Below are 52,091 nucleotides of genomic sequence, written 5' to 3'. Positions count from 1 at the left end.
CACTTGGTGAGTATAAATCACAGTAAGGCCGAGTTGCACCAACAAGGATTCATGTTTAACCCTGATCAAAATAAGGATTAACTTTAGTTTATGTTGCACCTAACTTTTAAACTAGATTACATCTAATCCTCCCTTTAAAGGTCAGTTTATCTCAACCCAGATTAAATTTGATTCTACTGCACCAAAACTTTGAACTAACTAGCAAACAATATGTTTGGTAAAAACTTTTGACTAGCTAGCAAATAATACAATGCATACAATTGTGTTCCCTCTTCTTTTACACTAAGCAGGTCCCAACAGCACTTGAATTTATTCTTTTTTTTTTAGTTATTTCATTTTAGGTAAAGAAGCACATTCATGTTGATTAATTTTGGTTTACATCATTAAATTTGGATTTACTAAACTGATATTTGCTTTTAATTGTGCAACACAGCTCTGCTTAATTCTACATCAGTTTTGCTAAATTCTGTTTAGAACTAATCTTAGATTAAATCAGTCTTCGTTGGTGCAACTCAGTCTTAGTCACCCAAACAGCCAATTTATTTTAGATTGTTTCAGTTAATTCCAGTGCCTTCTGTGGTTGAAAGAAAAGGGGGGCATTAAAAAATATTTGGTCAAAAAATTTGTTAAATTCACCAAGTAACTTAGTTCACTTAGTAACAGTTCAGATTAAAACTCTAAAACAAAATAAAACATGCTGCCAAGAGCATTAAATGCTTTGTAAAGAAATTTGAGCAGGAATGGACAGAGTCAAATAAATAGATGAATCATTCAAAGGTCAAATCAGATCCACATAAAAACTCTTTAAAATGAATTAGAACATACATAGAACTCTGAAAAAGCTTAAAATATAAAATCTCCACATACGGCTAAAATTATTCAGCCAGAACAATTTATAACACAAGCAAAATCGAAAAGCTCAACTACAGGACATTTTCAAGGCTTGACACAGGACACAACCCAGTGTGATCATGTGACACTGATCCGACAGCAGATTAAAGGGTCAGTTCACCCAAATTACCAAAAATACTAGTAGAGATTCAAAAGGAAAGCGAGAAAACATTTTTTTTTGTAATTTGAGTGACTCTGCTACTTAAAATGTGATGCTGCCACTTGCTGTGCAGAGCGTCCTGACACGTAACGGTCTTATAATTTACCAGACCAAGTGTCACAGTAGCATTTACATTCACACAACGTGCAGGAACGTGCACAGAGCAAATTACTGGTGAGCACAAGAGCGACTTTTACACGTCCTCTCAGCGTGGATGAAACCCAAAACCAAAAACATCCATTTCAGTCTGGAAACAGCCTCACCGGACAATTCGCAACATCTCAGTCTGACCTCAGCCTGAACCCTGAACCTTTTCCCACCATTAACCCTTGCACTCACACGCTGAATATATGAGCTGACTTTCACTCACACAGTTTACAGGAAGGTAAATGTTTTATAGATGAATGTAGGTCGCTGTGGTTGATACTGTGATACTTTACTGCAGTCCAGTTTTATCTTTAACAGGTGGTTTTAAATGGCTCAGGAAAGCACGGCTGCTGAGGTAACACAGAACACATCTGCTCGCAAATGAAATGTTTAGTTTTTTTAATCTTAACTTCAATATTGAGAACTGTAAGCACAAATCTGAAGACAGTAACTAAAAACCCACACGCTCAGTATGGTGATAATGAGGCATCAGTGTAGGCAGAGGAGCAACAAAACCTCATGAACAGGTGATCAAAGTAAAGCATAAGGCCGTAACAGTGCAAGTACTGTATGAAAACATCTTAACACCGAGTTGGACAGAAAGGCAGAGACACATCGGAAATGTCAGACACACAACACACTGATCTCAGGTCTAAACATACGCTGCCTTCAAATGGAACTCGTGAGCTCATGGTTACGCCATGCGAGGCGACGCCAGGCAACGGCGACAGAGACCAAAACTGTCAGCGTTTAGAAGCCACGGAGGCTAACGATTTAGCAAGCTGGTGAGTGGGTAGTGTAATGACATGTTCACATAAAAGGCCCATCAATTTTTTTGTGCGAGTAGATTACATACAAAGTTAACGTAAAAACGCAAATACTAAATGCTACATTTACATCATTCGCCGGCCCGGTGTGAATGACGTGACCAGCAGGTGTTCAGCTGCTACCTGCTCTTTAGCTTACGGCCGACTGTTTTGGGGTGAATGATCAAACACAACACAACATAATGCAGGAAACGCAACGGCATAACGAAAAGATGAAGGCGTTGGGAATATTAACATTTATTCATTTTACATATATACAATTACGAAGAGAAACTCTAGATGACTAAAATTAAATCCGAAAGAAAATGAATTTCCACAGAGCACCGCAATTTCTGAAAATGTCAACAAATCTTATCAGGCCCTTTACCACAAAATAAGCTCACACAAATATTCACAGATATTAAGAAGCAGCAATCATAGAAGTTTGACTTATTTTTAATTTAAAAATTACTCGAACTGATTGATCGATTTTCAAAATAGCTGGCGATTAATTTTATAATTGATTCATTATCAATTAATTGTTGCAGATCTTCTCAGAATGGTTAAAAATTAGGTGTGTAAATAGAAAAGGGCCTCCTCATGAACACAGGAAACACGACCCCATTTGAAGGCAGCACAGCCTTTTCAGACACAATGTGGTTTGAGCCGCACGTTGTGTCTGAAAGGACACAAAGACTCCAACATACACTCAAAAACTTGTGGCCCATCAAACCAGCTCCACTCTGCAACACAAATGTTTGAGTTGTGTCTCAACCGCACACTGAAATTCACCTCGACCGTCCCACAGGAAAACCAACTGAATCTGACAGTTGGCGCAAACAGATCCGAAAAATAGCTCATGAAAAGGAAGCATGAACTCCCTACAAACACACACTTCACACACTGTTGGTGACTTTCTCAAACTTGATACCACAGATACGGTTTCGATTAGGACACGCTGTCGGTTTGATTTTGAATTCTGCAGTCACGATCAATTTTAAGAAAAGGCCGTTTGTGAGATTTCTGCAGCTGCAATGGCCACTGCTGTATTTCAGGTCAAAAGGACAGGCGGAGTGTTTTAAATCAATTATACAAGAAGCAGGCTGAGGAAGAAGCAGGTTGAGGGAAAATCTCATTCACAAAATTCCTATAAATATTCTACTATACAAAGATGAAAGTATGACAAAGATAGAGTCAAGCTCTTGAATATAACAAGCCAACTACAGTACAGGGAACAGCAACGCTGCCTACAGCAGTATACATGTAGAAGTGCTGGTGCCAGTGTTGAAGCTATAAATTATAAAATATTATCAGTGTGCGTCAGTTCTAGAGTCCAGCAGGTTTGTGCTGTTACAACAGAGGACGACTTGTTTCAGTCTGAAGATAATTTTGAGACATCCTTCGGATGACAAGCTATAAAGCCAAAGAAAAAAAAAAGCTGTGATCAGAAAACCAAACTGAAGAAACTGATGCAAATAAAAACTACTAAAAATACTGCTACAATATAACATTTACCACCAAAAAAAAAAAAAGGTTTGGTGATGCAGGTGGATGAAAGAGTGAGGACAACTGGCGTGGAAGTCAAACAAGGGACAATTAATATTTGCACATAATGCGTATCAAGTCTTAGGATTACTGCTTAAATATAATTTATGGCTTCCCGTAAATCATTAAAAATACAAATCATTTAAAAAATATGCATTTGGTCTGATTTAAATGGGTGAAACTGGCTTTCACACACTTTGAACTTTGTGCAGATTCAGAGTAGCTGCAAACAAAATAATTATCTGCAAATAAATTTATCCCTGTTTGGTTAAAAACAGATTTTGGCACGAAGGCCCTCCTTCCCATTTTCTATCCACATCAGCTGCCACTTTGCTATTCAGGCCATGACTTAACCTCAAAACGAGGGACACAACGGTAAAAATAGCGCAACAAGGCATCATATGTACACCTGGACATGCGTAAGATAAAATACATCCACCTCCATCTGTGACTGAGTCTGTACAGTGATTTACATTAAAATGTACTGGACTGTTAATGAAATTATCATGGCAGCAAGCACCGCTCACAACCTGTTAGCTCCTAATACTGCAGCAGACCGGAGGTGAACAAAAAAAAAAAAAAGTCTTTACAGCAAAAATAAAATAAAAATAAAAACACCTTCATTTGGAGTGACTGATCTGGAGTGAATATTTCCTTTCCTTCCTGTTGTGTCTTATTTCATAAGAGGCTTTGGTTCAGATTTCTGGTTGTTTCAACTAAAACTTCAGTGGCTCTTAAAGATTAAGGGATGCACCGATTTATCAGCCGAACATCATTATTACGCACGCAATAAGATGATATTCTCCAGTTCCAGTGGCTGATGTTTATCCATTTGTCGTCTACATTTTGCCCTCACTAAATGTTGTGTTTCCAGTTAAACTCCAACAGCTGGGCACAACTCTGATATGATGTAAAAGGGCAAAGTGTGACGTCTTTTACATAATGAAGAGAACTGGCAAAAAGGGGGAATAAATAACAACTAAATGAAAGCACACAGCCAAATTATTAAGCTGGGCACACACTTAGCTGTTCAAGAGAGGGGGAAAAAAGTATCAGCAGATACTTAAGGTTGCGGTAATGGGATCAGGCATGAAAAAATGTTATTGACCCATCGCCAATCATTTTAATTTACATATTACACGTTCAGTGTGAGCACTCAGGCCATGGCTTGTCGATCAGACCGCACAGTTTGAGCACATAAATCATGAGCTTTGGCTTTACGTCGCAGATGATTTAGTTGTGCAGTGGGAGTTGGAATTTAGACAACAACATTTCTGAAATCGTGCAGTGTTTTCCCAGCTTTGTTTTAAACATTGTATTGGCCCCAAATTTCACAATCGGTGCATCCCTGTCTACGATCACAGATGTTCAGAGTTTGTGTTCCAATTTGTCTTTGCATTGCATTGATTTTCCTAACAAATACCAAATAATAACTAGAGGAAAAAATGTTTTCCTCTTACTATTTTTGTCCTCAGCATTAAATTCAAACAGAAGTTCAAGTGTTGTGTAATTTTCTTGGATTGACCTACTTCAGGAGGCTTTGCAACACCTTTTCTTGATTTTCTTAATGCAGCCGAGGCCACAACAAACAGTCTGAGAGTCATTTTTCATACAGAGATGAACTCATCTGGAGCGCTGTTGAGGATCATCTCCTGTCTGTCGGTGTGAACCCTGTTCACGCTCTCAGTGAACTAACTACTGTAACAGTCAGTTTCTTGTCCATGCAGTCCATCAACATTCGACAGATAAATCTGACTTATTTCCCGAGCACATTTCATGCAGTGCCAGTGCATTTAAAAAAACCTTACAAATCATTCATTTTCTGTTCTTTTTCAAAACTCTACAAACTGCACTGTCATGCACAACTCAAGTAACATTCTGCAATTATTAGGCTGATTCAATTCAAAATTCATTTTCCATGTTTTTTCCACATCTGTGAAGGAATCCTGAGCAAACAATCAGAAGTGTCTGTCATTTTTTAAAAAAAAAGGCCAAAGTTCACAAGATTCCACAGCGGTAAACTTTGTCTTTCTATTTAGCTCAAGGAAATAAAACTGTCAGTCTTCTGCTACAACCAAACTTTTAGCTGCCTGGGGAGTGTTTAAGGTGATTGAGGGTGAGAGTAATCATCAAAGCAGCAGTCTATAAAACAGTACCAAATCAGAACCAGTGACAATAAATAAAACACTCTGCAATAAAAAGAGAAATCAACATTTGATTTGTATGGGGGTGAGGAGATGACTGATACCGTGTCGTATCATTGGTATGAATTTGAAGGGAGTGTGAATATACTGGTGCCAAAACTCCAGGTGCTGCCGTGCTCACACCCCTCTAATATGCCCGACACAGTCTGACGGACCAGAGAAGTCCCACCTCCTGCTGCTGGCGTTAAAATGGGAGCTTCTTCAGCTGCTCGAAGGTGATGAAGAACTGAGAAGTGTGTTAAGGAAAACTTGATGATTCACATCATAACACTATGCAGGTTGAAGCCGCTCGGCAGACTGACACAAGCTCTGAAATATGAGCCTCGTCTGACGCCACACCTTCCCTGAGTCAACTCTGACCTGTTCCCAATGAGCCACTGGACTTTTACTGTGAAATATCTGTGCAGGAAGTGTTTACTTGACTGTAGGTGAAAGCAATCAAAATAGGAGGGCAACGTGGAAGCCACCAGTAAAAACTTAGTGAATGAAAAATGTCATTTTGTTAGCAAATTGTTGATTAGCGCTCGTTGATATTAATCAGCAGTTGTGTGCAGAGTCTGCGACCATGGATCATCAAGCTGCTTTTTTTTTTTTTGTTGTTGATGTCATGGAAAGAAAATAGGGTAGGGTTAAATAAAACTGGAAACTCTCAAATGGCAAGAATAGTTTTTTTTCTTCCATTGTTTACACAGGAATCATGGGGAGACAACTCTTTGATTTATAGCGCGTTACGACTGACACGCAGTGTTGGATGTCTGCTTCTGGCTTCATGCCGCCGGCTTCCACTGAAAATAGACTTGTAGCCTGATGCTTTGTTGCTGGTAGGGTGAACATACCATAAGTGGCAGTTTCTATCGCTGTGTCCATTATCCTGAATTTATCAACGGAAAGAGGTTCACACTGAGGAAATGTTGATTGCGGGAAATAAAGGGGAAAGAAAAAAATAGAGTCTCTCATATAAGCCTGTCTCAAGTTAAGGTCTGGTTCTCTCTACTATTAAGGTAAATTATTCAATGCTGGAGGCTCCAGTCTCTACTGAATGATTGTGGTACATTAACTGGACTAAAGAGTATTGTTCATATCCTGTTTGATCACTCCTGTTGTGATGCTTTGAAGACTGTGTCGCTACAATCAAGCTGATAACGTCTGTATGTTTTCATAAAGAATAATATAAAGATAAGACCAAAGGGCTGTTTATTCTATTTCTTCTGTATTTTCAGTTTCATAGCATAATAGATGCCTTTCAGTTTGTGACCAGTTGCTTTTTGGGACTGTGTTTGTTCAGTGTTCATGTTTGTTCTGACACTTATACTACTGTCTCTTCCAAATAAAATGTACAAAACCAGGGTATGAACCAAATTGTGACATCTGTGTACTGTTACATACTATTCCTAACGTTTTTCTTCTTTTTGACATCTGTTTTATCACTGGACAGCTAGTACAACATGTTGAAACGCTTGCTAGTTAAATGTGTACAATATCTCTTAGGCAGCACATTGCTGCAAAGCCTGAAATATAATTGGGCAAGTAACCTTTTATAAACTAAGTTTTTCAATAACTAAGCTAACAAATTAGATCAATCAATGAAATAAGTCTTACATAAACATGGGCATAAACCACCTGGTGTACAGTACATCTGGAGAGATCAAACATTTCAGATCCTATTCCAGGCTTTTTAAGGAACTAGAAATGATCAAAAGTCTGGTTCCCCTGTTTTTTCCTCCCTGTGCAGGTTTCAAAGGATACAATGATGTTCCAAGGCCCCAGTCGCAGCCAGTTCGGCCAGAATCCCTTATAGAGAGCGAAGAAGCCTTCGTTCTTCCACGTCTGCATCACTCCGTCCAGCGTTCCTTTGTACATGGGGCTTCCTGACAAAACTCGTTGGTTCATCATACGTGTCCGGACCACGTCAACGGGGTTGGAGGCCAGTGCCCCCGCCAAGCCACACGTGAAACTTGAGCTGTACACGCATCGAGACATGGAACAAGGTTAAGACGCCATCATCTTTAAGTCAGATGTCCACCCTTTGAAACACACTGCAGCCACTTTGCTTCCAGTACTATTTTCATCACTGCTAAAATATACTTAAACCTACTAACTGACTATAAAACAGTCTCAATTTAATACTAATGTCTCTATATGACCCAAATAAGAAAATGAGACCATCATCGAGAGGATCGGCTATTTCTATATAGTTATTCTTAATATCTCCCACCAGGTCAAGGATTCTCCTTGATATCAAAGTCACAGTCAGTCATATGTAAGCCACTTAAGAAGAAGGAGGGGATTTTTCTTTAGATAATTTTATTTTTGTTGTTATATTTTGTGGCTATGTAGATGGAAGCACTACAGCTTTTGTCTACAGGGGCCTCAAAAAATCAACAAAATATGAAAGTTCGTTGTGGAAGCTTTAAAGACATACTCTATGATCACCACTCTCGATCTGCAAAGAGTTTAGGAATAAATAAACTCACATGAAATGTGTCAAAATGGTGTCCCCCATGAGGCCTGAGCGAAGGAGGTGCTTCTTTGTTATGTCATAGACAGGAAGCTCCACCCCGACGACAATGGCTGCTCGCTGCGCAGTGGGGATGACGCCCTGAGGAGGAGGATGATGATGATGAAGAAAACAAGTTTGTAACACTGTCACAGTGTAACAAGCTCACATTGTAAGGTAGCTGTGTAAATAACATTGTTTTGTTATTTTTATGCAGGGGTTAACTGCTACTTTTGGTTTCTACCAACTCCTCAGGGAACTATCTGGTTCTTAAGCTGCTAAATATCTGATTGCTCTTTGGTGCTGTGCAGGTAGTTTACAGTGGTGTTTTTTTGAGGGGAAAACAGCTGCCTCCTGTGGGTGGAACTAATGCTACACAGTCAGAGTGAGCTAAGGCTGCACAATTAATCACAATAAAATTGCAATATAGCCAAGTGCAGTAGCCAAGTCGCAGAAGCAGAACCAAATCAGTTTTCTGAAAGAGGAAAAATGTATGAGAAAACAGCATCATAATGAGGTGCCGTTCATCTTGTTCTCCAGATCTAATTGTATCACCTATCACAGTGTTGGAGCAGGGAAACATCTAAAACATGCAGGGCAGGGGTCCCTGAGGACCAAGGTTGGGAAACGCTGGCCTATCACAATCACAATTTCAGTTCAAATAATCTTAATATGAATTTTCTAACAAATCAAGCAGCCCTAGAGTGAAACAAATCAGTAAACCTGTGGCCAGACAGCTAAACACTGAGCTGAAACTCAATATAAAGCTCCATAAAGCCAAAGGGAGCAGCAGATTCAGTGTAGCTTAATCACTATGATAGACACTTTTCACAGTCGCATTGTTTCCAATTTGTCATTGGATTCATCCTAAAAAAAATACATTATAACAGCTTTAAAGATTTGAAAGTATTAAATAAGTGTCAAACACTGATGTTTATGTTTTGTATCTTGACAGTTTGAGCCACAAGTCTAAAAAAAATGATGAATGAATTGGGCGCCATCTTGGAACACAGCATACCCTACGTATAAAACATGCATAATGAGCGTACATATTCCTCTACAGAATAATGCGGTACTCACTCTCCACAGCCCTCTGGTGCCCTCTGTCTGGTAGATGTTGATGAAGTTGGACATCATGCTGCCTTGGAGCAGACTGCCCTGCGCCTGCATTCTGATCTGGGACCAAAACGAACAAACAACTTTGTTTTCTTTTTTTTTTTTTACAACACAGCACTTAATGTCTGAACTCAGGATAAGGATTCATTTTAAAGCAGCTGTAGAGATAAATCCACTGGGCTGTATGTCAAAACTTCCAACAGTCTTCAGATTTGAGCACGTTCTTGAGCTGTGACTTTCATTAATTCAGTTCATCATTTGCCAAAATAATCATCGATTAATTTTCTGCAGATTCGTTTATCATTTTCACAGATTATTGTTCTCGGCACAAAAAAACTAACAGAGAAGAAGCAACACTTAGGCCAAGTCTTACTGAACCAGATACCCAAGAAAGTAAAATTTGCTTTGGTTGATTTGTAGCTCTTTCTTTAACAAACTACACAATTTATTCTGTAACAGGGAAAACATCAAGCTTGTAACTGTGGAGTAGGAACATATTATCAGTTGATGACAGGGCTCATAAAGAATTAACTGCTTTGATACATATTGATTAAGGGATATTTTAGTGTCATTTTCGTCCCCAGCATTAACAATCACCTTGAGGACGTCAGTAGGGTTGGCCAGAGAGGAGGACAGGACTCCAGACACGACACCACAGAAGACGTTGATGACCATGGTCTCATCTATCAGGAACGAGACAAGAAATTATATCAATTAACACACACAGCCAAAAACAACTAAAAGCACACAAACACAATTCAATTAAGATTAGCCTAAAAATGACTATGTACAGATGTCTAGAGGGATGATATATGTTATTTCCATAGATCAAAAATTATCATGCATGCGCTCCACTTAAAAGACACTGTGTCATTTTCAACTCACTACAGATGATCTTGTTTGGGACAAATCACATAGTCGACAGTTCTGTTAAACTATGTTTTTGGCTGTAAGCTACTTTATTATGTTGCAAAATCCTTTTAAAAAAATATGTGTTCTGTTTAATAATGTCTGGGTCATAGAAAATAATTTTCATTTTGTAATGGCCACTCAACAGGAACTACTTTAAGTCGACCAACGGATGCTGTAATTATAAATAAAATGTCTGCTCCGGGGGCGGCCCTATAGCTCAGTTGGTAGAGCTTCTGCCCCATGTCCTCTGCAGCGGCCTCGACTCCTGCCTGCGGCCCTTTGTTGCGTGTCATCCCCCCTCTCTTCACCCTATTTCCTGTCTACTCTTCAGCTGTCCTATCCAATAAAGGCAAAAAAGCCCAAAAACATATCTTAAAAAAAAAAAAAGTCTACTCTGTACAGCAGCAGCAGAGCTGCAGCACAGAGTAACAGGAGTCAGACAGCAAATGTAATGCTACCTTAAAAAGAGAGTAATCCCAGCATGACATGAGGTCGCTTGACAACTTTCTCTGTTTGTGCAGAATGAAATCCACTGTAAGGGCAATTATACAGAGCCCCAGCATCTCCGTACAGCTTTGGGGTGTGGGGCAGAAATAAAAGAAAGCATTCTGTGTTCACTGGTGATAATTTGATAAAACTAGGGCTTAATTAAATTTAAAATGGTAGTCTGCCACACATTTTGTATTTAACACATATTGCATTTCCTGCGATTTGAAAACTGCGAATTCAATAAAATTTTGATTAATTGTTCAGCCCTAATGAAAACTAAGGCTAACTTGGCTAAACCAAGATAGCATTACAATCGGTGTGTACTTCATGTTTGTGTTACTTTAGAATTTGTCTTTGGACATCAGCCACAGTTGTAAGCATCAGTGTGGGGGATGTTTGATAGACATGGCAACTCCAAACTTAATAATGAAAAACCTTTGTTTTGTTCAAAGTAGAAGACATAAATGTCTACCGTTTAAGATTACGAGTAAACTAAAATGTTACAGATACTGACCGTCATTGACAAATATCGTAAAATGTCCAGAATAATCTGTAGTGTCATGAGTTTTTTTAACTGATGGGAAAATGTCCTCACCGTTGTGTCCCTACCGTCCCAAACAGCTGATATGCTCCAACCAAAACAAGACACAAATTAGCGTGTGTTGAAAATGACACTCGTGCATTTACAGAGACAGAACCTCTATGATTATTTATTTATATCCTGTTTGAGTTTGAGTCAAGCAAAGCTACAAATTTAGGATCACTATGATCTCTGAATACAAGTTGCTAAAAGAAAGTCAGAAAGGGCAAAAAAAATCTTACAGACAAGCAGTTATTTCCAGGGATGTCTATGATTTGGAGCTCCCTACAAAAAAATCATTGTGTCTAAGTTATGTTATGTGCATTTAGGTATTCATGTTTGCTCTAACCTACTTGGAACACCACAAGGGTGGAGTTAACTTTACTCCAACAATTAGCCTGGGCAGAGTTTGTCAGTGTTAGCAAGTGGTGGATCTTATTAGTAGTAACCCAGTATGGTGTCTACGTTGGAATAAGAGGAAGAAGGAGGAGGAGGAGGAGACAAAATAATAATGGATTGAGTTCAGAACAATAGTTACAGTGATCCTTGATCAATCTGACCAACAGTTAGTGTGGCGGTCCTCGCGCCGCTCATTTTTTGGACAGGGGAACGGGGCGTTCGATCCCACCACAACCACAGGGCAAACCCAAGCCTGCATCAAAACAAGCATTCAAAACACAGTGGCACCATCGTGGCAGAGGGCATGCAGAGTGGAAAGGCAAACAATCAACAGAAAAAAAGGGCGCTTTGTATTTTGGCAAAACATTAAAAAGTGAAGTTAGGATCAGTAACAAAAACTCTTCATCCCCAGATTAGTTTCCCTCCTTGCTCCCTTCCCTTCTACCCTCCCTTATCCATTTGCACTTCAGACTCTGAATCAATAATATTCAATATGTTCTCTGAATGCACAAGACATTTGCCCTGGTTCACTGGTGCTGACACATTAGTTTAACTCCTAAACAAACAGAAATGGAAAAATGTTAATCTATCATTTTAGGGATTGATTACATGTTGGATTGACACCATCATGGCTTTAAAGTGACCAAAACCAAAAACCGCTGTATCTGGGGTTGAGTCTAGATGGTGAGCCTGGATGTGCAAAACTCTCGCAAGATTTGTGCACGCTGTTTTTTCATATTTTGAAGCAGCTTGAATGTGGGAGAAAATCGTTTTCAGGCCTTATTGCCAAAAAGCCTTTGGGCCAGAAAGCTACTGTTCATACTGTATTGTGATGCCATGACACATGCACAGATTCATAGCAGTGGTTTTCTAATGTGCTTAAATCCATGTCACCTAACTTGTAGGGCTGCAACTACTGATTATTTCCATCACTGATTATTGATTATTCTTGATTACTTGAATAGCTGTTTGGTCCATTAAATGCCTAAAAATGGTGAAAAATGCTGATCAGCGTTTCCCAAAGCCGTTTTGACCACAAACCAAAGATATTCAGTTTACTGCAATAAAGCAGTAAATATGTGCAAATTTAAGGAACTGAAATCAGTGAATTTGAACATTTGAACTGATTGTCGAAATAGTTGGCACTTAATTTTATAGTCTCTTTATAACTGATCGATCAATTGCAGCTTTACAAGCTTTAGCCCCCTGCTTTCAGCATCTATGCTGACCTAAACACATTATGACACAACCTCATACTTAAAAGCACAGACATGAAATTCATGTCAGTCTTCTAAACTAAGCGTATTTTCCACAATGTTAAACCTTTAAACTTTTCCTTTAAGAAAGTGCACAATGCAACTTCACTCTTCGATTCCTTTCACTCACTCAGTCCTGTTCTCCTACCTTGATCTACTCTATTATTCATATTATTTAGGCTATCTGATGTACACTAATCGGTCATTAAATATTAAGAGGAACAGATGGAAAGAAGAGAAAAGAGCAAAGTGTTAGAAAAAGAACAAAGAAAAAATGGGGTCATGGGGATTTAGAATAGAGTTCAGTCGTTGGGAAAATATGACTGTCAAATAAACAACCAGAGCGAGCAGGAAGAGGAAGACACAGACAGAGCCTGGAGTCTCCAACTTCCTGTGAGTCTCACTAACATGCTGGCGCCGGCAAATCTCTGATAAATGTAGCGCAAACCCATTTGGCTGATAACTGCAGTGGCTCTGTGTGTCTCTCTGCAGGAGGACGAAGTGAACATTCGACCTCCTGACAATTAAACCTGATCCACCTTTATGATTCTCCTCTGTGTTGCTGAGATTATTTCTGTCCAATTTACCCCTTTCTAAGTGCATAATGCACTGCTCTAATTTAGAGCTGCCACTAACTATTATTTATATTATTGATCAATCTGTAGATTAGCATCAGCATGGAAGTGAAAATTACTAATCAGCTCCTGATTCTCACTGCTTGGCGTAATGTTTATGAAGAAAAACCACGTGCTGTTGTGAAATGTACATTAGAATTTTAATGAATGCCTTTGGTCAATATTGCAGCCTGATACTGATGTTCGTTTGGTCCCATCTCTTGATCTGTCTGTAGCAATCATGGATGTATTATAGAGCCGTGGGAGGGATAAGGAGACTGTCAGAGTGGAAACAGCCGATGAATCATGTAAGAGAATGTTCAGAGTATGTTTCCAGTTCCCATTAAGAGTGTTTGGCCTGACTGTTTTTCAAAAAAGGCAAAACTCCTCCTCAGGAGGGCATAAAATCTTACTGAATTTTGCCATTTCCATCCATCTCTTCTAATGCAATACTTCAATGCGCAGATAAAAATATCCTGATGGAAACTAGAGCTGCAATCATTAACTGATTATTAAATTAATGACCAACTATTTAACTATTTAAGAAAAAAATGTCACGATTCTCTGATTCCAACTCCTTAAATGTGAATATTTTCTCTCTTCCACAAGGCTACTTTAGCACAGTTGCTGAATAACAAGCTTGTGGGCTATTTTTGTTGAGCATTTGCCTGTCTCCATGTCAATGAAATGTATAAATTTTTTCGCTTCACATTGTTCAGAAACATGAAATCTGTGTTGATAGGAGGGGAAAAACACATCGGAGCACTTGCAGCTACAGTGTGAATGCAGCCTGACTCATTCTCTCATCCCTCCACCCCTCCTCCTGCCTCTCTTTCTGTCTTCACTCTTCCTCCATCCATCCCTTCCTTCCTTCCTGGAAACTCTTTGCCTCTTATTTAGCTTGCAAATTAGCGCTGGCAGGTTAATACAGTCATTCTGTTTCCAGACGAGTCACGACAGGTTATCACAACCTGTTTTTTTGGAGGGTGTCGGGTGTACAGACATACACTGAAAGGCAAATACAGGATGGCTGCAGTGTGAAGAAAAATATCCAATGCAAAGTTGTTGGTTAGGAGTAAAATCACTGTACCAGTATAACCAGGGTAAATTGCTGTGCACTTAATGTCTGTGTGCATTGATCCCACATTATTTACCAAACCAATCCTTATTCAGATGGGTAACAAACAAAGTAAACTGGACTTTGTGCCAGGGGGAAATTCTCTTTTCTAAATTTCTAAACTGACCTAAATTGTAGTCAAGTCCAACCACCCCGTACTTGAAGCCATTTACATACTTCTTTTTATACCTAGTCTGCATGTAAACAGAAGCAACCTACCACCAAAAACACCCAACAAACATGAAAAGTGCCCCAACATAAACAAAGAAGAAAGAAGGCTTGAGCGGTTTGTGCTTCTGCTTAAGGCACAAAAGATATTTTGAGTTGAAACAGAAGGAAAGTGAAGAATATGAGAGTATAATCAGGGTCAGAAATAAAAGTTTTGGCTCATCTAACAAAACAACATTAACCATTTACAGTTTCAGTAGAGCAACTGCAATTTCAGCAAATGTGCAAAAACGAGACATGCAATTTCTCAGGTAATACAAAAAGAATTTGACTTGACTTAAACTGTCATGCCCACACTATGATGTGCTTTTAAAATATTTTTTTAATTTGCATTTATATTAGAGGCCCCAGTTGGATTTCACTCATCAGATTCGGCAGCTGGTTACGTCAATCACTTTTTCAAGTTAAATATACTAAAGGTACTTAATATCAGTGTAGGCTGTAACTGCCATTTCACAGGCTACTCGATAGCCAGTAATACAAAATATTCTACCACATTCTTACTATAATTCGGATAATAGCATCAGTTAAAGGGGCACATTTCAAATCCAATGACGCATTTAGTTGATAAGTGGATGTGGTTGTACAAACTGAAATCTGGTGAGGGGTAATTATATATTAAGTCCCAGCATCACAGACATAAAACTGAGTATTCTGTTGTTCAGTGTACTACCATGAATGCGTTAACTGGTGCTTTAAGAGGTTTTAGTTGTTTGCAGGAGATTGCATCAGCCTGAAACCAGCCAGAGCTGCAATGCAAATATGAATCGAATCTAAATTTAATAGACAATGCCGCTTGCAGTCATTATCATTCAATCCATCTCACCCAGTTCATTGTTAGGCCAGCTGCTGAGCTCGGCTGAATGTTTTTTCCAGACTGATATCTTGTAGTCAAAAATTCTTTCAAGGTTTCAGGCGATATCGGAGACACTACCTGACTGAAGACTGTGAGTTAAAGGCTTGTTTGTTTGCCAGCAGGCAGGCTATAAGTTTGGAGCCTTAAGATGACAGACTTTACAAGACAGTTTAGCAGAGAGGTAGAAGACAGGGTGTTAGATGGAGAAATAGTCAACACTCACCTTCTGGACGACTGACAAACAGCCTCTTCAGAGAGTTGTAGGTTCCTATCTTGATTGTCCCATAAGAAGCTTGTCTCAACAGGGCAGGAGAAATCCTGAGAGAAGAGGACAATTATGTTTATTAACCGTTAAAGTGAGGACAGAGGCAGAAGTAGAGGGAGTGCTTATCTGTTACTTTCCCTCTTATCAACAACAGTACACCTATTGTCTATTATTTAAAAGCACAGATGAATCTTAATAACTGTAGACACAAAAGACTTGAATCACACCGGCCGCAGCTTCTTCTTTTTAAAATGGAACACATTTCCAGTCCCACTGGGCTTCTTTCAAATCTATGCTTGGATTCAGTAATATCACAGTTCAACCACCCACAAAGTGTAACAGCTCTGTAAGCAAAGCCTATTACTGCATATTGCATTGAGCACATGCTGTTTCCATCAGCGTGGAGCATATTGCAAGTGTGTAGCAAGAAGAAGTAACTACATTTACTTAACAGAGCGGTTTAACTGAAAGCTCTCTCCCACCAGGAATGGCAAGGCAAGTGTGACTGTATTCACACGTCCTGGAACTTAGTGCTGAAATAACAGGGTGTTCTTGGCATTTCCCAAGAAGAAAAAACATTATTAGCTGTTTATAAAGCTCCACAAGTAGCCTAAACTGCATACAAGATAGGAAGGCTTTTCTGAAGCTGAGGTGCAGGGGTCAACAGTAAGGATTGCCTTGTCTGGCTAGTAAATCTCCCAACTGGTAAAAAAGACAATTGTCATAAACTATTTTGATTATCAATTACTCTTGATGGAAAATTTTCATGCAAAAATGGCAGAAAATGCTGTTTTCAGCCTCTCAAATATGGAGATGATGCTGCTTTTCTCTCTTTATGATCATATTATAACTGAGTATCTTTGGTTATGGACTGACAAAACAAGACGTTTAAAAGACACCAACTTGGACTTTAAAAACTGGAATTGACATTTTTCACTATTTTCTGACATTTCAGCTCTAGATTTAACAGAATAGATTTTAAAAAAGGATTCAGGGGTTGAACCCAGAGGTGTTCTTAAATAGATGTACATTAAGCAGAAACAGGAGTTTTCTGGTAAAGTGGTTCAGAGCAGATTGTGTGGGAATTATCCATGTTGTCCGGACGAAATGAATTAACCCCATTATGCAATTAAAACTATATCATAGCCTGTTTATATCATACCTATCAAACATTAACAACTGAACAGCATTAATGGATAGGAGACTACGCCTGTGTTGTCGGGATGATGATGGTTTGAGAACCTGGCCAATAAGATCAGGCTTGACCGACTTGTCAGAGTGGCCAGTGAAGTTACTGGGGTGAGTCATCTGCAGCTCCCTGACCTACACTATAGGCTGGTACTAAGGAAGGCCCAGGCCATATTAGACCATACTGATCACTTCCCTCAGAAGGAGTTTGAGCTCCTACCTTCAGGCTATAGATACAGAGTTCATGCTCAGCAATTAGTAACCTGAATTTGCACATGTGACCTAGGCACTCTATGTATTGACCATTTAGCTGTTTTTTTTTTTTTGCACTGTGTTCATTTGAAGAGTTGTTGCATTTGTACCGTTTGTCCCTGTGATCTGTCTACACTTTTGCATTGTGTGATTGTGTTTTTCATAATGACTGTCTTTACCTGGCTGCAACCAAATTTCTGCTGGGATAATAATGTCTGGCTTGATTGGATGTCACCCATGTTCATATCACTGAGAGTCTATTACATGTTGGATACCAAAGTTTGGTGCCAATATGGCACCGGGTCCTATATGACCAAATTAAAACACAGATTATGGTGCCTTATTTCGGTGCCACATGCCTAAACTGTCGATTGAAATAGTTCAGGTGCGAATGTTAAAGACAGATCACCAAATGTCCCTAGTTAACATTACCACAACACTCTCTGTGCATGGCTCTGGCAGGAGCCCTCTGTTAGCTAGTGGCTACCATAAACATGGTTAAGACTTGATTTTGTGGTGGCCAAATTGTGTATCAATGTTGTTTTTGCAGAGCCTAAAAAAGCATGCATCATACCCAGAGTAGAGTGCCCGGATGCCCTCCTCCTTGCCGATCCTGAAGAGAGCGTGGAACATGCCTCTGTAGCGTACCTCTGTGTACTGGGACTGACCCTGGACCTGTAGTCGGGTCTTAGTCAGGTCAATGGGAAATGTCCCTGAGGATGAAAAGTACAATAGTAATGGGAGGTGATGTATAATAATATTAAGGATTAACTGAAAAAAGGAAAATTAATTAGTACTGGAGTTCAGCGATACTGTGGCTTCAATCATAACAAAAACCCTCCTAGAATACTGTTAGAACTGTCAAATTCATACTGTCAGGTAGCACCAGTTTTCATCTCTCATGTATAATCATGACATTGGAGTCACAGAGCATGACACATTGTCTCCAGGGCCTGTCACAATAACTTCCTTTGTTGGCAATATGTTGTCTCAGAAATAACAGCGATACACAATATTATTGTCATTTTAAGACCATTTTGTGCCACTGAAATAAGGAAACAGTGGGAGCAAAATGTGTCTCAGCATAGATTTTTTCTGTTTATTTGGCCTTGGTGCTGTGAAAAAAATGGTTAAGTCTTATAATGACGGTGAAAACTCTGCTGTTTATTCTGGCATCATGTTGGCTAAAATGTTGGTGACATTCTTATGTAATAAAACACACGTAAACACAATGGGAAATATTGAGGTCACCAAATATTTTAATTATAGAATAGCTACAACCGTCTCGTAAGTCCAAAAAATTACATCACTGTTTCTGTAATGCAACATTTAAAATCAGGAAATACAACATATACGCCCACTCAAGACATAACAATATCCAAAATCTAACATGGATAACAATATGATATTGATATACTGCCCAGACTTAATATAAGTAGCATTATTCAGAAAAACTGTGGCTGAATTCCGTGACTCAAATGTTATGACAAAACCTGAGAGGAACAATCTGGAGCTCACTGCCAGGCAGGGACCAAAATTAGCACCATCCACCAGCCAAAGGCTGGTAACATTCACTAGCCATTTGGCCCATGGACAAAAAGTTCATTCTGAAACTTGCTGACGGGTAAATTTCTATTAAGAAGCTAGCAGAATACTGTGTATTGTTCAAATGATAAACTAAGCAGTGTGGGTTTGTACCAACATGACTGAATTCTAACTTTGTGAATTGTGTAAATCTGCAGTTGCCTTGGGTGCATATAATGTGCAACAAAGAGCTTTGCTATTTATTCAGCTGGATGCATCGTTCACTTTTTGAAGCCAGCGTTACCATCACTTCTTAACAAATGCTGATGCATAATTTCCCAATGACTACAAATTCACGGAAATTTAAAACACTATTTGCATAGATTTTCTAGTGCCATGGCATTACACTGCATAACCCCCACGCTATACATGACGGTGAGATGCTGCATGTTGTGGTGCATCACGTATCCTACCGAATTCTGCGACAATCGAGGCCATCCCTCCGTAGATGAACGGCTTCCAGTTCAAGTTGGTCATCTCCGCGGCGGCGGCTGCTTCCACCTGCTGCAGCCCCGCTAAAAGCAAGAGCAGCCCCCCGAGACAGAGGTCAATACAGTGATGCAGCCTCAGAAAATACAACATGTCGGTAAACATTGAGATGTAATGATGCTACAGTTCAAGGAGGCTCCTCAGCATCAGCATCCCAGCGTACTGCGCCGGAAAGAGACGCCCGCTGTGTCGAGCACCGCGGACAGAGCCATCGTATCCGTTGTGGGCTTCCTATTGGCTGCGAGTTCTGTCAGTCACATTTTGAAGCGATTCAATTGGCTGACGTGCCGGGGAGGGCAAACCATGAGTGACAGCTCAGTGACAGCAACAGTGTCACGGGAACTAAATGAAGTTATTTATCACCCTAAACGCTATGTCATACGTTTATCTGAGTCGCTAGTTAATTAACGAAATTATAATTATCCTTCTCGTTATGATATGCAATTTTAGCAACTGAAAATCATCGTGGCCGCCCCAACTGTTTCGGTCGGTTAGCTGGAAACAGATGGCTCCTGCGCGGCTAACGGCTAGTCCGCTAACATTTGTGGAAATTACTAGCCAGCTTGTTAGCGATGTTTAACATTTAGCAAGTAGTTACCGTTACATTTGCCCGAAATGTCACGTACCTGTGGTGTCGATAAAAATCCGTAACCTGCTACTTGACTTGGTTTTCCATGACTTAACACATGCTGCATACGTGGCTTGACTTAAATAAAGTGCAAGCAGAAAACTTCTCGCCTGCTGTTAGCTTCCCATTTCTGCTAATGTCAAATAACACTAGAGGAGAGCTTCTTCTTCGTCTCCTCTAAGGTTTAACGGCAGCTGCCATCCAGAGCGTAGTGTTGCCATACCACCATCTTGTGGAAGGGGTCAGTTCCTACACTGTGGACACCCAACTTCCGGTGGCGCTTTTTGGGAAATGACAGAGGCCCGGGGTCAGTTAATAACAAACTTAAATAGCCTAATAATTATCAGTTCAAATGAAAAAACGAAGAGCCCATAAATGACCTTTCTTTATATTCTTTATTTTTAAATTAACCGACTTATTACCATCAACTTCAACTTATTAACTAAATTAAACTGATACATAGATCGACAACAGGACTATGACAGATAATATGACAGATATTTTCCTGTATTTAATGGCTGCACCTGCATTTTAGTTGTAAATGCTTTGGTTACACTGGAACAGAGGCGGCTAAAGTACACACATTATTTACTCAAGTAGTTAGCAGAACAGATATTTGATTCTGGTAAAAGTACAATACTGATTCAACTACTTCGCTCAAGTAAAAGTGAAAAAAGTGCAGGCTGTTTTAGTCTTGTTACATCTCTGCAAAATAAAAATAATAATCATTAGTCCCCCTCAAATGTATTGAAATTAAAGTAACGGGCCTGTTTTGACAATGTAGGGACAATAAAGTACAGACATTTGTTTTAAAATGTAGGAAGTAAAAGTAAAAAGTTGTCAGAACAAGAAGTTTACATTAAACAGATTACATTAAACATGTAGTATGTTGTAGAAATATTACAATGTAAATGCACTACTGTGCAGGACTCTAACGCCAATGTATACCAGAGTATTGCATAGTTTGAATGCATCATAACCCAAAAGACTGCCTTCTTTTGATCCGTCTGTAAAATCCTGCACATACTCCTATATAGTCCTTCCTTCTGGGCTGTCACATCAGCCTTTATAACCATGTAGATAGATAGATAGATAGATAGATAGATAGATAGATAGATAGATAGATAGATAGATAGATAGATAGATATTGTACAAATGAAAAGTGACACATAGGCCTTTTATTAAATTGATTTTGTTTTATTGGAGAGAATTTTGGAGTTGATTTGTGTACATTATATTTAAATAATGGTATTTAGTGAAGATATCCCGACACAGCTGCAGTATGTCCCTACATCCTGTTTAGGAACCCACGGCAGTGAGAAATACAACCTAAAGTTAAAGTTGTCAGTCACATCACCTCAACAGACACCTGTCACATCCCAGCGTTCAGTCACCACTGTTCAACAGCCACATGATTTTTCTAAACTTAATTTATTCAAGCAAACATCTGGACCAAAAAAAACCACCTTTTTAGGAGGGAGTGTTACATTCACTCAGTTCATATAAAAGTGTGAAAAAGTAAAGTTGTCACCACAGTCACACTGACACTCACAGCCACGCTCAAAAGTACATCATCTTCTTCTCACATCATTTTCTGTAATCACTTCTTTCACAACAACTTCCTTCTTACAACTTTGATTTGTTGTTAATGTGACATCTGTCTCTGACTTTAAATATGGCACACTCTTTATTATTTTTCCCCTAAGTGTGAATCAGCCTCTGCACGTTCACCCCTCTGTTCTCAATTTTACAAACATATTCTAGCAGCTTTTTAACCTTCACGTGATCTCTAACCTGATACGACCAAATGTGTTGATTTTTCCTGGACTCCCCATCTTTTCCGACACCAATGCAATGGATGTGAGACTGTCCTCACCAAAACCAAACAAAATGAAGGTAGGCGTCAGTAACTATGTATGCTGATGACGCAGCTTTTCAAAGATGAAGCATCAGAAAGATCCATCATCTCACCTCCAAACAGTCACGCTGTCAAGTCAGGGTGCAGACATCCTCCGTTGCACCAGACAAACTCAGCAACAGAGGATTGCAAGTGTGATGCTCAGCCACTGTGATGCACGTCTTTCACTATGAATTTGACGTCATCATCGTGTGTCACATTGGAAAAGATGCAAAAGTGACCAGAGCATTGACACTGAGATGCATCTGTAGAAACACAAATTGAATTAAAACCACCACAAAATGTGACTTAGATCTGATTTGTAAAAATCGAATTTCATGTGTTTCTTTGCTGGCAGTTTGAACAAGGCTCCAGAGGACTCGCTGTCAGCTCTGATCATATCTTGTTTCATGGAAAAATGACGTTTGTTGCTTTCCAACTACTGCTTGCCAAATGTTAATACTCCCTCTCTATTTGGGTTCATTTGGTCTGACTGCATTTTGATCAGATAATCCATAGGTCCTTTTTGCATGTTATCTTTGGGTTGGTTTTCTGAAATTTTAGACCTGTGAAGACCTCTGATGTATTTATTTCAAGCTTCACACTCACACCACAGGTGCAACTGCCAGCTTCAATGCCGCCCCACCCACTGAAAACTTTCTGCCTTGCTCAAGTGCAGCTTGGTGGTGGCTGTTAATGAAGGGAAGAAGATTTCAACCTTTACAAATTACAACAACACTGCCAGCGTGTTCATTTCTGGTTAGAAGCCTACAAGCTTCATTCTTCTGCTGTTGTAGTAAACATCAAAGCAACCAAGCTCGCATTGAGCCCTCACAAAGCATTTAAAAGACGACTGTCCTTTTCACCTCACTCACATCTCACACAGCAGACACACACACACACACACTGTTTAAATCTACTTCAGTAAAAAAATAAACATTTTCAGATACTCCTCGCCTCCTCTTCATCAAAGAATTGCACTGGTGAACACATCAGGGCAGTTGGTGGAAACCTCACAGTTCAAGAGTGGAGTGTCACCACTCCTCTTCTTCTGTTTCTTATTCTTTTTAACTGGCGATGCACCTCTGGAGGGCATGCTGGACAACAGCCACAGTGGCCACAGTGGCAGGACAGGTCCGCAGTTATTGGTTTAAACACGCCGTGGATCAGAGAGTGGTGCGTAGCAGTCGAATGACACGCTGGTAAAGCTGCTGGACGACTGACACCAGATTCCTGATGGAAGGGAAAACAAGGACAGGAGAGGAGTGAACAGATGGAAAAGGAAAAATACTGAAGGGAGGGCTAAAGGGGCAGCTGTGCCAAAAAGACATGAGTGATTGAGCATGCACAACAGAGGGGTCCTGGCACAGGAACTCTTGAATGGAAAATCATTAGTTACGCCAGTGTCTGACAAGTCTATGAGAAAGGTACATTATGATATGTGTAAAATGTTGTGGTTACATGCTGCTCCTTTTTCGTTTGTAGTATGAATTCGACAGATGGATAATTCTTATGTATAGATAACACACTAACACACACACACACACAGACTCACCGAGCTCCGAGAGAGAAGCAGTTGTTGCGGTTTGGGTGGAGGCAGAACAGCGAGGCCATGCAGTAAACACAGCACAACAACATGGACAGCAGCCGTTTCTTTAACGACATCTTCAGTCTGACAGAAACACAAAAGCGATCACTTTCAAATTGTCTGCACACACACACACACACACACACACGCCATGAACTGGAAATGTACAGTACACTGCCTGGCCAAAAAAAGTCACACACTCTAATTCAACGAAGTTAAACCGCTTTAGCTTTGATTATGGCATGCATTCACCATGGCATCATTTCAATAAGCTTGTGCAATGTCATATCATGTATTTCTGTCCAGATTTGCATTAATTTTTTGCCAAGATCTTGTATTGATGATAGGAGAGTCGGACCGCTGCGTGAAGTCTTCTCCAGCACATCCCAAAGATTCTCTGTGGGTTTAAGACTGGGTCTGGACTCTGTGGAGGACAATCCATGTGTGAAAATGATGTCTCATGCTCCCTGAACCACTCTTTCACTGTTTGAGCCTGATGAATCCTGACACTGTCATCTTGGAATATGTCCGTGCCATTAGGGAAGGAAAAAATCCATTGATGGAAAAAGATGATGTTTCATCACTCTCCTTCCAGGTTTTAATAATGTGTTGGACAGTTCTTAACACAATTTTAGTAGTTTCATCAATCTCATTAGTTGTTTTCTTTGCTTGATGCAGGTCAATAATTTGGCCCTTTTGAAACAGAGGAACATTTTTTCCTCGACCACAGGATATGTCTTCTGACATGGTTGTTTAAGAAATGAGAAGCTACTCACTGCATCAGTTAGTGTTAAATAACTTGTTACCAGCTGAAACATATTTAATCACTGCAGTAATTATCCAATGAAGGCTCTTACCTGTTTCCTAAGTTAAATCCAGATGGTGACTATTTTTGGCCAGGCAGTGTATTTAAAAGGCTAAAACAGTGTGAGATTTTATAGTATGTCCATAACCTTAGTATGAATCCAACAGTACACAAGGTTACAGTACCCAAACATTGTGCTGACCTAAATATCCCACAATACAATGCAGTAATGAGGAAGCCAAGGAGGCTCCCAGGAAGCAACGTGATAAGCACAGAGCAGTGCATCCCAAAAGATTCATGCTACTGTTTATTTACTCAAGTATGTTGAGTGATAGCACTCATTTTGAGTATATCATTCTGTGTTCAAGACAAATGTCAGGTCAGAATTTCCAACTTATTCCAGGTGTACAAAGCCAAAAGTAAACAAAAAAACATGGCTGAACATGACGAACATGATAAACTTTGAGTTTCTTCGGTAAGTATACGCTCACTTGAGACCTTGGCAGTGTAGCCTCCTGTGTGAGGTAAGAGGCATCATTATACTTTTCTTTTTTTTTTTTTTGCAGCAGCAATTAATAACATTGGCGACATATTTTGCCATTGTTGTGTGACATCAAACACGCCGTGGCATCGTCATGAAGGCTAGATGGATTTGTCCCAAGTTAAGAAGTAGTACCTCTGACTTTGTGAGGTGTTCCATTGTAATTTTTTCTAAAGTGTCCTGAATGCAGCAATAGTGATTGTGACGCAGCGTAGGAATTGCTTATGTAGTCAGAAGATAGGATTTTTCTATCTTTAAAATTTAACTTAAGACAGAAAAGTGGTTAGAACAATTTCCTCTAATGATGCGCCTGGTTTATAAATTTATAATCTACTCAGAGGGGAAAAGATAACCTGAAATGTTGCTAAATTTACATTCCAGAGCACATAACTAGTCTTACAGTTCATTAAAATGAATGGGAAATGATCAAAGGAAACAGAATCATTTTCTAAAAACTCATTTCTACAAGTTTAACAGTTTATTTTTATAGCACTCCTCACTGTGTGACAAGAACAAAACCGAAGTGAGGGAGTAAAAGAATGAAATCTGTAACATCATGAAATGTCAGTAAAACAAATTTAATATTCTGTTCTTGTCAGTTTAGTTCTTGTCACAAATCAGGGACAACCCAAGACCTCTGACATAACTGTAACTCTGCTGCAGGCCACACTGATGTGTAACAACCCTGGGAAGCAGCAGCTAACTCCCCGCTCCTGCTGAACGCCACACATCACCCTGAAAACATCACTCACATGATTTCACCATCATCACCTTAACAATCCTGTCCAGAAAGAATCTTTCCCGATGGACTGATCTTCCAAAACTGGAAACTTCCTCGCTCTGGTTTGAAAAGTCTCAGCAGCTCCTTCGGAACAGGTCCCAGGCCCAGGTGGAGGTACAAGAATCTGTCACAGCGGTTGGAGGATGGCGTTGGCAGAGGTGTAAACAGGATCTCGGCTCCCTGGGCGCTGCCGGGCACTGGGCACAATTACTGCTGACCCACACTTTGTTTTGAAACGTCCTGAAAGGTCTAGCAGGGGTGAATAACATTCCTACATTGTGTGTCTGTTGGAGCTATTTTGGCTTGTCGGGAGGGAGGAGGAGGGGGGAGGGAGGGGGGTGGGAGGTGATAAAAAAGAGGATCTTTCCTCTCAGGTTGCTCTGAACTCGGTCAAAACCGGGCTCTGCTGCTCCGGGCTGACTGGGGTCATGGTGTTGGGGTTTGAGGATGTATTTGTGGAAACACTGTTAAACAGTCAGGCTTGACTAACAAAGTTTCTACCAAGGTCCAATCATGTTTAACTCTTTTATTTAATTAGAAATTATGTTTTGCAGTACACATTGTCCAAGTAGCAGGTCAATGAGGCCACACAGCTGTGCTTTAAGCTATATGCTAACATCAGTGTCTAAACATGACCACAGCTGCTGTTTCCATCAACATATGTGAGAAATACTTGATGCACTTTTTTTATTGATTTTAATTGTTGGCAGATAAGTGGATAAGGAGTAACTAATAAACATTAATTAATTCTGTGGTGAGATTGTTTTTTTAAAGTAGCAAAAATAATATCAGAGTGAAATGAAAAATAAAACTTACTGAGCACACAATTCCACAAAAACACACCTCTGTCTAACAGAAGGTGAAATAAAAATGCAAAGTAATAATATGTCATATAGTTTTAACAGTCCCCTTTGTTAAATAAAATTTAAAAGGGAAAGGGACATAAGTGGTGGTCGTGTATTTTGGGTTCTTTCATGAAAGTGGTAGTATTTCCTCTGCAATAACTACAATATATGTAATGTCAAAAATAGAATTATCTAAAGAAAAATGTCCTGCTGCGTCTTTTTAAGTGGCTAGTGTAGTTCTCACTGTAAGTTTGCCTGGGAAAATGTAAACACAGGCTCTTCTGGTCAACATGACGTAAATAATCTAATCTAATTTCAAGGAGAATCTGACCCAATGGCAGGCATTAAGAATATAGAAATAGCCAGTCTTCCTGCTGATTTATTTGCTCATGCTGGTTGTACAGAGGCATCAGTATTAAATTGAGACTGGCTCATTCTGAGGACATTTGTTGCATTATTTTGACCTCGAGTTGTGTCCAACGCCAGTATCCTGTTTCAGCTGGAAACATGCTGACTTACAGAAGCAAGTGAAGCGAACTGTTTCCTTGAGACTTTGACATGATTAATAGACATTTTCTTCAACAGAAGAAACAAAAAGGTCATTGGGATTTTCTCACAGACTATAGCTGGTGTGATGCCAGGTGATGTTTTGAGTGTGTGCACAAAGAATGCATCATTAGTCAAATCTATTTGTGTGTGAATCTTAGTGGAAAATGGTCCCACAGTGCCAGATGTCTCTCCTAGGGGGACTCTGGGGCCACAGCAGGACAGCAGCCAGCAGGGTTAGAGTTTAACTAAGCCCATTCAGCTCTGACAGTAGCTGCCTCTGTTATACCTCACTGAATGAACTTTAGTAAACTTGCACTCACTTAACTCCATTATAACATTGTGTTCCTGTATGTTATTGCACTGCAGAACACTCATGTACATTAAAACTGCAACCTGCCGAGCACACAGATTGCTTGAGTGCACATGGTGTTCAGATGCTGTCACACTTAAGTATTAATGCTTGCCACGTAAAGGACCAAACCTGACAAATTTTGCATGACTTCGGTGAATCAGAACTAACGTTTTTTAAAAATTGATCAGAATTATCTTGGGTGGTGTCAAGCCCATGATGCAGCGACGGTGTCCCTGCACAATAGTGTCAGGGAGAACTTGTTTGGGCGGAACATTTGGGGGGCATTAAAATGGCTAAAATGGCTTTGTCCCAGTTCTCAAGAATATAGGTAACTGCTGCTACCTTTGTACCATTGCCAGGTGCTAACCTGCCATTTTCAGTGTGCAGGTTGCCAGCTTGGTTGTTGTTGTAGTGACAACAATCATAGCTGAATATCATAAAAAAAAACTGTAAAATTAAAAAAAAGAAAAGATCTTCCTTCCTGGCAGAGAGCCATCAGACAGGCGGCTGGGACAAGGGTCAATCCCAGAGAGGCAACAACAGATGAGCAGCGGAAGGGTATGTATGTGTGTGTGTGTATGTGTGTCTACTTTGTGTGTGTGTGTGTGTGTGTGTGTGTGAGGGGAGGAGACAACCCAGACCTGCTGATAAAGCTGTGAGAGTGTTGAAGGGGTTTTATTTGTTGAGGGGATTTTTAGGACACTGATGAGAGCAGCGAGATCGGATGGAGATTAACTTTCTTAAACTTTTAATGGGTCGCCATGGAAACAAAACTGGATTAATGCAACAGGACAATATTGACTGACAAGATTCTTCTCGTGGCGATCAAACCAGTCTGACAAGTGTTTAGCTTCTGGAGCAACTTCTTGGTATATTTGATATTTCAGTTTACAGTTTTTACAATATTTTAGAGTCTTAACATTTCTTAAAGTGTAAACCTATTTTGTGTTTGCAAATATGTGCAAATTTTTATTTTTTCTGATGGTGATTGACTACAAGAGCCAGATTTTGGGTTAAAGATGAACAACAGTGTGGAAATGTCAGCCCATCTCAACTGCACATTCACTTAAATAAATTTCACCTTTGGATCTTTGGGTTTTAATCATCATCATGTCATATTTGTGTGGACCTGCGAGCGCTGACTCCTCTGTGAGCGTGACTCCTGACTGTATGGCCTCAAACGGGCAGAGCACCCAGAGCGACGTGCGGCCTCGGGTGATGGGTTGGATCCTGAGCGTCGCCTCGTGCCTCATCATCTCCACCAACCTGCTGGTGGCAGTTGCTCTACTTAGGCTGCTCCTCAAGAAGAGCAGCCAGAGCTGGTGCTTCGTCCTCAACTTGGCGCTGGCCGACGCCCTGGTGGGTGTGGCCATCACCGGTCTGGCATCAGAGGACTTCAACAACAACAGCAACAACAACATCACTCAGAGCCACCAGTACCGCCACGTGACTGCTGACCCTACTACAAACGCCACGCCCCCTGCTCAGGGTAAGACCCGATGTTTGATGCGGATGGCTTTCGTGATGTCGCCCTGCACGGCGTCCATCATGTCCATGTTCTTGATCTCACTCGACCGTTACGCGGCCATCAAGATGCCCCTGCGCTACTCCCAGCTGGCTGGGAAGGGGACAGCAGCCGCGTCCCTGCTGGCTCTGTGGATCAGCTCACTCACTGTGGGATTCTTGCCAGGTGAGAATTAAAAACATACAAATGATTCATTAATTTTATTTTGAATGAATTTATGCTGTGTTAGCTTACAGATCTGGCGTTCAGACAGAAATAGCAAGGCTGTATTCAGACACAATCAGGCACTGAAGAGGTTAGCTCAAAATAAACCATGCAAGGACATAACTGGAACTAAGTGTCATCATTTGGTCCATGAACTCTGCATGGATGACCCCTGGCTTCTGAGATATTTCAGGCTGACTGCACAGAGAGCCTGATCACAGCTTATACAATTAGCCACCACAGGGTTACATTTCTCCAAGTTGACTCCGTTTTAACTTTTCTCCGGCATTTCCCACAGCCATGAGATCACTGGCAATTGCTCTGTAATATGTGATTCTGTCTAAATGTGCACTAATGCATTTAAAAAATGCAAGGAGCTGTGTTGTTGCAGCATGTCTTGCAAAAGTTTCTTCTGAGAAAATGTCTGGGAAGTCAAGTTTGAGTCATATTCCCTCAAGTCTGAAGGTTTATAGGACAGATTTACCTGTGGCCATTATGATAACCTCCATCCCAACTGTACACAACAGAATTATCTACCAGGAATGTGTGCTTTCACATACTTCAACAGATGACAGTGAAGAGTGTTGCTGCAGAAGTTGAAACAGGTTCAACATTTTCCCAGACGATCCTGTGTTTTATTTTGTCCTGTCCCACTGCAGTGGTCTCACTGAAATTATTGAGGGGTGTGGATGTTGTGATGCAGTGCATTTGCAGAACCATAGACTGCATAAACTGTGGATGAAGTTTCTGGGTCTGAAAAGTGAAGCTAATGTAGAAGTACCTTAAACCTGTATTTTTTTTTTTCTAATGACCAGCAGGGGGCAACACCCCTGACTGCAAAAAGAAGTCCAGTTGTATAGTTGTATGACCACAGTAAAGAATTTCATGGGTTTATGGTCTCAAATACTAGTTTCAAGTCATCCTCAGTGCAACTTGATGTTCACTTGCAAATTATGGTTCCATTTAGAGTAAGGATGCTTTCACGTCTAACTTGTTACAATGGTTAAAACAGACCCCAGAACAGTATTTGGGCTGATGTGAAAGCTGTAACTTAAACCCTGGTACGGACCAAACGTACTGCGCATATACATCAAGAGGGTGTTTCACTCTCAGTGCATACAAAACAAAATGTGGATTCTGATCATTTTAATGAAATTTAAATAAAATTATTTAAAATAACATACAGTGTTTATAAGAATTAAATAATATAATATATGTATAAAATATAAATAATACTAAAAGAGGCCACTGACCATAATGTGATTTCCCTACAAGGGTCCTGATGATGCAATCACCAAAACTGACTCCTTACACAGGCACCGGACACCTTGACTTGGCAACTTTTTCAAAAGTGGAAACATTGGAAGAATTTTTTGTTTTTGTGGTAAACTGATGAGACTTTTTGAGGATTGTTTTCTTGACCATCTGAGTGTGTATCAGTAGTTTCCAATAACCTATGTCTTCTGCTCCCCAGTCATGGTGCGGCAGCTGCAGACAGACGTCTACAACGGCTTCTGTGCCTTCTTCTCCGTCATTCACCAGGTGGGCATGATCGTGTTGTTCAGCACCTGTTTCTTCCCTGTGCTCTCCATGTTCGTTTACATCTACCTGGACATCCTGAAGATCGCCTGCAGCCACCAGAAGCAGATCTGCCAAGTTAGACAAGCCGGTTCCAGGACGGCTGACCACCATGGCCATCAGCATCACGATCATCATCAGCATCAGCAGCTGAGGAGCTACTGGAGCCACGTCAAAGCCCTGAGGACAGTGGCGGTGCTCGTGGGCTGCTTCTTGATCCTCTGGTGCCCCTTCTTTGTGGCGTGCATTGTGCACCTTCTGTGTAAAACCTGCGAGCTCACAGGCGTGTTGGAGAATTATCTGTGGCTGCTGGGACTGTCCAACTCACTGATCAACCCTCTGGTGTATGCCTTCTGGCAGAGGGAGGTGCGGCTGCAGTTGGCAGCCATGTTTTCATGCTGTACAGGCAGGTCGTCGGCCGCCGGACCATCAGCTGTCATCGAAAGAGGTGAACTGCCAAATGTGCTGACTCAAACTAGTGTCATGACTGGAGATAACCTAAACCCTTCATTATTGCGACCAATCATAAGCAACAACAAAGCTCACACTGTGCCGCTATCTGCCATCACCAACCTGTGAAAAAAAACAGAGAAACTGAGACAACAAAAACATGGCGGAACAGACTGTCATTGGGATATTCCAAATCAGCCAACTTAAAAATTCCTCCGCCCAGTTTGAAATCTTCTGTGGCCAACCCAAACCTTTAATGACAACTCTGATCAATACACAGGTCTAAGACCAATATTTACCCCTATATTTCTTATTTCATAAAGAGAACAAGTCTCTGAGGACACAACAATGTGGTGAAAATAATCCATCCACATACACGTAATATTTTGTTAACTGGCATATCTTTCCATTTTAATCGTGGTCCAATGACGAGGTATTCTGTCAACTATCGTTACATTTACACCTGATACTGAAGTGTGATCTGTATCCAGATAATCCAGATAAGGAAAAAATGTATATTAATGCATTCATGCATGCAAAGTTTCAATGCTACCTGATCAGAATGTGATGTGACTTGCTTGACCAGATCTGGAGGTAGTCTGAGAGAAAACAAGACTTCTGCTCCTCCTCTTGGCTTTGTCTCCAGGAGACCTTGGCCAATCGCAGGAAAGGTCAGTGAGGTAATTGATTATTGAGTTTTATTCGCAAAGTATTTCACGACCTGAGAATGAGACTCAACAATCAACCACCTCTGAGTCATCGATCCAAAAGTGTAAATAATTTGACCTGGAAATGAGTGACTGAGTGTGTTCTACATCTTTGACCCTGACCTTCGCTCCAGCATCAGGATGTCTTTGGAGGGTTGATCAATACTCCAGAGCGGCATATAGAATAGAGGTCTGTCAGCCAAAAGTAAACGTATTACTTTTCATATTACATTTACAATGATGCACAAATTATAATTAATGCAGACATGTCCTTGTCTCCCTCCATCACACATCCACCATTCTGCAGCAGACTCATTCTGTACCCTTCATGGAGCTCAGGCCGAATGGACCCATTTCCTTTAAGCCTGAGCTCAATCGTGACCTGACAACTAATAAAGTCTTCAGTCAAAACTTTCTACCCTGTTCTTTAACTCTTGTTTTTCAGACTATCCATCATCACGTGTTCAGTAACAGGAAATGTCTTTAATACAAATGATCTCATATAAAGTATATCAGCTGCCATGTGGTGAAAACACAGACTGTCCACCTCTCCCTCATGTTCACTCTGTCTCAAAAGAGACGTCACTATAGTGTAATTTTGATCCATAATTCCCAGTGAAACCAGAGGAATAAGAGGTCAGTGGTAGCAGGGGGCAGGAAGAAGTCTGACATGCATTCCTGACAAGTCCACGAGGGTTCAGGCCTGTCCCACTGTAGAACTGGCGAGTTGCGTGACAGGCGCTCGCTGACTCTTTGAGCTCTTTGTGCGCACTTCCTGCAAGTCGGAAATGATGCAGCCCCACAAGAAAGTGGAAAACAAAAAAGTAAAAATTAAAAAATCAAAATTAATTGTTGCTAAAGACTCAAAACAAAACATTATGGATATAATATAAAATGTGGGTTTTGTTTTGATTTGTGTATTTATTTGGAAGAAATCTAAGATTAATTTATTTTTCTGCAGTGACTTTTATAGTTTTAATTTTGTTTCCAGCTGTCGATACTGGTGCATTGATTGGTACTTCAGTTTCAGCAGCCACGCAGGCAGTTAACCATCGGTGATTTGAGCTCCCCTTCTGTTCCTGTCTCTGGTCTCTGGTCTCTGACAAGACCAGTCGTCAAACATTCCTGGTTAACTGTATGAAACGTGAACCTTATTTTATGACAACATTCAGGGTCACAAAATGCTGCTGCATTCTTAGGAAAGCATGTAGGGCCCTCGCACACTTTACAGTCACTCATTTTCACTGATGCATTCATCTATGTATACTGTTCATGTCAACATCATCCAACAGCTGTAATATATGGTGATAAAGAATATACAAATAAAAAAAAAAAAAAACATGGATAGCACATAAAGTTTACTATTTAAGAGTACGAGAGAGAGAGAGAGTCTGTAACCATAACTGTAACTGATGTAAGAGCATACAGTACGTTTTAGAGACACTGGATCATTTACACTATATTATCATGTGTATTATTAAGATCATATCATTTTTAATTTTTTTTAAATATACACGATTTACACAGTTCACATATTGACTGATGACTGTCAAAACAAAATGTAAATTCTGTTTGTTACAACTAAGTTAAAACATTTTTTCTAATTCCAATCATTATTCCAACCCGGTCTCTTAAATCTACTTAAAATAACATAACTTTACATTCTCAAATTGTGTGCAGTGCAAAGTCTTGCATTGTGCACAGGTGATACAACAAATCCTTCCCATTAAGTTCTGTGGAGGTGCAGTTTAACGTCATGGTGACCTTCATTGTGGTTAAAGTTGTGAAACAGTCGCAGTCTGGTTTGGTTAAGGAACCGATCGTGTTTGGGTTAAAATAAGTACGTAAGTTATGTGCATAAATTAAAGGGACAATTCTGCCCAAAATCAAAAATACATAAAATACTACTTTCGTGTAGGAACTACTTTCTTTTTACTGTCGAATCTACTTTCTCTCAGGTGGTTCCTACAAGGAACTGCTCACAACAAGGTCTGTTGATTATCTTGCGTGATTTTTGAGAGACGTACTTTTGGTGCTTTGAACACCACAAGCTGAGTCCCATTATATTCCAGAGAAGGCAGACACCAAAACTATCTGGGCAGATAAACAGCACTACAAATCAGAGAAAAAATATGTATTTTTAATTTTGGGATGAACTGTTCCTTTAAGAAATATGCAATTACAAAGTAAACTGTAAAAATTCAAACTAAAATAAGCTATACGTTCAACGAGCAGCTTGGCAAAAGAGCTACGTCCTGTTTTAAATATTAAGCCTTTGAGTAGCTGTTTTCCTCTCCGGAGGCTTCACCATAGAAAGCGAAGCATCATTTTGACCGTAAACTTTTATCTAAGAAAATCAAATTTTTGTCATGCAGTCATCTCGTGCCGTGCCAAGTAAACTGAAGCACGACAGATCACAGCTAACATGCAGCAAAGGTCAGGAGACAGACTGGAAGCCATTATACATAAATGGCGTGCATTGGCCCTCAGACCCACTTTGTTTTATGCTGTTTTATTACATCCCTGTGATTTAGTAGCTTTAAACTGATGGTTGTCAGATAGCGGACGGGCCTGCTGTTTATCTGAACGTTATATTTTATAGCTGGATAACTATTCAGTCATGGAAACTTCCTCGGCTGCTTGAATCTTGATAAATCTTGTCCACTTTACGTGTCAGCAGTCTGAATCAACAAGGCAGTTAGAGCAGCTGATGTCAGAGATTTTCTAGGTCGGAGATAGTTAACATTTACTTTAGACTCAGAGACTGAGTGTCTACATAAAGCCTAATCGGCTGGGCTGGAAACAGAGCTAATTTACCTTTGGTTCCTTCGTCATTTGTCATGTCAGGCTGTTGTTCATCCAGGCTTTCAGTGGAGCCCGGCAGGGCCATGCTGGGTTATTTGTGTAAAAACCTAAAAGGGTTTGGTCATAACGCTCTGTTTGGGTCAACATGCATTAAAGGCTAATTCTGGTTTCATTCGGCTTTGGTCTTACCTCTATATATCATTTCATCACAGAACTGTGACTAATTGCTATTCTTGCCAACCTTCCTGATTTTACCAGGAGACTCCCATTTTTCATTGCCCCCATTTCCTCCAGGGATCACAGTGCTCCTGTGTTTCTCCTGATTTATGACAAATTTTCACACCTTAAAGTAACAAGGAATGCATTTTGTAAAATCTGTCCTCGAATCAGCTTTCTTTTAGGGGGCAAAGCAAAAACAAATGCATGAAAGAAAACTAATGAATAGCAGTTTATGTCAGACATTTACACAGAGGGGCAGATTATTCTGTATTCTTTTCTGAGAATCAAAAATAAAATTCTAAATATTAAACATAAAAATATGTTGCTGTGTACTTATTTTTCGTTATCTTCAATCACTAAAATGGAGGAAACAAAGTCACTAAAACTTTTTTTTTTCAAAATCCTCCCTGTCTTTGATCAAGATGTTAAACTGCTAGAGTTTAAAGTCTTGGTGCAGCAGAATTAAATTTAATCTAAGTCTACAGCAGACACTAAACTGAGGTTTAAAGAGAGGTTTAAATTTAGTCTTAATCTTTCTTAATTTTAAGATAGTTTAAAAATTTGGTGCAACATAAATTGAAGTTAAACCAGGATTAAATCAGGATCAAAAATTAGTCCTTGTTGGTGCAACCCAGCCAAAGAGATTGTTAAACTAAAAAAAAAATCTAAATGTGTCATTTTGTTGATTTTATTTTTTATTTTAATCAATGCTTTGTCTTAGTCTGGCTAAAATGGTCATCTAATTGATGTAGTTTGTTGTCCTGCAAGACTGTTATAACAATGGTGCAACTTGGGTGAGTACAATGTTATAATAAGCAAAGAAATGATGGCCAAATTGAATCCATCTTCTAAACATTTAGTTGATAAGTTTGGCTCGTTTACCTCTATCTGTCTGTGTGTGAGCTGAAGTAAACAGCAGCAGACCAAAATGTTAAATATTTATTAACAAACTGCACAAAATAGACAAAGAATCAATGAAGGAAACACTTTTACAATGACATGCGGACTGTGGGATTATGATGGGATGTCAAAAAAATAAAATTATTTCAAGTAGATGGGAATGCTCTGTGAAACTGTTCAAAACATCAACTCATCAACGTAGAACTACAAACCCAAACAGTTTAGTAATCACAACGCTTTAATTACAGCCAGAGGTAGATGTTGAATATGTGTGTGTGTGTGTGTGTGTGTGTGTGTGTGTGCATGCATGTGTGCTAGCTGCGCTGATGCTTCTGCGCCCTCATGGGGCTGAAGAACGGGTGCCACAGCGCCTCCTCCAGGGTGATCCGTCTGCAGACGTCATACTCCAACATGCAGCTGAGCAGGTCGAACAGCTGCCTCTCCTCCTCCGTCCTCCTCTGCATGTACTGCTGAAAGACACACAGTTAGTCCTCCAATAAGTCCTCTAACCTCACACCTGCAGCTGATTGGCTGATCAGATTTGCTGTTTACCTTGAGAGGCTGACAGTGTTTCCTGATGTAATCTTCAGAGGAGCTCTGCTCGTCCCAGTTCAGACGCTCGTTGTGGACGTAATGCTGCTTTCTACACACAACACCGTACAAACACACACACATTTTATACAGTTAGTGGTTAAAGATAGAAACACCCTTCTTAATTCACTTCATCCCCACCAGCACTTCATTTCAAGCTGCAGCTGTGAAGACCACATTGAGAAAAGGGCATAAACAGACAACCTGTGGTGCCTTCAATCATAAGAAACAGCCATCACCATGGAAACTGATGGACACAATGCTCAATGACTTGCTGTTATGTTTTGTGACTTCCCTGCAGGTGCACAATCCTAGAACTTATTGGCTGTCATCTGACGCAGATTTGACCATGGGGGCGCATCAGCAGGACTTCCGGTGTAGCCAGCGAGTATCTGGATAACAGATTTCTGCACTGGTCGATGTTTACAGCCAAATTACTAACTTGAGGCGCAAGAATGGAGCTGGAGCTCTATGACTGGATTTTATCTGCATATTTATGGAGACTTTTTTTTTTTTTAATTCTGCTTTCTGCGCAGACTGTTTGCTTGCATGCAACCAAAGCCTGCTCAGATGTGATTGATCACTACTATTCAGACTGCAGAAGTAAACCAGAAAGCTTCTGATACCAAAATTTTGTCCCTTGCCTACAGAGTTTACATTCATATGCAGATACCTGTTGTAGAAGTTGGTGTAGTGCAGTCACTTGTTTTAATGCATATTTTCAAGTTATGTATAAACATGCCAGAGTAGGAAGTGAAAACACACAAAAAAGTTTTGTTTTTTTATGTTTGGCTGAGGTAGAAGTTGATGTGTTGGTGCAATAAAGTGCAATAAAAGCAAACTCACTGAGCTGTCCCCTCCTTAGTCCCCTTTTCGCTCTGTGCTCCAGTAAGAGTTGAGCAAGCTTGGTACCTGGTAGAACCTCAGTCAATGTTCTCATTTCCTGTACTTTCCTGTATGTTCTCTTTTAACAACATCATCTCTTCTTATGCAATTGTTTGCAAAAGTGCCACAAACTGGAGAATTAGTGCCAGCAGCTGGTTATCTTGATGCTCTCCACTCCTAATACTCACAGAACAGTAGTGGATGGAAACGCTCATTAATTTGGATTGTCTTTTGAACATTTTCTGCAAATTGTGGTTGAAATTTGCACTGTAACTGAGTGGAAACCAGGCTTATTTGTTACAATCAGACTCTTCAGCTCAGTGTCAGAGGAGAGATGAAGTGCAATTTCAAGATGCAGAGCAGCACAAGGGCACCAAGTAAAGATGCCTCTTAGCTGCCTCCCTGTTTACAACTGACCCTGGAGACCCTGAGGCTGACCCAGATCACCTCCTGACTGGCCTTGAAGAACTTGGAGAACATGTGCAGTGTACTGTCTGTGTGTGTGAGGTAACCTGGTCTGTTTGAGCAGGTGGGGGGGAATCGGTCCAAGGACTTTCTCCATCATGGCCAGATGTTCTTTACTGTCGTGGGTCTGAAACAAGCAGGCAGAGCAGAAAAACTTAGTACTGTTTCTTTCTCTCTCTCTCTCTCTCTCTCTCTCTCTCTCTCTCTCTCTCTCTCTCTCTCTGTGTGTGTGTGTGTGTGTGTGTGTACCATGAAGAGTGTATGTCCCAGGTAAAACTCCATGAGAACGCAGCCCAGACTCCAAACATCACACGACTGGTTCCAGCCCAGATCTGAGCACCAAACCAAAAAAAGGATTATTTGACATGTAGCTTAACCAGTGTAGTCATTCTACTTCATGCTCTGTGGGTGTGTGAGTGTGTATGTGTGTGAGTTGTGTGTGTACCCAGTATGACCTCTGGAGCTCGGTAGTGACGTGTTGACACCAGCGATTCATGGTGCTCGTGGTCGAATGTGGCGGTGCCAAAATCCACCACCTTCACATCCAGACTCCTCAGTTTCCTCTCGTCACTCTTCTGAATCACACACACACACACACACACACACACACACACACACACACACACACACACACACACGCGCGCTGCTCAACATCCTTCACTGCATGGTAAACCTTGAAATGGCAGCATGACATATTTGTTTTTGTCAGCAGGCAGAAAGTTTTTATAAAACTTTTACCCTCTCTTCGTTGTACACCAGTTCGTGGTCAGAGGAGACAAACAGGATGTTCTCTGGCTTCAGGTCTGTGTGGGTCAGCTTGTTACGATGCAGGACTGTAAAACACACACACACATGCAAAAAACTCACGTTTTAATTATATGTTTTTATTTCAACTTTTTACAAATTTCTGCCGTTTTTATGGGCAAATTGCAGCAGCAGTCAAATATCTGCAGAATGATTGAATTTGGGTGAATCAGGGTGAACATCAGCCAACATCTCTACACTTCATTGCTCAATCATTGTGCTGCTTGCTCCAGAAGATCCATTTCTAAGATCACCAAAGTTATCAATATTGTTGAGGTGAGGGGTCAGAGGTCACACAAAGTGCACACACACACATTTAACTCACAGCAGACGGCTCTGAAGATCTGGAAGGCCATGTGTCTGATCTGCTCCACGGTGAACGGCAGGAACTTGTTCTGTCGGAGGAACTCGAAGGTGCTGAGGCCGAGCAGCTCGAACACGATGCAGATGTGACCCTCGTGATCGAACCAGTCCAGCATCCTCACACAGGCGCTGACAGGAGAGGGTCAGTCATCCATAAACATGAGACCTTAACGTTTAAACATTTAAATATACTGACAGCAAACACCCAGTAGTCTTTAGCTTTAGCCAACATGTAAAACACTGATATAAAAGATTAAACTGAATGTTTTTAGAGGACAAAGGTTCTCTCAGGTTCTGCTGCAGCTCTGCTTACAATCTGTTGTCATCATCCAGACTGTTGATCTCCTCCAGCACTGCGATCTCAGACTTGGCGACTTCGCGGAAACAATCGATGTTCCTCACGATCTTCACGGCTACATGTTCATCTCTGTTGCACACAGACATGCGGAAAAAGACAAAAAAAAAGAGTAACTGCACTACTGCCACAAAAATGCATTCAGTTTACATGATGATTCTCTGGTTTCTGATTGGATAAATAACTCAGGATGGAAAACATAAGCAGTCAAGGTCAAGGCTCAGTCAGCATGCATGCTTACTTATGTCTGTCAATACACTCCACCACTTTTCCAAAGGCTCCTGCTCCCAGTGTAAGTACCACCTCATCTGGAAAATATAAACAGACATTCATTTAATGTCATAAAAGCCAAATGCAACGGTCAGGGCAAAAACAATTTAATTTCATTCCATTTATTTTATTTATAAGGGCAACACGTATTAATCAATATTTCTGTAAATGTGCCAGTGTTCGCCAGCGGGCTAATTTTCAACTGCAGTCCTTTGGCAAGATGTTCTGAAACCTATAAAATAAGAGAATATTTCACCTATAATGTACTTTCTGCTGCATTCTTGATTAGTAGCAACAGTTGTAGCTCCTCAATCCAGAACAAACAAACCAATTTCTGTTTTTCCAAGGGATATTTAGGCAGTGATTGTGGTCAGTAAATTACTTTCATTTCACTGTTCTTACAGGCAGAAAACTATAAAGTGCTTTCAAATTAATACCGTTAATGTGTTCTAAAGGTCCTGTGTGCAAGATTTAAGTTGGCAGAAAATGACAGTATCTTCTTACCAGAACAAAGTGCCAAGTCCTTTTCCATGCTGCACCACCATGTTTCTACAGTAGCCCAGAATGCACAAACCAAACACTGGCTCTAGATACAGCCTTTTGTGGTTTTGCAAGTTTTGTTGCTACTGTGGGGCTTTTTTAAATGCTTGGAAGGGAAGGGTGAGACGAGGTAATCTGCAAGCTCTCTGCTAGATGCCACCAAACCCTACACACTGATGCTTTAATAAGAGCCTAAAGCTGTCTTCTCTTCTATTTATTGAATCAAGAACTGGTTTTGAATCAGTTCTCGGTGGTACTGTGGTTCCAAGAATCGAGCTGAAATGTGAGATTCCCACCCAAATTGAAAGGTCTAGAAAAAGCTGATAACTGGACCTTGAGTTTAGATTATTTTGACAAACTACTGTTCCCAACTTTAAGAACAAACCTTCATACTCATTTACCTGAAAGCTACCTGAAGATTTGCATGAAGTCATTGTCATTTATTGTAGAAATCCTACATATGTATCACAGCATTTCTGTGCAAGCAAAGAAAATATGGTGACCAGAAATGATGGTGTGAGAGCAGTTACCTTCATGTTGCCTTGATAGAAAGACTTGATGACAAAGACAAGGACAGAAAAGACATTAAAGACAAAAGGCTGGTGTCGCGTACATCTTTCTTTCAGCACCATGCCGATGTGATAGACCAGGTGTCCCTCTTCATCGTCTTCACAGCTCTTTCCCTTGTGACTCCTCTTTAATTCATCATCATCAGCGCTGACAGCATTGTCACCAAGAAAAGCGGATTCAAACTGTGACGAGTTGTCGTCAGGCTGAGTTGAGTGTTGGACACATGACAGATGAAGCGATGAAGGCAGGAGACGGTACATAGTGTTGGTGGTTGTATTTCGAGACATACAGGTTGACAGGACATGTGGACAAGAGAAAGACAGGATGACTATTTAGATCACGTCACTTTGCTTATCACAAAACAGGACTTCATTCCAATCAGGGACAGTATGAACACAGCACACAGAGGATTATAAGCCATCAACAAGAGCAGGAAACTGCTGTCCTCTTGTGTTTTAAGATAAAACTGTGTAAATAAGCATCATTTTCAAATATGTCTGTGTACAAAAAAGTGTGAAGGCCAAATGATTGTATACAAAATGTTAAGTTTACAATTTCAGGTTGAAAATGGAAAAAGCATATTGTTCTGTGTTTCATAAGTATAAAGTTGACATATTAATGTGTTAAAAATGTAAAAGCTCCATATTTCTGTGTAAATAAAAACCTAAACTTTCTATATTTCTGTGTACAAAATGTAAAAACTACATATCTCTGAAAAAATATATAGTGTGTCAAGAAGCCCCAATAACAATTTCACAGATTAAAATTTATCTGCACTTTTATCATTTAAGAAACAGTCTGAAGAAAAGAGTCTGGCAGCACTACAACTTACATTTTAAGGAAACACATTTGTCCTTAAAAAGAAAGTTCTCACATTGGCAAACAAACAGTTTGAACAAAAATCTTTTAAAATGAACTATTTGTCATATTTTTTGGCTACTCTTGTTTTATAGTTGATATATCTACCCAAACTCCAAATAACACATGCAGTATTTGCCAATAATCTGGGAAATATCTGATAGGAAGAGGAGGAAGAGAACCGCACCAAGTCAGCAGTTTCTGGGGAAGTTCCCGTCTTTCTGTCGGCGTGGACGTCTGTTTTGGGATCATCACCGTCTACCAGTAGAAAGAAAGACAGAGATGAGACAACAACAATCTCTTAAGCACATAAGTAAAAAACATTTTAAAGAAATCTTTTAGCTATTACTATATACTGTTATTTATTTAAATAAGAAATCAAACAGGCTGTTGCTAATGAAGAGGTAAACAGAATCTCCTTTTAATTGTCAATCTAAGATTAATTATAATGACCAGGTATGGGTAAAAGCTAATGCTCAGAAACACTAAAGTATTTCCACTGAAAAAAGTGTTATTCACATCTGGAAGGAAAAACATTTTCCACAGTTTTCTTTTCAATGCCTTCGACGAAGACGCTCCTGCTGACTCAGTGTGAGCTGCATGACACACGAACATGCAGTTAAACGACTAAAACACAAGTGGCGACGAGGTTACCTCTCCAGGAATCACATTCGTCGTCCTTCCTGCCCATAGTGCTGCTGGACAAGCTGGACTCGGTGACCAGTATTTGCTCCCTCTGCTCCAGCCTCTGGAGGTCTGCTGATCACTGCGCAGATAAGAAGAAGAAATACGCAGGCAGATGAGGGTCAGTGATGTCTTTAGCCACACTGGCAACCCTGTAAAACTGATAAGTAACAAAGCTGGAAGCATAAAACATGGACAGACAACTTTGGTGGGAGTAGTGCTGCATTTATCCTGTACAGTTGCCACTTAAGGTCATCTCAGACTCAGCTCATATTTATGTAAATCCTGTACAGTCAGAGATCTTTTGGGATTTAATATATACGGGTTGTCTGCATGTTTAATCTTATATGAGGCCATGACACGTTCGAACACTAGTTATGATTGTGTGAAAGTTGTTTTCATGCTAACATAATGTACGCTCATGTAAGGAGATAGCTTATAGCAGTGGTTTTAACAGGGGGGAAGCCAAGGTGTCAAGGCACACACAGACAGTAGCGTCTATAACCAAACTATCTAACACATGTAATGAGTATTAGCCAATCAGATAGCGGGAGGAGAAAAAAATAAGGCGCTAATCACTCAGGGCCTTTGATGTGTCACACTCTAAATACTGTACGCCTCACCACCCGGCAACTGCACAAACAGTGATAACTGGGGTTTATTGTTCAAACTGACTGAAAACTGTGAGGAGAAAAAGTCTAACAGTTTAAGAACAAGGTTTCTCAACACAAAACTGCAGGAATTTAGGGTTTTAACCATCTGCAATCCATATTATCATTAAAAGATTCAGAGAATCCAGAGAAATGTCTGCACATAAGGGGCAAGGCTGAAAATAAACATTGAATACCTGTGACCTTTGACCCCTCAGGCATCACTGCATTAAAAACCCACATGACTGTATAAACGACACTACATGGGCTCAGGAACAGTTGTCAGTAAACACAGTTTGTCTCAGCATCTACAAATGCAAGTTAAGACTCCACCATGCAAAGAGAAAGACATATATCAACAACATCCAGAAACACTGCAGACTTCTCTGGGCCTGAACTCATCTGAGATGGACAGATGGAAAGTGGAAAAGTGTGCTGTGGTCTGACGAGTCCACTTTTCAGATTGTTATCAGAAATTGTGGACACCGTATCCTCCAGGTTAAAGAGGAAAAGGACCATGCAGATTGTTACTAACTTCAAAAATCAGCATCTATGATGGTATGAGGGTGTGTTAGTGCCCATGCTGAAAAGCACATAGAGGTTTTGGAGCAACATACGCTGCCATCCAGAAGATGTCTTTTTCAGAGACGTCCCTGCTTATTTCAGTGAGACAATGCCAAGACACACTGTGCATGTCTCTTATTGAAAATGTGTGGAGCATTATGAAGCACAAATTACAACAACAGAGACCCCAGACTGCTGAGCAGCTGAAGTCATATATCAAGCAAGAATTAGAAAGACTCAAACTTCAACAATCAGTGTCCTCAGTTCCCAAACACTTTCTGGCGATGAGGTGAATATCACAGTGGTAAACATACACCTGACAGTAAAGTTTATCAGTTTGAACATTAACATTATTGACCAATAATTTGTTCCTTGAATATCAACATACAACCTGATTAACATGCTGCGTCATACTGATACGAGTACAGTGGGTAGAAGCACGATAACTTACGAGATCTGTTGCTGCACCTGAACTCTTCAGCGTCTTCCTCTACTTTTCTGCCACAGTTCATAAAGGTAAAAATGTCTAATTTGGAACAAAATAAATTCAACCCAAATGTCACGTTTGGCTGTATAGCGAGAGGAACTTCACAGCTCTTCTTCCTTCGCTCTCTGCCTGGTATTTAAACCCTTCGTCCTTCACAGGCTTTGATGTAGGAGTGTCTCCTCAACCCCTGATTCCTTCTTCTCTGTTTTCAAAGCTATACATAGTGCTACATCCCTCCAGCCTACAAACGTATTGGTGTCTCTATCTCCAGGGTTTCCCTGGCCTTTTGGAAAAGGCTTAGTTACGACCCCCCAGCAAGCAAAGCAGCTTCCGGAGAGGCGAGAAGATAACATGAAACTATAATGGCCCCTGTGGGGAAATTAGGTTTTTGGAGCAGTCACTGGATACAGCAAAGTAAAGAAAACAGAAACAAGAAAACTGTACAAATGAAAAAGTTGAGGAAAATGTCAAGACAACATACTGCAATAGATGTTAAACTCTTTAGCTTTGAAAAAAAATTTAAATTTTGTGGAGAGAATTTTGCTTTTCTTCTATGTTTTTATATTTTCATATAAAACTATTTAATTTTTACAGGTACACATTTCACTGTGAGCAATTTTTGAAATCCACTTTATAAGTTTCTAAAACGTATAAACAGCAAGTACATTATCTGAACTAAAGATTAAAGGTACAGTACATTTCAAAACTTAAAAGTTTCATTTGGGCTCAAAACTCAAATATCTATTATAGTAAGTTGCCGTGAAATTTGGAGTTGTCTCAAAAAATGTTTTGCCAGAGAATAGAATATTATTTCAATAGAATGTAGGAATACATGGATACTGTTTGAAGGAAACGTTCATCACAGGACTGGGGTGGAAGTGGAAAAAAGTGCACTGGGATTAAGAATCATTTTATATTTTGAACAAACTGCCGGTCGTCCTGCGGTCCTTTGTAATTCTCTCCTGTCTGCTCTGGCTGCAGCTCGCAGCCACCTGACCAGTGCGTGACTCGTGTGTGTGGACTGTGGATTGACGGGAACAGGATGGGATGGGAGTCATTCTTCTGGGATTTAGACGGGACAGGAGTATTTTGGGGGGAGATGAATGGGAGAGGAGTGAAAATCCCCCCCTCCTCAAATTCTAAGTTACCTACATCATTTCTTGAGAACCGGGACAAATCAGTTCCTACCAAATAAAACTCAGGCATTAAAAGGTTTAGCTATACCCGAAGGACCCCCTGCTCACTTTCTGGTTTAAAAACGGAAGGAATTAATTTGACAAATTCATTAAATGTTATTGCCATCAGATGCGTCTCAACCGTAACGTGTCAGCTCTGTAGCTCTTCTAAATCAAACCTAAATAAGAATTATGGTTCAAAAATGTGTATTTTGATTAGCATCAAGATAACTCTGAGCAACTTTAAAAATAAAATGGCTAATCACCATGAATATAAATATAAAATATAAAAAGTTAACATTTTAATTTTAAATTTTAATAGCCAAGAGTTTGACCTTTTAAAATATATTTTCCAACATAATTGAAGAATAAAACTCATAACCCCCTTAAAATATAATTTTGTCTCATTTCTAAAGAATCACATAATATTAATAATAACTAAGTAAGTAAGTGATTTTCTTATTCAGCTGGGCACTTCAGCAAACATTACTCAGACAGGGGTGGATATTGGGGAACTATTTTCAGCATTTAGTACTCCAGTATTTTCCAGCAGCAGGGCAGAGTATGTGGGATTGACTCAAAATAAACTTGTGTGACCATGTTCATGACCATGAAAGATCATGTCACTCAGGGCAACAACAGTGAGGCTCACTGAGGTGTTTTTAACAATGTCTGGACAACAGTGGAGCTCTGTGGCAGAGGTTTGGACCTGAGTCACAAATCTGATGACTCTAGGATTCACTTGACAAAATCGAATGGTTCACATCGTCTGCATGAACGTGAGTCGGCCACCTCGCTGCACGGCGGCTGCTGAAAGCCCTGCCTCTCTATGCTGAGTTTGCAGAGGAGTCTTGAAGAGGAGAAAAAAGCTGTATTCAGAGGGCAAACAGTGAGTTTCTCCTCCTTGTTCAGGGACGAAGGGAGGAAAGGAGAAAATAGAAAGAAAGAAAACTCACAGCCCTGCACCTGATTTTTTCATGTCTGTGACACATTCTGCAGAGACAGATCATTGTCAGGTGTATTTTTGCCGAGAACCATGTGTGCAGGCAGGTTACAGCAGCCGAGGTGAGCAGCACCGCGTGACACATCCAGCTACAGCCAAGTTTCATTTTCTGAGGCTAGCCCTTTTTTTTTTTCATGTGGAAGGAGAGAGTGAGGCGAGGTGTTTGCAAAATATAATGGTCAACAATTAGATTGATTGAACCAATCTATCATCAAGTTGGAGGAGACGACTGTGAAGAACTAACATTACAATAGTGAGCTACACTCAGAAAAAATTATACCAAAGATATATATATATATATATATAAATATATATATACATATATATATATATATATATATATATATATATATATATATATATATATATATATATATATTTTTTTTTTTTATGTACAAAAAACAAATTGCACACTGTAAAACGTGTGGGTCAAAAATCACAGATGGAGATGCAACAATGTCCAACTTCATTCAAGATTTAAAGTTACACAAAGAATAGTAATTCAAGGGTAATATTAACATATTTAGCTAGCTAATGCTAAGTTAACATTAGCCTAACAGCTAAGTAACTGTAAATAAACGAGGCTTGGTCCCCACCTCTGGACATGAGCTGTATCAGGGTTTGGATAGGCAGACAGTGCTTGTTTGAATCATATAAATTCATCAATCTATTGACCTGAGAATAAGTGAAATATAGATTATCGTCTTACTGCTTTATCTTATAAACCACGTCTTCATTAAAGTATCTAAATCAGAATTTGTACGGGTGATTGATATCTCGACAACAGCGTGTCCACAAGCTTATAGTTTGTGGCAGCCAATCCATTGCAAGGAAAAACTTTCACTGTCCCTTCCACAAATAGCAGGCATGCCATTCACAGTGGGGGTTTCTCTCTTACTGTATGTTATTTCTTATTCATCTTTTCATCACCTCCTCCACCACCCCCGCTGCAGTATATCAGATATTCAACGCCAGCGCCACCTAGAACCCGCCAAAGTTGCAAAATTTGAATTTTCCCATTTGTTCACACTTTTCCAAGCAAAAGAAAGAGAAAGAAGAGCAAGAATTTTTCTTTCATAAATGGATATTTTGAAATCCTTATAAATATTCATCTTCACCAAAACTTATTTTTAATGTTTGGCTTTTTTTTCTAAAATATGTACCTTTTTTTCTTTGTATGGTGGAATATTTACATGTGCTGGTTGACTGGTCTATGAGAAGAAGGTCTGCTTTTTATAGCCAACAATGTGAAGGAGGGTCTGTCATTCCAGAGCAGGAGGAGGCTCCCCTCCTCCCTCCTGACTCTCTCAGGAATGGATATGTTTCTCCGTGCTGCTCTCCAGCTCAGCTGTCTCTGATCGACTGTAAATCAGCACTGAGGACGACTCACTCCTGCTGACAAACTGCAGGACCGTTGTCACTCACTTAAGGTCCTCCGACACTCACCACTCACCAACGTATGCCAGGAGTGGAGAGCGTTTCACTCCGCATAGTGCACACAGCTTGATAGAGAGAACAGGGGTCCTATTTCTGTGCGCCTTGATGTTTCCAGAATAGTGCTAAGGGCCGATTATCTGGCATTTTAAGATAATCGGTGTCGTCCAATGCCTGCGCTCAGGAGGCATGTGTGCAGATACCAGTGTGGCTGCTGTTTGGAGCTCTACACTATGAGGGCTCTATTAAACTGCCGTCCAAGGCCAATTGCAATACAAATTTGGTGAAAATGTACTAAAAATGAACGTCTTGATATCTGTTTTATCTTGCGACAAAGTTTCAAAGTCCAATTTTGTTTTGTTTTAGAGAAAATGCAGTCTAAAAAATGCAGTCACTGCATAATCTGGCCATTGAAAAACTAATTTTTGTCAGTTTTACTCTTTCCGTAGTTACTGCAGTTATATTTTGTGGGTATAAAGTATAGTCCTGAACAGACACAGACAGCTGCAACCAATCCCAGTGGATGCCTATTAGCTCTGTTTATGCTACTTTCTGGAGTCCACTTGGAAAGGTCTGCAACAAGTCCAAAGTCCATGCGGTCACAAAAATATTGGGTACACTAATGTCTGAACAGATCCTACGTGTTCACCCTCTGATGACAAAATTTCCATCATATGGACCCCAGTGGAACCTCATGGATGCAGAAAGCATAACACCAGCCTAACTTTCATGCATCTTGCTGTTAACATTTGCTTAAATTTCCACAGTCACCATCGTCTATTCTAGGTTTTAACACATGTATCCTATCCAAAATGACAGCAAATCTAATCTAAAACTGTGACTTTGCTAATCGAAAATATTGTCCCTGTGATGTTTTGGTTTCATAGAGAGGAAAAGAGGGAAGAGCAAGTAATTATGGAAATACATGTTGTGTTAACAGCTTGGGTTATGTCGGTGTGTTGGTGTGTAGGTCCTCCATGTTTGGTTCACACTGAAATATCTCAACAGATATTGAATGGATTGCCATAAAATTTTGTACAGACATTTTTATTGCTTTTCTCTTTGAGTAGCATTTTGTGTTAAAAAAATAATAGGAATATCCCAATATCTACTAAATAATTTGGCACAATTATTAATAATTCTCAAATGCTGTATTCAGAAGACTGACTCTCTCCCCATCATGAAGTTGAAATTCATGGTTTTGAGTAAAATGATGATGATGATGATGATCTCTTGTCATTTAGCATCATCGTCAGGTCAAAATTCAGACCAAAGTGTGAGACAGACGTACTGACAGTCTGAGATGACACTCCTCCCCTGCTAATTCTTCATGCTTTGGCTCGATTTGTTTTCTTTGAATGAGATATGATCTATCTCAGTGAAGAAGGTTGAGATAAGTGACTAGTATATTTAATTAAAGGGGATTATTTGGTCCTATCAGTGTTACTTTAACAGTTAATCCAATCCGTCTTAAAATACACTTAGAGGAAATCCAAGCTTTGAAAACTGACCAGACCACACAGCTCTAACAATGAGCACTATGCCAACTAACCACACTGCATTCAAGGAGCATACTTAGGATACTGAAACACACACACACACACACACACACACACACACACAAACACACACACACACACACAGATTTAATGTTCTTACATGCTCAGTAAAATAGTCAGTTAAAGATAAACCAAGTTTGCATCTTTTTCCCAGTAGATTCCTGTTTTTTGTTGCCCTCTCAGGATCACAATTCTCCTGCATCTCTCCCGATTTATGACACATTTTCACACATTATTTTGTTATTTTCTTTCTTTAAAAGTCACCAGAATGCAGAAAACAAAGTCTTGTCATGTTTTTTCAATGCCGTTATTTCGAGATCACAAGTTCATTATTTTAGTATCTTGAGATAACAAAGCTCATTTTCTCGTGATGATGGGTTAATAAACTGCGCCTCGGGGTCTCTGTTACCATGGTAACTATGACTTTAAGGGACAGACTTGCCTGTGTCACTCTCTTCCACAAAGCGGGATGTGACATTTTCATCTTAAATCTGTTGCTACAGTTGTTAAGATGCTGTCTATGCACGCTGGCAGGGCTCTCCTGACCTGTCCAACATTATAAGTAATAAGAGGAAAGAGTGTTTTATTTGAAAACAAGTTGATTGTCTCACATCATGAGATTACAAAGGTTGATTTGAGATTTGAACATAGCTTGTCTTTTAGCCTGTGGTAATAAGTACTTATTAATTTAGACATTTAATGTATATGTAAAAAAAAAATATCTGGTGTCTTCAGAGCAGCTCAGACGGTGTCCTGATGTCCCGGCTCACGTGTGTCAACAGCATGTCCTGTACATGCAGACGTCCCTCCGGGACAATATGCTTTTAATAGACTAGACGGGGGATAAACGGATGTACAGTACTGCTGTTAATAAAAGCTGTGACAGATGAACAAGGACATTGATGCTGTGAAAAAATCTGTAACATTTTCTATGACGTCCATAACAGATTATAAATTTAGGCTGAGCAACATATCATTATATAGACATATATACACTTTAAGTGATCTTAGAAGCTACATTACAGCAAAATTATGTAGTTTTCTGAACTTACAAGACTGTTCTAGCATTTTTTTTAAACATTTGCTGTTCTATCATTTCATTATATATCCATATTACTGATAATTATTAATCAAAAATCTCATTGTTTTAATATTTTGGGAAAGCACCCACAGTCATCCCTACAATATTGTCGCAACATCGAGAAATATCTATATTGAGGTATTTGTTAAAAATATTCTGTTATGTCTCCGAGCCTTATTATAAACATACTTACAATGCATTATACTCTGCTTATAGCACTGTATACTTTTATCTGTAAGCATGCGAATATATTCATAATTCTTCATGACAATAATCAACATATTATAAAGGTTTTAAAATGGCTTCAAGATCAAGTATCATAAAACTTCATAACTGCTGGTCACTCACTGACATTTGTTTTGCAAGGATGATCGATTCTCAGCTGTAATATATTAGAACCGTTTTATGATGCATTATATTGTGATAAGTTACTTTAAGTGGCCATCGGAAGCTTTAAGTGAAGTAATGCAATTCCCTAATGAAATAACCCTAACTCTGCCCTAACATATACGTTTAGAAATGTAATATATATTCAATTAATCATTTTCTACAACTATTAATCCTTTGATTTCTACCAACTATTCTTTAAGTGTTAGGGCTAGTGAATTTATCAAATGTTAAACTTACTCTTCTGCTTCTACTCCTCTTTTTTTCTACCTTTTATACTGTTTAAAATATTTGGCTTTTTTTTTTTAATAATTTATTACACTTGAAGTGAAAAAACTTTGACAATATTACAATTTAACTTCCAGCTTTTTTTTAGCCATGTATTTCAGCTCATAACTTCTTTAGATGATGCCGTTTAGCCTCCAACTCTGTATAAAACACTATCGTCCCTGCAAAAAAAGGCAGTGAGTGACCAGCAATTATGAAGTTATGATATTTATATGATAAGTATAAGTAATGATCATAATAATAATAAGATACATTATTATATTTGACCATATAAGTCATCAGAAAAGGTGTTATGATTATTTTCAAAAGCATGATGCATATTGGAGTGCTTATAACTATAATTACACAGTGCTATAAGCAGATTATAGTGCATTATAAGCATCTTTATAATGCATTTCAGGTATGGGCGTCATAGAAAAAGTTTTCTTTCTTCCAGCTTTCAAAACCTCACATTGGTCAAACTAATGCAGCGTCACCCTGAGAAGTTCCTGCTGCTGAGTTAAGTGAAAGTGATTTTTCTCCTCACCTGTCTTTGTTATTGAAGCTGTGATGTCTCGTGCTTCTCCTCTCCTCTGGCTCGCTGCTGTTTGCTCTCCTGTTGGTCTGTTTGAATAACTTAACCCTCCTCTTCTTCAGCTTCCACCCACAAGTCTCTCCGAGGGGGGAACACAAACACTTGTTGCCACGCTGCATAGCTGCCAAACGAGGAGGGACAGAAGTGGCGTCCGTGGTGCAATAAAACCTTGTGTCCCTCAGAAAACCAAGACGTGAACATTCCTGCGCACTTCTAGGCAGTAAAATCCTCAGCCAGCTGCAGTGAAAAGGGACACGGGGAGCCGCTCCTGCCACGACCCCTGGCCTGACCCAGCATGGGCTCTTCTTTCGTCCTGCAGGAGAAAACATAGTGTACCATGTCTGATCTGGAACTGCTGCTGCAGGATGATGCAGGTGGTTTCTGATGTACTCCATGAATGACACCAGACACTATTTCATTCTAGATAATTGAACAAAATGTAAACACGGTGTCATCTCGGTTCATACACGACCTTACAAGATCTCATAAAAACCTCTGGTCCTCGCAGTGTGTTGTGTAGTTTTGTTTCAGTGTC

General features: G+C 39.9%; 3 protein-coding genes and 1 long non-coding RNA gene across 4 annotated transcripts; 1 reads left to right on the top strand and 3 right to left on the bottom strand.

The window, feature by feature from the left end:
* Positions 1 to 5,431: 5,431 nt before the first annotated feature.
* Positions 5,432 to 19,700, bottom strand: slc25a14 (solute carrier family 25 member 14). The gene is made up of 8 exons (XM_084730037.1): positions 19,520 to 19,700; positions 18,097 to 18,235; positions 16,041 to 16,135; positions 9,964 to 10,049; positions 9,331 to 9,426; positions 8,228 to 8,352; positions 7,500 to 7,713; positions 5,432 to 5,979 (listed from the first exon to the last, which is right to left on the bottom strand). Exons 1-8 carry the CDS (start codon positions 19,698 to 19,700, stop codon positions 5,938 to 5,940), a joined length of 978 nt encoding a protein of 325 aa, XP_084586163.1. The 3' UTR covers positions 5,432 to 5,937.
* A 2,291-nt stretch (positions 19,701 to 21,991) lies between these two features.
* LOC146319439 (uncharacterized) lies at positions 21,992 to 26,076 on the bottom strand. The gene is made up of 3 exons (XR_014771572.1): positions 25,826 to 26,076; positions 23,676 to 23,792; positions 21,992 to 23,353 (listed from the first exon to the last, which is right to left on the bottom strand). It is a non-coding gene; the product is annotated as an uncharacterized LOC146319439 (long non-coding RNA).
* A 2,103-nt stretch (positions 26,077 to 28,179) lies between these two features.
* gpr119 (G protein-coupled receptor 119) lies at positions 28,180 to 31,565 on the top strand. The gene is made up of 2 exons (XM_084730409.1): positions 28,180 to 29,271; positions 30,785 to 31,565. Exons 1-2 carry the CDS (start codon positions 28,692 to 28,694, stop codon positions 31,465 to 31,467), a joined length of 1,263 nt encoding a protein of 420 aa, XP_084586535.1. The 5' UTR covers positions 28,180 to 28,691; the 3' UTR covers positions 31,468 to 31,565.
* Positions 31,566 to 35,994: 4,429 nt separating this feature from the next.
* On the bottom strand, positions 35,995 to 51,656 carry LOC146319437 (dual specificity protein kinase CLK4-like). The gene is made up of 13 exons (XM_084730408.1): positions 51,509 to 51,656; positions 42,325 to 42,436; positions 41,858 to 41,928; positions 40,856 to 41,015; positions 39,674 to 39,740; positions 39,391 to 39,504; positions 39,040 to 39,206; positions 38,649 to 38,743; positions 38,356 to 38,485; positions 38,160 to 38,242; positions 37,958 to 38,037; positions 36,522 to 36,612; positions 35,995 to 36,439 (listed from the first exon to the last, which is right to left on the bottom strand). The coding sequence occupies exons 2-13, from the start codon at positions 42,359 to 42,361 to the stop codon at positions 36,284 to 36,286; spliced, it is 1,251 nt and encodes a 416-aa protein (XP_084586534.1). The 5' UTR covers positions 42,362 to 42,436; positions 51,509 to 51,656; the 3' UTR covers positions 35,995 to 36,283.
* Positions 51,657 to 52,091: the final 435 nt, after the last annotated feature.

This window comes from Lutjanus erythropterus, chromosome 11 (assembly GCF_056507025.1).
Source record: "Lutjanus erythropterus isolate fLutEry1 chromosome 11, fLutEry1.hap2, whole genome shotgun sequence".
NCBI classification, from domain to species: Eukaryota; Metazoa; Chordata; class Actinopteri; order Lutjaniformes; family Lutjanidae; genus Lutjanus; species Lutjanus erythropterus.
The sequence above is the reverse complement of the archived record's forward strand: the minus strand, read 5'-3'. Positions and strand labels throughout refer to the sequence as shown.

What these genes read in the sequence shown, in the direction of transcription:
- slc25a14 (XM_084730037.1), bottom strand. Translation starts at nt 19,700, where the DNA reads ATGTTTACCGACATGTTGTATTTTCTGAGGCTGCATCACTGTATTGAC. An exon ending in CTCGATTGTCGCAGAATTCG is followed by an intron (nt 18,236 to 19,519) that starts GTAGGATACGTG and finishes TTTCATCCTCAG; the next exon opens with GGACATTTCCCATTGACCTG. An exon ending in TGGGGCCTTGGAACATCATT is followed by an intron (nt 5,980 to 7,499) that starts GTATCCTTTGAA and finishes CACACTTCTCAG; the next exon opens with TTCTTCATCACCTTCGAGCA.
- gpr119 (XM_084730409.1), top strand. Translation starts at nt 28,692, where the DNA reads ATGTCATATTTGTGTGGACCTGCGAGCGCTGACTCCTCTGTGAGCGTG. An exon ending in CACTGTGGGATTCTTGCCAG is followed by an intron (nt 29,272 to 30,784) that starts GTGAGAATTAAA and finishes TCTGCTCCCCAG; the next exon opens with TCATGGTGCGGCAGCTGCAG.
- LOC146319437 (XM_084730408.1), bottom strand. Translation starts at nt 42,361, where the DNA reads ATGGGCAGGAAGGACGACGAATGTGATTCCTGGAGAG. An exon ending in AGCTCCAGAGGTCATACTGG is followed by an intron (nt 38,243 to 38,355) that starts GTACACACACAA and finishes TTTGGTGCTCAG; the next exon opens with ATCTGGGCTGGAACCAGTCG. An exon ending in TGGGACATACACTCTTCATG is followed by an intron (nt 38,038 to 38,159) that starts GTACACACACAC and finishes TGCTTGTTTCAG; the next exon opens with ACCCACGACAGTAAAGAACA.